Raw genomic sequence first — 63,389 nt, forward strand, 5'->3', positions numbered from 1 at the left:
ATGATGTTTCCACCCCCATGCTTCACAGTAGGTATGGTGTTCTTTGGATGCAACTCAGCATTCTTTGTCCTCCAAACACGACGAGTTGAGTTTTTACCAAAAAGTTATATTTCGGTTTCATCTGACCATATGACATTCTCCCAATCCTCTTCTGGATCATCCAAATGCACTCTAGCAAACTTCAGACGGGCCTGGACATGTACTGGCTTAAGCAGGGGGACACGCCTGGCACTGCAGGATTTGAGTCCCTGGCGGCATAGTGTGTTACTGATGGTAGGCTTTGTTACTTGTGTCCCAGCTCTCTGCAGGTCATTCACTAGGTCCCCCCGTGTGGTTCTGGGATTTCTGCTCACCGTTCTTGTGAACATTTTGACCCCACGGGGTGAGATCTTGCGTGGAGCCCCAGATCGAGGGAGATTATCAGTGGTCTTGTATGTCTTCCATTTCCTAATAATTGCTCCCACATTTGATTTCTTCAAACCAAGCTGCTTACCTATTGCAGATTCAGTCTTCCCAGCCTGGTGCAGGTCTACAGTTTCGTTTCTGGTGTCCTTTGACAGCTCTTTGGTCTTGGCCATAGTGGAGTTTGGAGTGTGACTGTTTGAGGTTGTGGACAGGTGTCTTTTATACTGATAACAAGTTCAAACAGGTGCCATTAATACAGGTAACGAGTGGAGGACAGAGGAGCCTCTTAAAGAAGAAGTTACAGGTCTGTGAGAGCCAGAAATCTTGCTTGTTTGTAGGTGACCAAATACTTATTTTCCACCATAATTTGCAAATAAATTCATTAAACATCCTACAATGTGATTTTCTGGATTTTTTTCCCTCAATTTGTCTGTCATAGTTGACGTGTACCTATGATGAAAATTACAGGCCTCTCTCATCTTTTTAAGTGGGAAAACTTGCACAATTGGTGGCTGACTAAATAATTTTTTCCCCCACTGTATCATTTTTGACATGCGTTTTTCTGGATTTTTTTGTTGTTATTCTGTCTCTCACTGTTCAAATAAACCTACCATTAAAATGATAGACTGATCATTTATTTGTCAGTGGGCAAACGTACTAAATCAGCAGGGGATCAAATACTTTTTTCCCTCACTGTATAGTTCTGAGCCTATTCATTTGTACTGTGCTGTAGTAGCAGCATCAGAGAGAGCTCGGATTTCACATGGAACTAAACCTCTGATAAGTGACAGTCATTATCTAATGCTCTCCTTCTATCAGCTCTGTACCACTCAACCTGACCACTGGAGTTACACCTTTAATCCTGCTGATAGAGAGAAGAATCACACTCCGTCCCCTTTAACTTCTCACTCAATCAGACATATCCTCTTTAAACTGTTCCCGAAGCACATTCATATGCCTGCTGTACAGCTGCCGATTAAACTGGGCATTGAACTTTACAGCTATGCCATGATACCCTCGTAACTGCCAGGGTCTATAATCATGGTAAAGGAGGAAGCTACTTTCCCTTAAATGTTAATTGAATTAGAAAATGTGTCTGGAGTCATGAAAAACTATGCTAAATGGGTGTGGTGGTTTGTTGTCTGACTATGAGGAGGGAGGACATGGTGGATGGATTTAATTTGATTTGAATGTGAAGAACATTAAGTAGATGGCTCTGTTGAGTTACTCTATTTCCTCTTACCATCCCAATTTCAAAATGAAATTAAGAGGATGAACACCGTCAATGAGGGCTATTCAAACTGGAATCATGAAGTCCAAATGATGCTTTTATGACTTTCCACTGTGATGCTTGAAATGCTCTTCTGTTCATTAGGGGTCTATGACCAGACATAGTGAGTAGGACTGGAAACTAAAGGATTATCAACTGTTGCAGCATTGTAATACATAATTATGTGTATTAACTTTACTCAACTGTGCACAAACATGCACACCTTTGCTGGAATCCTGCTTAGTCCACCACTTCTGTCGAAACCAATCTTCAAAACAAACACACGCAAGTTTAAACATCTTTTCTTCACTTTGCCACAAAATGAAAAACAGTTTTGTGCTGAAACAGCACATAGAGGTCAGGCAGCAATTTAAACTAGTGAATTCCCTTCTCAGTGAGAATAATGAGATGATCGGGAGAGTGGCCCCACATTAGAATTGGTTTTCCTTTGGCAGCCATCAGTGTACCCATGGCGATGCTATTTGTCAACAGGTTGTCACGATCGTTAACGGAAGATACGGACCAAGGCGCAGCGTGATAAGCGTACATTTTATTAAGTACTTAACACGACACAAAACAACAAACAAACGATACGTGAAGTCCTAGGTTACACAAAACAAACCTTTACGGAACAAGATCCCACACCGACTAGTGCCAAACAGGCTGCCTAAGTATGGTCCCCAATCAGAGACAACGAGATACAGCTGCCTCTGATTGGGAACCACCCTGGCCAACATAGATCTAAACGATCTAGAACATCAACATAGAAAATATAACACAGAAACTACACACCCTGGCTCAACATTTCAGAGTCCCCAGAGCCAGGGCGTGACAGTACCCCCACCCAAAGGCGCGGACTGCGACCGCGCCACACAAACACAACAGGGTAGGGGCAGGTTGGGCATTCCGCCTCGGAGGTTCCCAATCAGAGGCAGCTGATTGGGAACCTCCTGACTGGAGCCGCTGGTCCTCCTGACTGGAGCCGCTGGTCTGGCACCGCTGACTGGAGCTGGACCCGACGACGGTGGATCAAACCGTACAGGCTCCGGACTGGAGCCGCTGGCCGGAGCTGGATTGGACACCAGTGGAGCGGATTGCTCTGGCTCCGGAGTGGATCCACTGACTGGAGTTGGACCGGACCCCGGTGGAGCGGATTGCTCTGGCTCCGGAGTGGAGCAGCTGACCGGTGCCGGACCAGGCACCGGTGGAACAGGCACGGGCCGTGCCGGACTGGACACACGCACCACTGGCTTGGTGCGGGGAGCAGGAACGGGCCGGACCGGGCTGACGACGCGCACCACTGGCTTGGTGCGGGGAGCAGGAACGGGCCGGACCGGGCTGACGACGCACACCACTGGCTTGGTGCGGGGAGCAGGAACGGGCCGGACCGGGCTGACGACGCGCACCACTGGCTTGGTGCGGGGAGCAGGGACAGGCCGGACCGGGCTGGCGACGCGCACCACTGGCTTGGTGCGAGGGACAGGAACAGGCTGGACCGGGCTGGCGACGCACACGACTGGCTTGGTGCGAGGGGCAGGAACAGGCCGGACCGGGCTGGCGACGCGCACCACTGGCTTGGTGCGAGGAGCAGGAACAGGCCGGACCAGGCTGGCGATGCGCACCACTGGCTTGGTGCGAGGGACAGGAACGGGCCGGGCTGGACTGGGAATACGCACCACTGGCTTGGTGCGGGGAGCAGGAACGGGCCGGACCGGACTGGGAACACGCACCACCGGCTTGGTGCGGGGAGCAGGAACGGGCCGGGCCGGACTGGGAACACGCACCACTGGCTTAGTGCGAGGAGCAGGAACAGGTCAGGCCGTACTGGGAACACGCACCACTAACTTAGTGCGGGGAGCAGGAACGGGCCGGACCGTACTGGGAACACACACCACTGGCCTTGTGCGGGAAGCAGGAATGGGTCGGGCCGTACTGGGAACACGCACCACTGGCTTAGTGCGGGGATCAGGAACGGGCCGGACCGGACTGGTGACACACACCACTTGCTTGGTGCGAGGAGCGGGACTGGGTTTCCTTATAAACCTCCGCTCCTTCTGCTGCCTAACCAGTTCCTCTCGCCGTGCCTCTACACTCTCACTCTCCCTTAATGCCTCTTGTAGCTCCTCCCTCCGACCAGTTAACTCCTGCTCCCTCTGGACCAATAGCCCCCGTAACCTGGTGGCCTCCTCTCCTAGTCTGCAGATTCGCCCTGTAGCTGCCTCCTGCTGCCCCGTCGTCCACGCCGTGTGCCCCCTCCAAAAAATGTATTGGGGTTGCCTCTCGCGTGTCCGTCGTCGACACGGTTGGTGCCGTTTCTCCTCTCCTGCCTGGGCATTTACCTTTGCCCATGGCCCTTTCCCCGCGAATATCTCCTCCCATGACCACCATTTGCCCACCTGAGACATCGCTATCTTCTCCTCCTGGGCACGCTGCTTGGTCCTCTTTTGGTGGGATCTTCTGTCACGATCGTTAACGGAAGATACGGACCAAGGCGCAGCGTGATAAGCGTACATTTTATTAAGTACTTAACACGACACAAAACAACAAACAAACGATACGTGAAGTCCTAGGTTACACAAAACAAACCTTTACGGAACAAGATCCCACACCGACTAGTGCCAAACAGGCTGCCTAAGTATGGTCCCCAATCAGAGACAACAAGATACAGCTGCCTCTGATTGGGAACCACCCTGGCCAACATAGATCTAAACGATCTAGAACATCAACATAGAAAATATAACACAGAAACTACACACCCTGGCTCAACATTTCAGAGTCCCCAGAGCCAGGGCGTGACACAGGTATCACAACTCACTCTGTCTTATAGATCTTTCAACTCTTCAAAATATCACGTCTCTTTACTTTTTACTTCACACAGCCTTATATTTACATATCAATATATTTGTCTCTGCCCGACTCCATTCCTTATGACTGTGTTAAAGCAACAACTACGTAAGCTGTCAGGACTGGGGATTTGGTTTCCTTACAGATCAAAGTTCAGCTAGACTAAAGGAGGCTATAAGGAGATCTCCTCTGAAGTGCTGAGGTACCTTTAATCAACTTCATTGAAATGACGTGGAAACAATGTTGATTCAACCAGTGTGTGCCGAGTGGGATGTAGGTCTTCTCGCATAAGAAATGTGTAGCTTCACAAGTCCTTTAACCCTTTGAGGACATCAATCATAACATCTAAAGGTCAATGGTTTATTTTCACTTATTCAATTTTCACAGTTATCACCAGCTTTGTGAACATAGAGGGGAGCTGAGAGTAGTTTTTCGACTTTGATTTTAAACTCAGGATAATTACATTATGAGAACTTGGTAACAAACATTTTTCATAGTGTTTTTATGTTTGGCTTTCTACGTCAAAATAGTTATTTTTTCAAGGTGATTTATTATACAATACATTACCAAAAGTATATGGACACCTGCTTGTCGAACATCTCATTCCAAAATCATGGGCATTAATATGGAGTTGGTCCCCTCTTTGCTGCTATAGCAGCCTCCACTCTTCTGGGAAGGCTTTCCACTTGATGTTGGAATATTGCTGCGGGGACTTGCTTCCATTCAGCCACAAGAGCATTAGTGAGGTTGGTCACTGATGTTGGGCGATTAGACCTGGCTGGCAGTTGGTGTTCCAATTCATCAAAGGTGTTCAATGGGGTTGAGGTCAGGGCTCTGTGGAGGCCAGTCAAGTTCTTTCACACCGATCTTGACAAACCATTTCTGTATGGACCTCGCTTTGTGCATTGTCATGCTGAAACAGGAAAGGGCCTTCCCCAAACTGTTGCCACAAAGTTGGAAGCACAGAATCATCTAGAATGTCATTGTATGCTGTAGCGTTAAGATTTCCCTTCACTGGAACTAAGGAGCCTAGCCCGAACCATGAAAACAGCCCCAGACCATTATTCCTCCTCCACCAAACTTTACAGTTGGCACTATTCATTCGGGCAGGTAGCGTTCTCCTGGCATCCACCAAACCCAGATTTGTCCGTTGGACTGCCAGATGGTGAAGCGTGAATCATCATTCCAGAGAATGCATTTCCACTGCTCCAGAGTCCAATAGCGGCGAGCTTTACACCACTCCAGCCGACCCTTGGCATTGGGCATGGTGATCTTAGGCTTGTGTGCGGCTGTTCGGCCATGGAAACCCATTTCATGAAGCTCCCGACGAACAGTTCTTGCACTGACATTGCTTCCAAAGGCAGTTTGGATCACGGTAGTGAGTGTTGCAACTGAGGACAGACGATTTTTACACGCTGCGCGCTTCAGCACTCGGCAGTCCCGCTCTGTGAGCTTGTGTGGCCTACCACTTCGCGGCTGAGCCATTGTTGCTCCTAGACGTTTCCACTTCACAATAACAGCACTTATAGTTGACCGGGGCAACTTTAAGCAGGGCAGAAATTTGACGAACTGACTTGTTGGAAAGGTGGCATCCTATGATGGTGCCACGTTGAAAATGGGTGTGGCTGAAATAGACAAATCCACTAATTTGAAGGGGTGTACACATACTTTTGTGTATATAGTGTATTATACCTGAGCTTTAAAGAAATACTGCTTTGAGAAATTACAAAGTAGCTCAAAGATTATTTGACTTCAGACCAGGAGCATGGATGGATCCTTCAAAGGTTGATTAAATACCCTAGCGTTATGAACACTAAATTATCTGGTGAAGTCATGCATGACACAAACGCACAAACCATGAATAAAAATGAGGAGCATAAGTGAAAAAGCATCAGAAATGTCCTTGAAAGGAGTTGAGATATTAACTGAAAAGAGGTGCATCAGCATCTCTATATAGAATCTATGAATGACAATTTGGGAAAGTCAGAAGGTTTATGTTTTAATCCAGTTTATGGATTGATGAGAACTGGATTGAAGAGACTGGAGGAAAATTAGGTCAACATGGTGATACTATTTTTGGGAATCTATTTGTGATTTATAAAAGGAGTCAGGTATTTGTTGAATTCCTTGTTTTTGTTCCTGGATAAAATGGTTTCCAAGGAAAACAGTGGGTTTGTCCAACCTGGAAGGCTTTGGATTGGCTAATTCTGTCCGACAGTGATGTGTGCCAGTGCAGTGGCTTGTATTCATGGATGCCAAGGGAAGCCAGGCTTCCAAAATATTTGACCAATAAATGTTTTTAAATGATAAAATAATTTATATTTAGTCTCTCTCTGTGTTTTCATAATTTTCCATCAATTCGCAAGTGGCTGAATCTCACCAGAGAAATCATCAGAGCGAGGGAAACAGCACCCCTCTGTCTCAGTATGTGTAGCCCATGTATCTGATGCTGTCTGGATCAAAAGATGCCGCCGTAGCATTTGATTGATTGATTGATGCCAGTAAGCATTTGGCCTCCCTTGATAAAAAAAATATAAAATAATTAGCCAATCAACCTTGAGCTGAGCTCAACTGTGGGTTGTCCTGATGCAGCAAAACGCCCCCCAAGGGAGGCCAGTTTGGATTTGGCTTCACGCCAAATACTAAGCAAAATGTAATTGTCAGAAAAACTGTTCTGTCCTAAGCCATGGGTGGAGATGGGGGTTTGGACATGTGGTTGACTTAATTCTCGGTACAGGCCAATTATTATGACGGCGATTCTGATCTAAAAATAAATTAATATATTGTGCCGGTGGCCTGAGATGATTGAAGTTCAATATGTAGCCTAGATGTAACCTAGTAGGCTCACATTAACTAGCTAACTAACGTTGCTGGTTTATTGTTACCCGTGCGAAGAATTTAGGCTACCAAGCATTTTAGCTAGGTAGCCTACGACAAAAACTAAAAGAGTACTGTATGACAGAGCCTTAGGCCGTTTTGCCTACATGAAAGAGAGGAGGATGGCATTAGCGTTCAACTAGTCTACAAGTAGGGTGAGTCAACTTTTCTTTTTGCGCAGGCACGCGCACAAACACACACACACACACACACACACACACACACACACACACACACACACACACACACACACACACACACACACACACACACACACACACACACACACACACACACACAGAAATCAGTACCATTGACAACCACATTATATTTAGCAACATTGATTGGACTAAGTTGTTTTTGGTATCTTTAAGTAGGTGTAAAAACAATTTTTAAGACAATCATGGTACCGTAATTGCTTCTAATACATATCACATTTTATTGGTCGCATATACGTATTTAGCAGATGTTAATGCGGTTGTGGCGAAATGCTTGTGTTCCTAGCTCAAACAGTGCAGTAATATCTAACAGTACACAGAAATCTAAAAGTAAAATAATGGAATTAAGAAATATAGAAAAATTAGGACAACCAATGTCAAGGAATATAAACGCAATATGACATTTTCCTTCCACACAAAAAGCGTATTTCTCTCAAATTTTGGCGCACATTTGTTTATATCCCTGTTAGTGAGCATTTCTCATTTGCCAAGATAATCCATCTACCTGACAGGTGTGGCATATCAAGAAGCTGATTAAACATGATCATTACACAGGTGCACATTGTCCTGGGGACAATAAAAGGCCACTCTGAAATGTGCAGTTTTGTCACACAACACAATGGCGCAGATGTCTCAAGTTTTGAGGGAGCGTGCAATTGGCATGATGACTGCAGGAATGTCCACCAGAGCTGTTGCCAGAGAATTCAATGTTAATTTCTCTACCATACACCACCTCAAACGTTGTTTCAGAGAATTTAGCAGTGCGTCCAACAGGCCTCACAACTACAGACCAAGTGTATGGTGTCCTGTGGGCGAGTAGTTTGCTGATGTCAACGTTGTGAACAGAGTGCCCCATGGTGACGGTGCGGTAATGGTATGGGCAGGCATAAGCTACGGACAACGAACACAATTGCATTTTATTGATGGCAATTTGAATGCACAGAAATACCGTGACGATGACCATTGTGAAGCCAATTTATTGTAAGGTATCTGTGACCAACAGATGCATATCTGTATTCCCAGTCATGTGAAATCCATAGATTAGGACCTAATTAAGAAGGGTTGGGTTAAATGTGGAAGACACATTTCAGTTGAATGCATTCAGTTGTACAACTGACTAGCTAACCCCCTTTTCCTAATTAATTTATTTCAGTTGCAGTGGCGGCTCCTGAAAAAATTCTCAGGGGGGGCAATTTTTCTGATGATTTAGGTGACCTACACACATTTAAAAAAAGATATGTCCAGCAACAACATGAAGACAGGGGCAGCATATAAGTCAATACCAGAAGCATTTATTGACTGATCTCAAAAGTGTTGGCTTACCAGGGTTGGTGGAGCCCTCAGTTTCATCTTTGCCTCGCAAAGCTAACTCAAACACTCCGCAAAACTTCACACACTGGATTAGCCGGCTGAGGATGTGGCGGTTCTTGCTAATGTCGTAGTAAATATATTTGTTATAGTGAATATGGAATATGATATGTTGAGTAAAATGTTGTGCTAAGATCTATTTAGGTCAGGAGCTGGTTATAAGTTCTGTTCCTATCCAATAACAATGGACAAAAGGGTCCTATCTTGTCAGCCTTGTCAGCAGGTGGCCAAGGACAACACCCACGCCATAGGCCTCTCAGTTCTTCCAACTCACGAGTTCTTGCTCTGAGGACACACACACACACACACACAAACACACACACACACACATCATCACTGTTAAACACACACACACACACACACACACACACATCATCACTGTTAAACACACACACACACACACACACACACACACACAAAAATCCCCTCTCTTAGGCTGAACATTTGAAGACAGAGAACCCGACTCAGAGCCAATGCAACAGTGACACTAGCCTGGAGGTGACCTCGCCCAACTCATCAGGACCAATCAGAAGATCAGAACTACTAGATTCAACCTACTTCATTTATTGCATAAAATGTCTGCACACAATGAAACATTGTCTTCAGATAACGAACGGGTCCGTGCACGCGATTCCAGATATCTTTACCTCTGAATAAACTGCCTTTATTATACCATATCCACCCTGTCCAAAGTCTCTACTTGGTCTCAGTTCTCCAGTAAACTTGTGATTATCAACACTAACCTCATCGTTGTGGCGGCGGACAGCTAGCCTGTATCCCTCATCCAGTTGAGTGGCAATGTTCACTCCCCAAAGCAGACAATCTCAAACAGCTATCCATGTGGGTCTTTGACAGCTCATGTTTCTTAATCTTTCCTGAAAGATGGTGCATGTCCGTTACACACCAGTCGCTGTCCAAGCGGTGCTGTCTACCGTGCCGCCTTCAGGGTGAAAGAGTAAGCAGGGGGTAGCAGAAGACTGCATTAGCTACATCGCAGCCTGCTAGCCAGGTTTTTCGTTCGTACTAATTTTTGGAAAATCCTCGGGTGTAGGACTTTCCGCCTTTAGTAGAAACCTGTTGAATTATTAAATTTGGTCTGGGAGGTCCTAATTGTTTCGTTGCCAATTTATCTTGATTTGTTCGCCGACAAAAAGTAACTTATTTCAAAGAGACAATCGAGTTGCACTGAACGCTATAGCAATCTTACCAGTAGTACGTGAATTGATTGACGCTGCTACCCGCTCTTTTCTTAGTTACGTTCATGGTTACGTTACGTATGACGAAAGCGCGTAAGTGCAAGCCCTCAGAAACCCATAGAGATTGTATTGAAAGCTCTGATATTTGAAAAAAATAGATTTTACATGGGAGTCTATGAGAGACTTCTGGGCGATTTTCAACCTGACTGAAATCGCCCCAAAAGGGGGGGGGGCCATTTGAAGCACGACTTTAGCCTGATTGGACATTTAGTGGCAGATCAGACGTCTAGATTACAACACTGATAACTACTGTTGCCGTGATATAATTGATTAGAAAAAAAATCCCTTCCTTTTCCCGTTTGGCAGTGCGTCGCCCATATCGCCCTATTGAACACACCGCCCCTGTTCAGTTGACTGATTTCCTTATATGAACTGTAACTCAGTAAAATCATTGAAATTGCTGCATGTTGCGTTTATATTTTTGTTCAATATATGTATGTACAGTTGAAGTCGGAAGTTTACATACACTTAGGTTGGAGTCATTAAAACTCGTTTTTCAACCACTCCACACATTTCTTGTTAACAAACTATAGTTTTGGCAAGTCGGTTAGGACATCTACTTTGTGCATGACACAAGTAATTTTTCCAACAAAGTTTACATACACTAAATTGACTGTGCCTTTAAACAGCTTGGAAAATTCCAGAAAATTATGTCATAGCATTAGAAGCTTCTGATTGGCTAATTGACATAATTTGAGTCAATTGGAGGTGTACCTGTGGATGTATTTCAAGGCCTACCTTCAAACTCAGTGCCTCTTTGCTTGACATTATGGGAAAATCAAAAGAAATCAGCCAAGACCTCAGAATTTTTTTTTTTTAACTCCACAAGTCTGGTTCATCCTTGGGAGCAATTTCCAAACGCCTGAAGGTACCATGTTCATCTGTACAAACAATAGTACGCAAGTATAAACACCATGGGACCACGCAGCCGTCATACCGCTCAGGAAAGAGACGCGTTCTGTCTCGTAGAGATGAACGTACTTTGGTGCGAAAAGTGTTAAGCAAAATGGCTTAAGGACAACAAAGTCAAGGTATTGGAGTGGCCATCACAAAGCCCTGACCTCAATCCTATAGAAAAGTTGTGGGCAGAACTGAAAAAGCGTGTGCGAGCAAGGAGGCCTACAAACCTGACTCAGTTACACAAGCTCTGTCAGGAGGAATGGGCGAAAAATCACCAAACTTATTGTGGGAAGCTTGTGAAAGGCTACCCGAAATGTTTGACCCAAGTTAAACAATTTAAAGGCAATGCTACCAAATACTAATTGAGTGTATGTAAAATTCTGACCCACTGGGAATGTGATGAAAAAAATAAAAAGCTGAAATAAATAATTCTCTACTATTATTCTAACATTTCACATTCTTAAAATAAAGTGGTGATCCTAACTGACCTAAAACAGGGAATTTTTACAAGGATTAAATGTCAGGAATTGTGAAAAACTGAGTTGAAATGTATTTGGCTAAGGTGTATGTAAACTTCCGACTTCAACTGTGCATATATACACACACACACACACACACACACACACACACACACACACACACACACACACACACATATCTATATACACATACATACATATATATACACATACATACATATACAGTGAGAAAAAAAAGTATTTGATCCCCTGCTGATTTTGTACATTTGCCTACTGACAAAGAAATGATCCGTCTAGAATTTTAATGGTAGGTTTATTTGAACAGTGAGAGACAGAATAACAACAAAAAAATCCAGAAAAACGCATGTCAAAAATGTTATACATTGATTTGCATTTTAATGAGGGAAATAAGTATTTGACCCCCTCTCAATCAGAAAGATTTCTGGCTTCCAGGTGTCTTTTATACAGGTAACAAGCTGAGATTAGGAGCACACTCTTAAAGGGAGTGCTCCTAATCTCAGCTTGTTACCTGTATAAAAGACACCTGTCCACAGAAGCAATCAATCACTCAATCAGATTCCAAACTCTCCACCATGGCCAAGACATAAGAGCTCTCCAAGGATGTCAGGGACAAGATTGTAGACCTACACAAGGCTGGAATGGGCTACAAGACCATCGCCAAGCAGCTTGGTGAGCAGGTGACAATAGTTTGTGCGATTATTTGCAAATGGAAGAAACACAAAATAACTGTCAATCTCCCTCGGCCTGGGGCTCCATGCAAGATCTCACCTTGTGGAGTTGCAATGATCATGAGAACGGTGAGGAATCAGCCCAGAACTACACGGGAGGATCTTGTCAATGATCTCAAGGCAGCTGGGACCATAGTCACCAAGAAAACAATTGGTAACACACTACGCCGTGAAGGACTGAAATCCTGCAGCGCCCGCAAGGTCCCCCTGCTCAAGAAAGCACATATACAGGGCCGTCTGAAGTTTGCCAATGAACAACTGAATGATTCAGAGGAGAACTGGGTGAAAGTGTTGTCGTCAGATGAGACCAAAATCAAGCTCTTTGCATCAACTCAACTCGCCGTGTTTGGAGGAGGAGGAATGCTGCCTATGAACCCAAGAACATCATCCCCACCGTCAGACATCGAGGTGGAAACATTATGCTTTGGGGGTGTTTTTCTGCTAAGGGGACAGGACAACTTCACCGCATCAAAGGGACGATGGACGGGGCCATGTACCGTCAAAGCTTGGATGAGAACCTCCTTCCCTCAGCCAGGGCATTGAAAATGGGTCGTGGATGGGTATTCCAGCATGACAATGACCCAAAACACACGGCCAAGGCAACAAAGGAGTGGCTCAAGAAGAAGCACATTAAGGTCCTGGAGTGGCCTAGCCAGTCTCCAGACCTTAATCCCATAGAAAATCTGTGGAGGGAGCTGAAGGTTCGAGTTGCCAAACGTCAGCCTCGAAACCTTAATGACTTGGAGAAGATCTGCAAAGAGGAGTGGAACAAAATCCCTCCTGAGATGTGTGCAAACCTGGTGGCCAACTACAAGAAATGTCTGACCTCTGTGATTGCCAACAAGGGTTTTGCCACCAAGTACTAAGTAATGTTTTGCAGAGGGGTCAAATACTTATTTCCCTCATTAAAATGCAAATCAATTAATACATTTTTTACATGCATTTTTCTGGATTTTTTTGTTGTTATTCTGTCTCTCACTGTTCAAATAAACCTACCATTAAAATTATAGACTGATCATGTCTTTGTCAGTGGGCAAACATACAAAATCATCAGGGGATCAAATACTTTTTCCCCTCACTGTACACACACATATACATACATACATACATACATACATACATACATACATACATACATACATACATATAGAGTGGGGAGAACAAGTATTTGATACACTGCCGATTTTGCAGGTTTTCCTACTTACAAAGCATGTAGAGGTCTGTAATTTTTTATCATAGGTACACTTCAACTGTGAGAGACGGAATCTAAAACAAAAATCCAGAAAATCACATTGTATGATTTTTAAGTAATTAATTTGCATTTTATTGCATGACATAAGTATTTGATACATCAGAAAAGCAGAACTTAATATTTGGTACAGAAACCTTTGTTTGCAATTACAGAGATCATACGTTTGCTGTAGGTCTTGACCAGGTTTGCACACACTGCAGCAGGGATTTGGCCCACTCCTCCATACAGACCTTCTCCAGATCCTTCAGGTTTCGGGGCTGTCGCTGGGCAATACGGATTTTCAGCTCCCTCCAAAGATTTTCTATTGGGTTCAGGTCTGGAGACTGGCTAGGCCACTCCAGGACCTTGAGATGCTTCTTACGGAGCCACTCCTTAGTTGCCCTGGCTGTGTGTTTTGGGTCGTTGTCATGCTGGAAGACCCAACACGACCCATCTTCAATGCTCTTACTGAGGGAAGGAGGTTGTTGGCCAAGATCTCGCGATACATGGCCCCATCCATCCTCCCCTCAATACGGTGCAGTCGTTCTGTCCCCTTTGCAGAAAAGCATCCCCAAAGAATGATGTTTCCACCTCCGTGCTTCACGGTTGGGATGGTGTTCTTGGGGTTGTACTCATCCATCTTCTTCCTCCAAACACGGCGAGTGGAGTTTAGACCAAAAAGCTCTATTTTTGTCTCATCAGACCACATGACCTTCTCCCATTCCTCCTCTGGATCATCCAGATGGTCATTGGCAAACTTCAGACGGGCCTGGACATGCGCTGGCTTGAGCAGGGGGACCTTGCGTGCGCTGCAGGATTTTAATCCATGACGGCGTAGTGTGTTACTAATGGTTTTCTTTGAGACTGTGGTCCCAGCTCTCTTCAGGTCATTGACCAGGTCCTGCCGTGTAGTTCTGGGCTGATCCCTCACCTTCCTCATGATCATTGATGCCCCACGAGTTGAGATCTTGCATGGAGCCCCAGACCGAGGGTGATTGACCGTCATCTTGAACTTCTTCCATTTTCTAATAATTGCGCCAACAGTTGTTGCCTTCTCACCAAGCTGCTTGCCTATTGTCCTGTAGCCCATCCCAGCCTTGTGCAGGTCTACAATTGTATCCCTGATGTCCTTACACAGCTCTCTGGTCTTGGCCATTGTGGAGAGGTTGGAGTCTGTTTGATTGCGTGTGTGGACAGGTGTCTTTTATACAGGTAACGAGTTCAAACAGGTGCAGTTAATACAGGTAATGAGTGGAGAACAGGAGGGCTTCTTAAAGAAAAACTAACAGGTCTGTGAGAGCCGGAATTCTTACTGATTGGTAGGTAATCAAATACTTATGTCATGCAATAAGATGCAAATTAATTACTTAAAAATCATACAATGTGATTTTCTGGATTGTTGTTTTAGATTCCGTCTCTCACAGTTGAAGTGTACCTATGATAAAAATTACAGACCTCTAAATGCTTTGTAAGTAGGAAAACCTGCAAAATCGGCAGTGTATCAAATACTTGTTCTCCCCACTGTATATAAAATGATGGGATGTATAGACATTATGGACAGTATATGGATAGAATGTAGTATATCTGAAGATAGATAGGATAGAATAGTATACGTACAGCAACAGTTGAATAAGATGGTCTTGACTAGAATACAGTATATACATATGAAATGAGTAAAACAGTATGTAAACATTATTAAAGTGACCAGTGTTCCACCAGATGTATGTACTTCAGACAATTATTTTTAAATCGCACACAGAAAAAGTTAAGTATAAGTTAGTTGATAATGGCAGCATGCAGTACCCCGATCGGCCTTCACATTGACTTACTCAATGAGAGGGGGCAGCTAGCCTGCAACGTCACTTCCTTGAGTAGCTCAAACTGCGTATGTTATGTCTCCATGAGATGCCATCTTAACCGACTTCATTTGGCTTCAAAGCGCTATTGAGTCTTCACATAGGAATGAATGGTGTCACGTGATCAATGTCTTTGTCCATTCATACATGCAGTCATTGCGTAGACCACAGGACCCCGGGAGACTAAAGAGTTCATCCAGCGCCTTGCCTGTGTCCTGGACAGAGCCCAAGAACAGCTCTCTGTGTGTGTGTCTGTGTGTTTCTGTGTGTCTGCCTATTGTAGAGGATGCCATGCCACCCGGTAGACTACCATAATGACTGTGGGCTGATTATGCTACAAGTTCATGGGGTCAGCTACAGAGCACTGCAGGGGTTTCACTTAAATCACTTAAATGGTCTTTGACTCTCTGTTCCTCCAGCCATAATAGAACAAGCTGGTCGCATTCATTAGATCACACAGTAGCAAAACAGTTTGCAATGGAACAGGAAAACAAGGGTTTCTTATACGACGATTAAGATAAAATACATAGAAAAATATATTTAAATAAGATAAATTACTGGTATTAAGCCATTTTTAGGTTAAAATAAGCAAAATTACCTGCCAGTGACGTTAGATAATTTAGCTTGGTAAGGAAAAACAAGAACAAAACTAGTTTTAAGTGAATCATCACTCAATAAGATATTTAGGCTTGCTTAGATTTCACTTTTTGCAGTTGATTGACTCACAGCTACCACCACTCATGCATCCCGAAAGTTCTCATTTTAATGTAAATATTGTTCTAGGTATCCTGGAGATTGTCCTTTCTGAACATCTGAGATGAGTATTGAGGCCAATCCATCATGTTCAGACAGCTGTCAGGCTCACAGGAAAAACAATTAAAAGGTTTCACACACAGGCCGAGCTCCACGGATAGTCAATGAAGCAACCGTTGTGTGAATACGTCCCAAATGGCACCCTATTCCCTATACAGTGCACTACTTTTGACCAGAGCCCTATGGGCGCTGGTGAAAAGTAGTGGCCTATAAAGGGAATAGGGTGCCATTTGGAAAGCAGTCTCTGTGTGCGGTGCTGTGAACAATGGATTCATTAAGAGTTGCCAGGGAGGAAGGAGAGGGATGGATGTGTGGCAGACTAGACAATTAAAATGACCTATATGAAAAGGTTGAGGACTCAGGGGACTATGTTGGCAGAGCGGGGAGATATTGAGCTGTATCTAATATGTTTCCAATTTGGATTGGCAAAATAATATATGGTGAAGAAGGTATGCTGGGTTGATCTTCCTATCTCCACTGATAATAGACACAAACGAGTGTCTCAGAAGTGATGATATCATTATATGGCAAGGAACCTGTGTGCTCAGTTAATAGGGAGAGTCTCCACTCTAGGTAGCCCATGTCTGCACTGGCTAGCCCATGATCCAGTCATAGTCCAATCTGGCTTGCCCATGGTCAGACATAGGGAGAGGGTCATTCTGGCTCGATGGAGAGGGTTCATGGAGTGTTCACATTCATGGTCCAGACCTATACGATTCTGCACTCTGGCTTGCCCATGGTGAATCTTCACTCCTGGCCAGCCCAGCCACAGCACCCATCATCCAAAGCCACCAGCCGCCATGTTTGGCTAACATGGCAAGCAAACTAAACAGGCATGTGGGCCAAAACTTCCACAGCTCAAAACACAGACACACATGGTCGAATGTATGTATGCTGTACACACACATTCTGTAAAATCACAGTGCTATAGCCTAATAAACCCAGTTGGCATTTTGACAAGTCAATGCCATGTTATCTCCTTCTGTTGGCAACTCTGCCAGACACTCTGGGGTATAAAACACATCAGGTTATCAGTAACACGTGAGAGGCATAAATCACACACACTCATCTCAAGTTATTCATATATTTGTGTTGTATTTCAGTACAAGCCTACAATGACAATGCAATCAAAACAGCAGCAAGTAATGAATCATGGAGCATATTGTTCTCTAACAGCACTTGACAAGCCATTGATTCGAACCAATAGTCTTGACCCCCCGGGCTCTGGGACTATGGGTGGCTTATTGACAAGCTACTTCGTCAGTAAAAGAAAAAGTCAATTCAAGTGATTGATATGTGGTAATAGACAGAGGATTACTTGGTATGATGAATCAGGCTGACATTTGGTACAATTGGACCATAAAACCCAAAGTGTGAGAGTGCGGTTAGGTCCCCAATGGCACCCTATTCCCTTTATAGTGTGCTACTTTTGACCTGGGCCCATTAGGCTTTGGTCAAAAGTAGTGCACCATATAGGGTATAGAGCAGGGGTACTCAAGTACTATTGGAGAAGGTCCAGTCACACAAATGTCCTAGGTGGCAAAGGTCCGGATGGATATTGTCATTTATCGTCGTAGTAACAAACCCCCACCTCGCAACCCCAAACTGTTCACACCCTCTTGTTTAGCTGTTTTAAAGCTAATTACCTGCAATGCCACACATTTACCCATGTCTTATGTGTGTTTAAATGATACCAGGGGCCAACCAAAGCAAGAAAGAGAGAGAGACTGGAGCCCCCAGGTAGCCTATGGATAGATTATTTGTTGTTGTTGGACAATTTGTCATTAATCTATCCCACCACTGTTCTTTGAGGAATAAATTAAGAGAACATGCACATTGATGAAAACATTGAATGCAAACACTCCAGTCGATAGGTGACAACTTGTGTTAAGTGAAAAAGACTGGCCATTAACCCTTATGAAGAACAATTGAACACGCCAGGACAAGAGGTGAGGTACAACTAAACTCAATGCAGATACAACATCCACGCCATTTTCAATAACATACAAAATGAGTAGGGGACGTGAATGGGCAGGGGATCCCTGTTTTGTTCACCAAACCAGTGCTCATGGTGAGATGAGATCTGCACGGACTCCATGCTAGTCACTGAACTGGCCATTTAATCTCATTTGCATTATGCATATTTCACACATTTCCTTGCTTACTGTAGCAGATTCCAAGCTCAACATTAGATTACAGAAGAAGCCATGCATAGCTAATGCTTAATGGTAAATTACCTGCATGTCCTAAATGGCTCCTATTCCCTATGTAATGCACTAATTTTGACAAGGGCCCGGTTTCCCAAAAGCATCTTATGGCTAAGATCATCGTTAGAACCTTCGTAGGAGCATCGTTTAAATCTCAGAGCTGTTTCCAAAAACCATCATTACTAAAGTTGCACTTGAAAACGCTCATTATTTACCGACTGCCTCAGACCACTAGAACAGCTCCAGTGCCTTCAGAAAGTATTCATACCCCTTGACTTAATCCACATTTTGTTGTGTTACAGCCTGAATTCAAAATGGATTCAAAATATATGTATCTCACCCATCTACACACAATACCCCATAATGACAAAGTGAAAACACGTTTTTAGAAATGTTTTTTTATTTTTATTTTTATTAAATACAGAATTCTCTCATTTACATACAGTACCAGTCAAAAGTTTGGACACACCTACTCATTCAACGGTTTTTCTTTATGTTTACATTGTAGAATAATAGTGAAGACTTCAAAACTATTGTCACGATCGTCTAGAACAGGAGACCAAGGCGCAGCGTTGCGAGTGAACATATTATATTTATTAAATGCTCACAACAACAAAAGCAATAAACAACGAAAGCGTGACGTCCAGTGTACAACACGAACACACACGAACAAAATCCCACAACCCGAAAGGAAAACAGATAGATTAAATATGGCTCCCAATCAGAGACAAACAGCCGACAGCTGACACTCGTTTGCCTCTGATTGGGAGTCACACCGGCAAACATAGAAAATAAACCACCTAGAACACCCACCAGAGAAACCGAAAACATAGAATGAACACACCCTGGTTCAACATAATGAGTCCCCGAACCAGGGTGTGACAGTACCCCCCCCTAAAGGCGCGGACTGTGACCGCGCCTAAATACGAGCAAAACAGGGGAGGGCTGGGTGGGCATTCTTCCTCGGCGGCGGCTCCGGCTCCGGGCCTGATCCCCACTCCCTCTCCAACCCCCCAAAGTACCCCCGGTCCCGTCTAGCCCCGCTGGCCGGAGCCGGACTGACGACACGCGCCCCTGGCTTGGTGCGTGGAGCAGGAATGGACCGGAATGGGCTGGCGACGCACACCACCGACTTGGTGCGGAGAGCAGGAACGAGCCGGACAGGGCTGACGAGACGCACCACAGACTTGGTGCGGGAAGCTTGGATGGGCCGGACTGGGCTGGCGACGCGCACCACAGACTCGGTGCGGAGAGCAGGAACGGACCGTGCCGGACTGACGACGCACCCCACTGGCTTGGTGTGGACAGCAGGAACGGGCCGATCCGGGCGGCCGAAACGCACCACAGACTTGGTGCGGGGAGCTTGGATGGGCCGGACTGGGCTGGCGACGCGCACCACAGACTCGGTGCGGAGAGCAGGAACGGGCCGTGCCGGACTGACGACGCACACCACTGGCTTGGTGTGGACAGCAGGAACGGGCCGATCCGGGCGGCCGAAACGCACCACAGACTTGGTGCGGGGAGCAGGAATGGGCCGGACCGGGCTGGCGACGCGCACCACAGGCTTAGTGCGGGAAGCAGGAACAGGCCGGGCCGGGCTGGCGACGCGCACCACAGACTTGGTGCGGAGAGCAGGAACGGGCCGGACCGGGCTGGCGACGCGCACCACCGGCACGATGCGAGGAACAGGACCAGGCCGGCCCGTACTGGAGACACACACCACTGGCCCCACGCAGAGATCAGGAACGGGCCGGACCGGACTGGACACACACCCCAGTACCTCTCGCCGTGCCTCCACACTATCCCTCTCCTCTGTGACCAGTGGCCCCCTCAACCTGGCGGCCTCCTCTTCACACCCGCTGGACCGCTCCATCGCGGCCTCCTGCTGCCCCGTCGTCCACGTCGTGAGCCCCCCCCTAAAAATTTTCTGGGGTTCTCTCCTCCCCGTGGACCAGGCCTCCCTAGCTCTCGTCAGACTCTCGATCCATTGCTTCATCGACCAGCCTCTCTCCTCTTCATTTAGCGTGGCCCAGCCGAAACTCCTACTCCCCTGATCCCAGGTCCTTCCTTTCTCCTCCTCACGCTGCTTGGTCTGGTACTGGTGGGATTTTCTGTCACGATCGTCTAGAACAGGAGACCAAGGCGCAGCGTTGCGAGTGAACATATTATATTTATTAAATGCTCACAACAACAAAAGCAATAAACAACGAAAGCGTGACGTCCAGTGTACAACACGAACACACACGAACAAAATCCCACAACCCGAAAGGAAAACAGATAGATTAAATATGGCTCCCAATCAGAGACAAACAGCCGACAGCTGACACTCGTTTGCCTCTGATTGGGAGTCACACCGGCAAACATAGAAAATAAACCACCTAGAACACCCACCAGAGAAACCGAAAACATAGAATGAACACACCCTGGTTCAACATAATGAGTCCCCGAACCAGGGTGTGACAACTATGAAATAACACATATGGAATCATGTAGTATCCAAAAAAAAGTGTAAAACAAATCAAAATATATTTTATATTTGAGATCTTCAAATAGCCACCCTTTGCCTTGATGACAGCTTCGCACACTTTTGGCATTCTCTCAACCAGCTTCACCTGGAATGCTTTTCCAACAGTCTTGAAGGAGTTCCCACATATGCTGAGCACTTGTTGGCTGCTTTTCCGTCCGACTCATCCCAAACCATCTCAATTGGGTTGAGGTCGGGGGATTGAGGAGGCCAGGTCATCTGATGCAGCACTCCATCACTCTCCTTCTTGGTAAAATAGCTCTTACACAGCCTGGAGGTTGTTGGATCATTGTCCTGTTGAAAAACAAATGATAGAATGCTGTGGTAGCCATGCTAGTTAAGAGTGCCTTGAATTCTAAATAAATCACAGACCGTGTCACCAGCAAAGCACCCCCACACCATAACACCTCCTCCTCCATGCTTTACGGTGGGAACTACACATGCGGAGATCATCCGTTCACCCACACCGCGTCTCACAAAGACACGGACGGTTGGAACCAAAAATATCCCATTTGGACTCCAGACCATAGGACAAATTTCCACCGGTCTAATGTCCATGGCTTGTGTTTCTTGGCCCAAGCAGGTCTCTTCTTCTTATTGGTGTCCTTTAGTAGTGGTTTCTTTGCAGCAATTCAACCATGAAGGCCTGATTCACGAAGTCTCCTCTGAACAGTTGATGTTGAGATGTGTCTGTTACTTGAACTCTGTGAAACATTTCTTTGGGCTGCAATCTGAGGTGCAGTTAACTCTAATGAACTTATCCTCTGCAGCAAAGGTAACTCTGGGTCTTCCTTTCCTGTGGCGGTCCTCATGAGAGCCAGTTTCACCATAGCGCTTGATGGTTTTTGCGACTGCACTTGAAGAAACTTTCAAAGTTCTTGAAATGTTCTGTATTGACTGACCTTAATGTCTTCAAGTAATGATGGACTGTCATTTCTCTTTGCTTATTTGAGCTGTTCTTGCCATAATATGGACTTGGTCATTTACCAAATAGGGCTATCTTCTGTATACCACCCCTACCTTGTCACAACACAACTAATTGGCTCAAACGCATTAAGAAGGAAAGAAATTCCACAAATTAACTTTTAAGAAGGCACACCTGTTAATTGAAATGCATTCCAGGTGACTACCTCATGAAGCTGGTTGAGAGAATGCCAAGAGTGTGCAAAGCTGTCATCAAGGCAAAGGGTGGCTATTTGAAGAATATCAAATATCAAATATATTTTGATTTGTTTAACAGTTTTTTGGTTACTACATGATTCCATGTGTTATTTCATAGTTTTGATATCTTCACTATTATTCCACAATGTAAATTTTTTTTACAAATAAAGAAAAACCATTGAATGAGTAGGTGTGTCCAAACTTTTGACTGGTAGTGTAAGTATTCACACCCCTTTGCTATGACACTCCAAATTGAGCTCAGGTGCATCCAATTTCATTTGATCATCTTTGAGATGTCACTACAACTTGATTTGAGTGCACCTGTGACCAATTCAACTGTTGACAGTGCAGAAACTATACCATGAAGTCCAAGGAACTGTCCATAGATCTCCGAGATTGTGATGAGGCATATATCTGTGGAAGGATATAAAACAACATTTCTACAGTGTTGAACGTTTCCAAGAGCACAGTGGTCTCCATTGGGAAATTGAAAAAATATGGAACTACCCAGACTCTGCCTATAGCTTGCCGTCCGACCAAAGTGAGCAACAAGGCAAGAAGGACCTTGGCCAGGGAGGTGACCAAGAACCCAATGACCACTCTGACAGAACCACAGAGTTTCTTGGCTGAGATGGGAGAACCTGCCAAAAGGACAACAATCTCTACAGCATTTCACCAATCTGGGCTTTATGGGAGAGTGGCCAGACGGAAGCCACTCGAGAAAAAGGCACATGACAGCACGTCTGGAGTTTGCAAAATGGCACGTGAAAGACTATGTATTATGTGGTCTGATGAGACAAAAATTGAACATTTGGCCTGAATGCAAAGCTCTATGTCTGGAGTGGCACAGGCACAGCTCATCACCAGTCTAAAATCATCCCTACCCTGAAGCATGGTGGTGGCAGCATCATGCTGTGGGGATGCTTTTCAGCAGCAGGGACTGGGAGACTGGTGAGGATAGAGGGAACAATGAATGGAGCCAAATACAGGCAAATCCATTATGAGAACCTGCTTCAGAGTGCAAACGACCTTAGACTAGAGGGAAGATTTACGTTCCAGCAGGACAATGACCCCAAGCATACAGCCAAAGCAACACTGGAATGGCTTCAGAACAAGAATGTGAAAGTCCCAGTGGTCCAGCCAAAGCCCATACTAGAATCCCATTGAAAATCTGTGGAAAGATTGCTGTTCACCGCCGCTCCCCATCTAACTTAGCCCCCTAGATGTCAATGTCTGCGCGCCCGTGGAAATATAATTAGCATAATGAAAGAATCCCCATTAAAATCCATTTGTTTAAGCTACGTGGCCTTCCGCATCTGTGGTGGAAGGTGGCCGTGCTACAGCGGTGTTTGGCAGACCAGGAGACATCCCGAAAAACGGTATTCTAACGAAAACGTCTGTAGCGTCCGAACGGTTTGGCCTACAAAGTAATATGACCACTCTGGAAAGATGAGACTCTCACGAACACGGTGGCATTCTCCGTTTTGCCCCACAAGTGCTCATCTGAAGTCGGTACCACTGATCTGCCAACTTCTGTCCGTAGCATCCGAACCATTTGGGCTACAGACTAACATGACCCCTCTATGGAAAGGTCAGACTCTCATGAACATCTCGGCTTTGCTCTAGGACAGGGGTGTCAAACGTCCGGCCCACGGGCCGGATCAGGCCCGGAAATGGGTTTAATCCGGCCCGCGAGATGATTTTGTAAAGTATAAAAATGAGCTGCAATTTTTCAATAAAATAAACTGCTGTTCCAATTGCGTCCACTGGATGGCGCAATAGCAACTGTGTTAAGCAAGCAAACTGTTTATACCAGAGCAGAGCAAGTAGGTCAAGCCGGATGAGCTACTTTGTTTTGCCCGCAATATTTATTATGGCTTCTACTTTTAACATTATGTGCTTTGGCACCCTCATTGCCCCAATATGTCTCTGTCAAAAAAGAGAAAAGTGGACGCAGAGTGCAGAGTGTTCCAAGAAAAATGGTCATCCTCCTATTTATTCACGGAATTGAATGGGAAAGCTGTATGTTTGGTGTGTTCACAGCATGTTGCAGTGCTGAAAGAATATAACCTTCGTCGCCACTATGTGAGTCTTCATGCCGACAAATATGACAACTTTCAAGGACAGCGAAGAAGAGAGAAGGTGAATGAACTGTTGGCGGTTCTGAAGAAACAGCAGTCTGTGTTTACTCACAGCCGAGACATCAGTGACGCTGCAGTGAAAGCTAGCTACCTCATTGCTAATGAAATCGCAGTGGCTTCAAAACCATTTAGTGAGGGTGAATTTGTAAAAACATGCATGATGAAGGCAGCGGAGATTGTGTGCCCTGAAAAGCGCCAGGCTTTTGCAAATATCAGCCTGACAAGAAACACAGTTGCAGACAGGATTTCCGATTTTCAGTGGATTTGGACAGCCAGTTGAAGCAAAAAGTAAAGTCATTTATTGCGTTTTCGGTTGCAATTGATGAAAGCACGGACATTACAGATGTTGCACAACTGGCCATTTCATTCCGCAGAATGGATGCAGGACCTTGCATTTACGGTGGATGTTACAGAGCACCTGAATAACTTGAACAAACAGCTGCAAGGGCGCAACAAAGTTGTCACGCAGTATTATGACAGCATACGTTCTTTCAAGTTGAAGCTGTCATTGTGGGAGACGCAACTCGCCGGTGGTAATGCAGCTCACTTCCCCTGTCTGATAAATGTGTGCGCGACCCAACATGTGGCAGACATGATGCGGTTCAAAGATAAAATAACGGGACTGTTACGGGAGTTTGAGCAACGCTTTCAGATTTTTGGTGAACGGGAGAAAGACTTCAACGTTTTTTACTCGGCATTCACCGTGAATCCCTCTGATCTGCCCGTCAGCATCCAACTTGAAATAATAGACTTGCAGTGTGACTCGGATTTGAAGGGCAAATTTGCCGCAGCTGGCTTGGACACATTTTATCCGAATCTCTTGCCAGGTTACCCCAACTTGACAGCCCTTGCTGCAAAATTGTTGTGCATGTTTGGAACCACATATCTTTGTGAGCAAGTTTTCTCTGTAATGAGCATATATAAAACAAAGCTGCGCTCAAGGCTCACGCACAAGCACTTGAATCACATCCTGAAGTTGGCTGCCACTCAGGATGTGACACCTGATATTGATGCGCTGGTGAAAGCTAAAAGATGCCAGGTATCAGGAGTCAAATAAACTATGCAACCCCACTTAAAGTGCTGCATGAGACACCCTGACATAGTTCTGTGATCTGTTATATACTTCTGTGAATCACTGAGGCATTGTGTGTTTGTGTGTTCTTTGTCCTCAGAATTTTCAAATAACTTGAGGTGTTTTATGATTAATAGTGATGTTGTGCTTTTGGACACACTGTCCTCAGGCTCCAGCTTTATGTTTATATGTTTTTATGTTGATGTTGTTTTTAATTGATTTTATTTCATTTATATATTTAACCTATTCTTGACTCTGTGGTTCTTGCACTTGTTTGGGGAACAGGATTTCATTATTTTTATCTACATTTCTGCCTGAGAAATGACACCCTGATATAGTTCTGTGATCTGTGAAACAGTTCTGTGAATCACTGAGGCATTGTGTGTTTGTGTGTTCTTTTTCTTTAGAAATTTCAAATAAACTTGAGGTGTTTTATGATTAATAGTGTTGTTGTGCTTGTACTATTTTGGACACACTGTCCTCAGGCTCCAGCTTTATGTTTTATGTTGATCGTATTAAAACAAAGAAAACAATCTGAAGTTGTTGTTTTTAAGTTATATATACCATGATTTTACCGGTCCGGCCCACTTGGGAATAGATTTTCCTCCATGTGGCCCCTGAGCTAAAATGAGTTTGACACCCCTGCTCTAGGACGTCTACAAGACTCGTCTGAAGGTAGCCCGGTACCAGTTTAAAAAAAACTCAATATTAGGAAGGTGTTCCTAATGTTTGGTATACTCAGTGTACTTTAATATTATTGAAATAAACGTATTGTTGAATCAATTGAGTTCTATTTGGCTAATTGTAGACTAGCGTACTGTAATTTTTGCCTCAATATATTTCATTATGTGTAACGTGTGCAATTATTATTGGGTTAGCATCAGAATGAGCCGCCTCAATATCGGTGGTAATATCCCTCTAGGAGCTGATCCATTGTCAGTATTGTGTAATAATTATAATGTTAAGGTAAGACTTGAATGGAGAAAGCTGATCTGACAGCAGCGCTGTCTTTCTTTCAATCCTATCAGTATCGAGACATGCTCCAACGACACACTTAGTGAACGTTAACTATGCATGGTGTTTTGGAAAACGCATGTTACATCTTCGGCCGTTTTAGGAGCGATGCATTGTAAAAACACTCTTAAGCTTAAGTTCCATCGCTATCGGGAAACCGGGCCCAGGGCTATTGTCAAAAGTAGTGCGCTACATAGGGAATAGGTTGCCGTTTGGGACGAAACCCATGCATAGCTAATGCAAAATGGTAAATTATTTTTTATTGTTCTAAGCCCTGACATTTCAGCACAATTATACCTGTCTCAGCAGCGCTATAGTAATGTATTATTGATCAAACGTCTCTCTCTTCAAACAATATCCTACTTCGCCTGGAGCGAGAAGAAAAGAAGGGAAAGAGGTAGACGGATGTGCTGTGGAGAAAACACATTTCCTCTTCCCAGGCCAGGCAGTGACAAAGTTTCTGCATTTCCTCATCTCCAGTTTGTCACTTTAGCTAGCTGACACCGCAACAAGACACATGGCTGGCAGGGAGCTCTATCTCTCAGCTAACAAGACTCATCCTCCTCCTAGAAAGAAAGGTGTTGGTGGGTAGATGGGAGGAGGTGTTTTCACATTACAGGTCTTGCTCTATTTGACTCTCAAAGATAAAAAAAAAAAAACAGACATTACTGAATTACATTTCATCAACACTTTCTTGACCTTACTATTTGACCCTAACTTCTTCTCTAAAAGACTCAAAAGATCATTTCGCAGTAGTTTGCAGTCTTTTCTTTTAAAGGTAAAATGAACAACAGTCATTGTTGTGTACCCAATTGGTAACTGATAGCATGTATGACAATTCATTATTATATCCTTTTGATAGAGAGATCATCCTGTACCTAACCCTTCCCATACATACACAAAACTGCGAATGATAGCTATAGCTTATTATATACCAGCTGACATTGAGGCCCCAGTATACCGATCACCCCTTTTTACTTTCCTGTGTTAGGCCATTTACCTCCCATTGACTTCATTCATGTCTGGGCTTTAAAGTACTATTGAGCAGAAGGGAGGCAGGCAGGCTTCCAGAGCAGCTGGGGCCGGGGGGGGGCAGCTGGGGCGGACCACAACGTGGTCTCTCGGGGCAATTGGGCTTCATTGGCAAAAGTGGGCATATTAAGTAATCCATACCCAACCCTCCAGTAAATTGTGACAAACTCATTTACAAAACTCTGTTTTGGAAGAAACTGACTTTATGACCAAAATTATCTTATTTACACTTTGTAGTCAGTTATGACACTGGAATTTATGTTTCTGACTCATATCGATGCGACATAGGCTTTTTAAAACCAGAGAAGTTGGTTCTAAGGGGCAGTTGATCTTTAAACCCTTTATACTCATACCCGTATACGGGTTGAAAATTGCAGATTTGGGCACTAATAAGCGCCTAAATTGGAACATAGTGGCTGTACAGTAACATGCTATACATGATGTCAGAGCTCTGGCTCTGCGCATCAAAGAGCTGTATGGGTTTTGACTGACAGCCATTCTGAACTTGAGCACCGTGCACAGCAAGAATTTCCCCCATCCCTCCGGTAATTGGGCTCTTGCACATTTGTTGTTGTCGGAGTGAGGAAAATGCAGTAAATGAAGATGACTCGATGTATTTTGAAAGATGAAACATTACAATAAATACCGCTTTGATGTCATACAAGCAAGCCAAACACTCGTAAGTCTTTTATCATCAATGATCTATTTCATATTCACATAATGTTTCCCACAGTTGTGTCAAGTTGGCTGGATGTCGTTTGGGTAGTGGACCATTCTTGATGGACACAGGAAACATTTGAACATGAAAAACCCAGCAGCATTGCAGTTTTTGACACAAACGGGTGCGCCTGGCACCTACTACCATACCTCGTTCAAAGGCACTTCAAGCTTTTGTCTTGCCCATTCACCTTCTGAATGGCACACATACACAATCCATGTCTCAATTGTCTCAAGGTTTAAAACTCCTTATTTAACCTGTCTCCTCTCCTTCATCTACACTGATTGACATCAACAAGGGATCATAGCTTTCACCTGGACTCGCCTGGTCAGTCAGGTGCTCTTAATGTTTTGTATACTCAGTGCATATATGACTGTATATACTCTATATAATGATTGTAGCCTATACACATGATATATCAACTTTGAGGTATACTTGATTAACACAAAAATAGTGTCTTTACCATGATTAAATAGTTATGAATATGGTCTATGGTAATCTCCTTCAAATTCTCTTAGTCTGTTTGTGAAACCCCAAGACTACTACTAAAAAAGCCTCTGCTTTCATGGTTAATTTCACCAACACTGTTCTATTGATTGTAGCCTTTTATATCTGAAATATTCCACATTTACTGTAGGTCAAGCAGCACAACCAAGTTCATATATATTTATTATAAACAATACGGCTATAACATTGCAATGAACAAACTTGTTTTACCATAGATTTGATATACCCAATAAAACATTTCTTAAACTGTCAGATTTTAACATTGATATTGTAAGACATAATCCATAATTTGTACAATCAATAGCGCAAAATCTGTTTTTAACATTAGTTAGAAATGGAGGACAAGAGAAACAAACATCACACTTTTTAATACAGGGTCAATGTACAATTGGAGAACATTTCTGTTATTTCAAATGTATTCAATACATATTAAAAGGTATTTTCAGTTGATTGTGTGTTTGCTTGTTTAGTACCTATTAAGTACCTATACGATCTATAAAATTCACATGTGATCCAAAAACATGAAATACGTTTTTGGATCACTTTTCAGATCCATCATAAAACTGGTGGATAAGTTCAAAGCACAGAGCATAACAACCTATCCCATGTAAACTTGAGCTAAAACATTTTATGATTAAATCTCTTTAGTAAACCTGCATTCCTAATTCCACACAAATATTGATTAATGGTTATTATAGAATTCTATCTAGGTTTAGATGGAGACTATGGATGTATTCTGGGATCATTTATTCAGTAGTTATAAATCACTATTAAGTTATAATATAGCAGACATTAAAAGTGCATTCTGTTGGTAGATGTAATCTCATTTACAGTGGATTCGGAAAGTATTCAGACCCCTTTTTCCACATTTTGTTAAGTTTCAGCCTTATTCTAAAATTGACTAAATATATTGATATTTTTTTAATCATCAATCTACACACAATACCCCATAATGACGAAGCGAAAACAGGTTTTCAGAAATGTTTGCAAATGTATTAAAAATAAAAAACAGAAATACCTTATTTACATAAGTATTCAGACCCTTTGCTATGACTCGAAATTGAGCTTAGGTGCATCCTGTTTCCATAGGTGCATCCTGTTTCCATTGATCATTCTTGAGATGTTTCTACAACTTGATTGGAGTCCACCTGTGGTAAATTCAATTGATTGGACATGATTTGGAAAGGCATACACCTGTCTATATAAGTTCCCACAGTTGACAGTGCATGTCAGAGCAAAAACCAAGCCATGAGGTTAAAGGAATTGTCCGTAGAGCTCCGAGACAGGATTGTGTCAAGGCACATCTGGGGAAGGGTACCAAAACATTTCTGCAGCATTGAAGGTCCCCAAGAATACAGTGGCCTCCATCCTTCTTAAATGGAAGAAGTTTGGAACCACCAAGACTCTTCCTAGAGCTGGCCGCCCGGCCAAACTGAGCAATCGGGGGAGAAGGGCCTTGGTCAGGGAGGTGACCAAGAACCCGGTGGTCACTCTGACAGAGCTCCAGAGTTCCTCTGTGGAGATGGGAGAACCTTCCAGAAAGACAACCATCTCTGCAGCACTCCACCAATCAGGCATTTATGGTAGAGTGGCCAGACAGAAGCCACTCCTCAGTAAAAGGCACATGACAGCCAGCTTGGAGTTTGCCAAAAGGCACCTAAAGGACTCTCAGACCATGAGAAACAAGATTCTCTGGTCTGATGAAACCAAGATTGAACTCTTTGGCCTGAATGCCAAGCGTCACGTCTGGAGGAAACCTGGCACCATCCCTACAGTGAAGCATGGTGTTGGCAGCATCATGCTGTGGGGATGTTTTTCAGCGGCAGGAACTGGGAGACTAGTCAGCATCGAGGGAAAGATTAACAGAGAAAAGTACAGAGATCCTTGATGAAAATCTGCTCCAGAGTGCTCAGGACCTTAGACTGGGGCGAAGGTTCACCATCCAACAGGACAACGACTCTAAGCACACAGCCAAGACAACGCAGGGGTGGCTTCGGGACAAGTCTCTGAATGTCCTTGAGCAGCCCAGCCAGAGCCCGGACTTGAACCCGATCGAACATCTCTGTAGAGACCTGAAAATATCTGTGCAGCGATGCTCCCCATCCAACCTGACAGAGCTTGAAAGGATCTGCAGAGAGGAATGGGAGAAACTCCCCAAATACAGGTGTGCCAAGCTTGTGGCGTCATACCCAAGAAGACTCAAGGCTGTAATCGCTGCCAAAGGTGCTTCAAGAAAGTACTGAATAAAGGGTCTGAATACTTATGTAAACAATTTAATCCATTTTAGAATACGGCACAATGAAATGTGGAAAAAGTCAAGGTGTCTGAATACTTTCCGAATGCACTGTATAACCCCAATATTGATATCTTCAGATTCTAATCTCAAAACACATTCCATGAGCATTTGTTTACAATCAAGTATTGTACAAAAGAAACTGCATTCATGGAGTAGTTATGACATACTTTAAGAGATGTGTTGTCATTCTTCATGAAACAATGCAGATTTACATTTAAATTTAATTTATATAATATTAATATATACTTTAAATAAAATATATACTTTTTGATCATGCAGGGCATATAAAGAACCGTGATGGGTTCTCTTCCTTGAATACTTCTGAGGATTCCAATGTGATTGCCAGACTGACATTCTCATCACAGGTGAAAATCATACTGCAACCTGATTGTCAAGTGTACCATTTTGACATCAGATGATAGAAAGGTCAAATTCTCTAGAAGGTCAAAGTTATTTAATTTCAGTGCTTTCCCACCATTGAGACTGCAGTTACATAACCTGATGATTATTATGTTCACAGGACGGCTTTTTGAGGAACAACGGTTCCATAGGATAACAGACAATGTATTACACTGATCATATTCCCCTTGAAATTGTCTTTGGAGCAGTGTTGATGCACCGGTAGTTGTTGCCCGTTTCTAAACAGATGACTGATTCATCTAACTTGAGCATGGACGGTTGAGGAAAGAGTGTGGGCTAAATCCCGCCCGGGATCACATTCACATGCCAGGAATGTATGCACTCCCTGTACCCCTGGTGGCATATTTTAGAGGTGTGCCACAGTGTCAGTCAGCCATTGATGGTAGAGAAGAGTGGTAGTCTAGTGGTATACATCATCTTCCCTCTATGGTTTCCTGTTGAAGTATGCTGATGCTCTGTTTTAACCTCTTAGTAAACATTTGGCTAGCTCTTCCACAGTAGGTGTGTTTGGTTTCCTGAAGATTTGCCTCCAGTGGGAGGAGTAGGGACTGGACTAGGTTGTCCCCAAGTGTGTACTGTGGAGAAAAAAGACATGGATATCAATTACAGTTTGGTCTAGTAGTGTACTGGTAGCACTGCTGCAATCAACTCTGGACGACCACAAATTGCCCCAAAAGATCAGGGTTCGACCCTTGCTTCTGTTACTCTCATCACAGTATCTCCACCTCATGTCTCCCTCCACTCTTTGGACACTGGGATTAATAAACGATGCAGCATTATGGGAAAACTATGGACAAAGCTCTCAAGAGATGGCGGTTGTTTGGTTTTGTAATGTAAATGCCACAACCCAACACAAATGTCCAAGACTCTCAGTCACTGCAGACCCAATCTCTTCTGTCTTCTGTCATATCCATGAATAAAGAATCAGTCTTTTTGACATTCTATGGGTGAGCCCCACTTTTACAGCCCTCACAGTAAAGAGGAAATTACCTTTTTACGAGGCCTCATTGGAACCCAGTTTGGCTAAGCATTAGGTCACTCAAAGGAAGCACACACACTTGCTTTATCATCCATCATACACAACAGCAGGCCATAAAGCAGCATTAACAGACTCCTATCGATTTTTATGTGGATGCTGTTGGGTGGTGATGGTGGTCTTCTTGGTGTGTCTGTGTGTGTGTGTGTGTTTTGTGTTCATTGTCCACAACATCCCATCATTGTGTCTCAACATAGCATCATCAGCACTAACCTTTTTACAACGCTTCTGTGGGTTTGGCTCATATCAGTAATGGTGAGCCCGGTATATTGCCAAGCAGCCTCAGTGCAAGCTGGGATAAGTCGTCTAGGGAGAGGCACTGACTGAGTTCTTTGTGTGCTGAGAATGAGAGTGTTTTCCAGAAATGCCTGCTACAGTATGGGCTTCAGGCCTGCTGTCCTCAAAGGACTGGGAGGGGAGGGAATGGGGGAGCAGGGAGAGGAAACTGAGAGGAGTAAAGGAACAGAATGAAAGAGAGAGTGGCAGCAAAGGAAGAACTGGTAAGAGCTTCTTCCAAATGCTCGACAGACGGAACACAAGCTGTTGAAAGGCTGGCTAAATACTTTATTTTAGCCATCAAAAACACAGCTTCACTATAAGAAAACGTTGAAACAATTCTCTCAACCTAAAGAGCACTATTGGCTTAAGTTTCAGCACGTTTCACCATCAAACCATTTCCTTCTCAGTTGTTTATGAGTGGACTCTGGGTTAGAATGCACCTGGGAATCCCTGCTGTAGGAGTTTGTACTGTGCGTGTGTGTGTGTGTGTGTGTGTATGCTCTTTTGTGTGTGTATGTGTTCATGTATGTGCATGCTCCCTCTCTGAGAGACGGATGGTGGCATTGGGCCGAGTGCTGGGTCCGTAATGAAGCCTGCTCGTTTAGTTAATGGCTGAGAATATTGGCCACACAGATAGTGGTCTGGGGCCACGGAGGTAATGGATGGACATCAGCTAATGAAGCTCCCCTCCCTACGTTTCTCTCTCTCGCTCACTCCCTTGCTGCCCATCCTCTCTCTCTCCATCCCTCCCTCGTTCCTTGCCTCGTTGCCCCCCCCCTCCGCCTGCCTGTTGAAATCAACAAGAGCAGATCGAAGGCTGCAGCTGTGAGTAGGGGGGGGGGGGGTTCTCTCTCCGTTGACGGATGGGAGCAAGATGAGGAGGAGTAGGACAAGGAGGAGGAGAACAGTACAGCATCTAAAGCAGGGATCATCAACAAGATTCTGCCGCAGGACGATTTTTTCTTGAGCGGATGGTCATGGGGCCGGAACATAATTACAAACAATTTGTAGATTGCAAATCGACCGCAAGAAGCCCAAACATATATAATATTTGACTACAACATAATAATTTCTAACCTTGCTTACATTTGTATACGATCATATACACTGAGTGTACAAATCATTAGGAACACCTGCTTTTTCCTAGACAGACTGACCAGCTGAATCCAGGTGAAAGCTAATCCCTTTTTGATGTCACTTGTTGAATCCACTTCAAATCAGTGTAGATGAAGGGGAGGAGACATTTTTACATTTACATTTTAGTCATTTAGCAGACGCTCTTAACCAGAGCGACTTACAGGAGCAATTAGGGTTAAGTGCCTTGCTCAAGGGCACATTAACGTCATTTAGCAGACGCTCTTAGCCAGAGCGACTCACAAATTGGTGCGTTCACCCTATAGCCAGTGGGATAACCACTTTACAATTTGGGGGGGGGGGGGGGGGGGGGGGTTAGAAGGAATACTTTATCCTATCCCAGGTATTCCTTAAAGAGGTGGGGTTTCAAATGTCTCCGGAAGGTGGTGAGTGACTCCGCTGTCCTGGCGTCGTGAGGGAGCTTGTTCCACCATTGGGGTGCCAGAGCAGCGAACAGTTTTGACTGGGAGACCAGCTAAAGAAGGATTTTTAAGCCTTGAGACAGTTGAGACATGGATTGTGTATGTGTGCCATTCAGAGGATGAATGGGCAAGACAAAATACTTAAGTGCCTTTGAACGGGGTATGGTAGTAGGTGCCAGGTGCACCGGTTTGAGTGTGTCAAGAACTGCAACGCTGCTGGGTTTTTCAAGCTCAACAGTTTCCCGTGTGTATCAAGAATGGTCCACCACCCAAAGGACATCCAGCCAACTTGACAACTGTGGGAAGCGTTGGAGTCAACATGGGCCAGCATCCCTGTGGAATGCTTTCGACACCTTGTAGTCCATGCCCCGACGAATTGAGTCTGTTCTGGGGGGAAAAGAGGGTGCAAATCAATATTAGGAAGGTGTTCCTAATGTTTTGTACACTCAGTGTATATCTCTTTATTATCCTTGGGAATACTTTGGAACAGATTTCCAAAATTATAATAAACTTGGAGATGATTTGCTGGTGTTGTTACAGTATTTTATGTCACTTTTGTTTTTGCTCAGAAAACTTTGGGGCTAAATAAAATCACCCATGGGCCGCCAGTTAGGGAACCCTGTTCTAAAGATTACAGTACTAGGAGTGATCGGTGGGTGGACGCAGGTCTGGGCAGTAGGTAAGTAGCTGAGGCAGAATTACAGAGAAGTTAAAGGGACTATCAATTTAGCATTTTCATCTGGATGGATGGAAGTCCCCCTAATAGAAAAGCAATGGCCCTGAGTGCCCTGATGATGTAATTGAGCAAATGTTAGAGGATAGGTTGTTTTATTAAAGGTCCAATGCAGCAGTATTTATCTCAATATCAAATCATTTTTGGGTAACAATTAAAGTACCTTGCTGTGATTGTTTTCATTAAAATTGTAAAATAAATTAACAAAAATAGCTTCTTAGAAGTGATTTCTCAAGCAAGAATTTTGCTAGGACTGTCTGGGAGTGGTCTGAGTGGGGAGGGAAAAACTGAAAACTAGCTGTTATTGGCAGAGAGGTTTGGAACTATTTCTTATTGGTCTATTGACTACAGCCTGGGATGTCACCAGGCAGGCCAAATCTCTATCGCACCAAAACAAGATGAAATTTCAGCCGGTCTTTTCAAACAGCTCTTACACGAAAAGGGCATTATTAATTTTCACAATTTAACAGTATTATTCAAACCTCTAAAGCTTGTTGTTTTAAAGGCCCAGTTCAGTCAAACATGATTTTCCTGTGTATTATATCCATTTCCACACTTTGAGGACAGAATGACAGGAGAGGAAATGTTAACTCCAACACTAAGAGTATTTAGTGACGAACAGTCTGACTGATTCCAGATGATTTACAAAACCAAAGTGCGTTTTGTAACTGGGTAGAACACCTTTTCTAACCACAACCAATTTAAATATAATCAAAAATTAAGCTAGTTATAGTTGTTTATTATTATTATTTGAGGAAGTCATTACCTTCTGGATGGCTTCATAGACGGCCCGGAACGCTGGCTGCTTGTCGTCATGGTAAACGCCTCGGTTTCCGTGGAGAATGAAGACGCCCTCTCGTTCGGCTTTGAGACAGTTGCTGCCGTAGATACAGTGGTCTGGACGGTAGTTCCAATGGCACGGGAACACATACAGGCTCTCTGCACAAGGAAATAAAGGAGGGAGACAGTTAGCTGAGGGTGTCTGTTACGCCATTGTGCGAGTTGCACACTTACAGAAAACGCTTATTCCTCTAGACAAAGAAGCTAAAGAGATAGTTTCAACAATAAAGCAATGTGTCTGTCTGGGTCATGTTCACTTGAATAAAACAAAATAAAAAGAACAGAAACATGGAAGTACTATCTGAAACCTGTCCAATAAGAAAAGCACATTTTTGTTTCGGTTGCACAACGTTTTTTTGAAGCGGTGGGACCTAATGAAGCTGAGTTTCACCTGGGTTATGATGGAATATGATGTTGAGCAGGTCCTGGTCTCCCCAGGTGATGTTGAGTTTATATTTCTGGAGAAGTGGCATCAGCAGCTCCTCCCATTGGAGGGGGACTGACGTCATGTCATTCTGTTACGACAAGTCATAGTAGAGAGAGAAACCAAATGTTAAATGACACTGTGCACCACATTCGTTCTTACACAATAAAGATGGAAAACTAAAAACAGTCAAACTCCTGACTGACACCAAACAATTAACTCATTGTTTCATACTTTGTGTCTGAGGCATGTTGATATATTTTAACACAGTACACCAGCGTCTCCCAAACTTGGTCCTCAGGACCCCAAGTGGTGCACATTTTGGTTTTTGCCCTAACCCTACACAGTTGATTCAAAGCTTGATGATTAGTTGATTGGGGTCCCGAAGACTGAGTTTGGGAAACCGTGCAGTACAGTTTGTGAGCCACTGTTGATGAGCGTTTGCAAAATAATGGCAACAGTGACCTCCTCTGGTCAATACTGGTGGTGCAGTAGACTTACAGAAAATGCCATTGCCAATGTTACAAATTGAAGAACACAACTATGATCATTTACAAATTACCTTGAACAGTTTGGCCTTTCCAGACTCAAAATGCTTTAACAGAACATACAAAAAAATAAGCGGAGAAAGTTCAAGAGATCCTGACACCTCTTCTCAAGCACTGACACACACCAACACACAAAGACGCACATTCCCACTGACACAATTACCTTGAAGTATTTATCTCTTATCCGGCTCATGTTCATGAGCATGACCCCAGAGTTGACCCCGGTCTTTCCGTAGTAAGGGTGCCGTGCGAAGCGGTTGTACCAGGCGATGCGTGGCTCCTCATGCTCCGGGGCCATGGCTGCCAGATGGGTGGAGTTGAAGAGGGACAGCAGGGACCAGATCTCCTCTACAGGCTGAAGGAACAAGATATCGGTGTCCACGTACAACAGAGAGTCTACGTCTTTTAGGATCAACTGGAGAGGAGAGACAAAAGGTTAGAATGCCCAAGAACATAGTCAAACATTACACACATTACTCTGACAGCATGCCATGGGCCAGATTCCCAGACCCAGATTTCAATGGAGAATCGTGATTGAAAGTCATTTAGGTCCAGGAATGGGCTTAATCTGGGTCCAATATCTCATAAACAAACTTGTATTGTTCTCAGCAAGGGGGACACTGAACCGTTTTTTCATTATGGCCAGTCTCATCAAACCATAAGGACTCACCGGTAGGAAGAGCCTTTGAGAAGCACAGGGTTTGAAGAGTTTCTTCCACTCCTTGGCGTTCTCACGGAGGAAGGTGATGGGGTACGTGGTGTAGTTAAACCTGGTCTGGAAGACACTGGGCCACAAGTCCAGCTGAGGGAAAATACACAGGGACAGACACAAGTGAACAGGTTTGCATTAACAGACAACCACACACCTGCACAGGTATAGATATCTAGTTCAAAGTCTGATTTGGATCAGCAGCTTCTTTCTTCTTCCATCCCCTTAACTGCTAGGCCACATCACTAGTACCTAAATTCATCCTGCCACTAATTCCTGTTCTCCATACTTACAGACTCTCTAAAGCTGCCATGCAGATGATCATCTGCGAAAATGTGAAAGTGTAGTGGTTTGGTGCTGAAGAGGAGAGCAGACTTTAACATGGTGAGAGTCTCCTCTAGTCTGGGACCACAGGCAACCACAGCCAGATGGATCCGCTCATCTCTAGTGGCCTCATGGACGCTGGCGGAGGCTGGCTTCTCCCTGAGATAGTAAGAGATAAAAAAAGGGAGGAGGGCAGCATCTTAGGGCACTTTGGAAGAAGGGCACCACTTGCACAGTCTCCGTCATGGATTTAAAAGCATTTGATTGGGGTAAGTATTGGCTGGAGGGAGTTCCCAACATTATTAAATCTACAACGGAGAAGGATGGAGGGTCGGGACAACCAACCTTTGGGTGAGAGGACCGGGTAGAGATTAGTATGAAGAGAGGGTGGCAATGATGAGCAACATTTAAGCAGGGGCAGGGTCAGACGTCTGGCACGCAGTCCTTTAGTGTGTGTGTACAGCCTAGTCTGTGTTATTGTTGATAAGAGAACACACACACACACACTCTGAGGAAAGAATAGAAGCTGGATCCACAAACTAAGAGCTAGAAAGGCTAAAGAAATGTGCTAGGTGGTCCTCCTATAGCCTGGTCCCAGATCTGTAGTGCCGCTCTTATTGAATCCTCCCCCCGGACTACAGCTTTTCATACTCTATCAGAAAAGGGAAAAAGGGTGGGGGGACAGTCTATTTTTACCAATGCTCTCAGCTGTAAAGGACATTTCGTTTGGCGACTTTGGGTCTTTTGAGCATTATGCTATACTGTTTAAATGTCAGCCACCAGTGCTGGCCAATACCCTGTAAAGGCCACCAAAGCACTGCCCCACTTTCTTTACTTATCTATCTGAACCATTGTCTATTGTCCTTGAGAACTATGATAAAATCATTGTCTTGGGCAATTTTAATATTCATGTTGAGAAAGAGACTGACTCCAACGCCATTGAATTTATTAATCTTTTGAGCTCCGTGGACTTTATCCAACATGTTACTGGGCCCACCCATAACCGCGGCCATACTCTGGACCTGGTTATTACCAAGGGACTTTCTATTGACATATCCTCTATTGTTGATGTTGCATTATCTGATCACCACTGTGTATTTTGTACTACCTTCTTGCCCATAGCACAGGGTAATACTGAACACATTAAGAAATGCTATCTTACCTCTGAAGATGCTACAGATTTTATTTAGTATATGAACAATACTCTACCACCTATTCCGCCTTCCTCTTCTGATGATTTAGTTGATAACTTTAATAGCAAATCAAAGTTACAGATCCATTATGATATTCCGAGAGAGCAATCTTGGCATATATAACAAGGCAATTAAAAATACCAGACAAGCTCATTTTTCTAACTTGATCACTATTTAAATCAGAATACTTTGAGTGCCCCTTCTTGACCATTGACGGCCTGATAAATCCTACCCCTGCAAACCTATGTGAACTTTTCCTCATCTAAATGTGATGAATTTGCAGCATATTTCAGAAATAAGATAACCAACACTAGGCTGGTTATCAGTCAAGCAAGAACTGTTGAGAAGTTTGATGATATGTACCCATGCCTACCACGCAAAGGCACTATGGATTGATTTTCCCTTGGTTGACACAGACATGCTCACCACCTTCAAAACAGGTTTTAATTGCATATCTGAAGAAGTGCAAGCTATTGTTAAATCACTCCCTGTTCACAAGCACTTTCCTCACTGCACTAAAAACTTCTATGGTGAAACTCCTTCTGAAGCAAAGTAATCTAGAAACCAATCTCCAACCTTCCATTCTTAAGCCAAATTCTGGAGTAATTGGTGTTCAAACAACAAAATAATTGTTTAAGTGCCAACTGTATTTTTAAAATTCCAATCAGGTTTTCGGGCCCACCACAGCACAGAGACAGCATTAATTAAAGTGGTAAATGATTTTAGAGCCAACACAGATGCCAAACAGCTCTCTGTCCTTGTACTCTTAGATTTAAGTGTTGCATTCGACAATGTTGACCAGGATGTCCTTCTGGACAGACTGGAGAGGTGGGTTGGCCTCTCTGGTCCAGTTCTAAATTGGTTTAGGACCTATTTAACCAGTCGAGAGTTTGTCACCCTTGGTGAACATAACTCAGAGAAATTACATATCACGTGGTGTTCCACAAGGTTCGATTTTGGGTCCGGTACGGTTAAGTTTATATATATATATATAGTGTTATGAAAAAGTATTTGTCCCCTTTCTAATTTTCTCTACTTTTGCATATTTGTGATACTGAATTATCAGATCTTCAACCAAAACCTAATATTATATAAAGGGAACATAAGTGAACAAATAACACAACAATTGCATATTTATTTCATAAACAAAGTTATGCAACACCCAATTCCCCTGTGTGAAAAAGTAATTGCCCCCTTACACTCAATAACTGGTTGTGCCACCTTTAGCTGCAATGACTCCAACCAAATGCTTCCTGTAGTTGTTGATCAGTCTCTCACGTCGCTGTGGAGGAATTTTGGCCCACTCTTCCATGCAGAACTGCTTTAACTCAGTGACGTGTGGGTTTTCAAGCATGAACTGCTCGTTTCAAGTCCTGCCACAACATAACTCCTGAGTGGCGCAGTGGTCTAAGGCACTGCATCGCAGTGCTAACTGTGCCACTAGAGATCCTGGTTCGAATCCAGGCTCTGTCGCAGCCGGCCGCGACCGGGAGACTCATGGGCGGCGCACAATTGGCCCAGGGTAGGGGAGGGAATGGCCGGCAGGGATGTAGCTCAGTTGATAGAGCATGGCGTTTGCAACGCCAGGGTTGTGGGTTCGATTCCCACGGGGGGCCAGTATAAAAAAATATGTATTCACTAACTGTAAGTCGCTCTGGATAAGAGCGTCTGCTAAATGACTAAAATGTAAAATATCTCAATTGGGATTAGGTCTGGACTTTGACTAGGCCATTCCAAAACTTCCAGCAATTTTCATGTAGACTTGATTGTGTGTTTTGGATCATTGTCTTGCTGCATGACCCAGCTGCACTTCAGCTTCAGCTCACAGACGGATGGTCTGACATTCTCCTGTAGAATTCTCTGATACAGAGCAGAATTCATGGTTCCTTCTATTAAGGCAAGTCGTCCAGGTCCTGAGGCAGCAAAGCATCCCCAAACCATCACACCACCACCACCATGCTTGACCTTTGGTATGATGTTCTTGTAAGACAGGCCTTAGTAGTTCTGTATGATGGCCACATTAGCATTTCAATTTTGGGGGGTAAATACAGGTGAATATATTTCTAAAAAAAGTAACCTTGTCCGAGAGAGATTTACACGGTTATCAAAACACCACGCCAGGGTAAGACGAAACACAGCCCTTATTTGAAGTGTTTCTAAAATCCACAATGGATCAAATGAATGGAGGAAAAATTATTGGAGCCATTTCCGTGTTTGACCGCTAGGTTTTATGGGTATTATGACTCCTACTGTGGTAGACTACACTACACTACAGGGCCGGGTTTCCCTATAGCAATGGAATTTAGGCTTACAAATGTTTTAATGATGCATCGTAAAAATAACAGCCGAAAATGACACACCCATTTCCCAAAACACCATGCAGTGCACTCGTTACAAAGTGCAACTTAACTGTGTCATTACAGGAGCTGTCCCAAGCTGAAAATGACTCCAGAATGTATGCTAAATAGCTTTCTGTAGTCCTTAAATTATTTATGGCTATTCAAAAATATATATATATACAATACAGTTTTACCATCAAGAGAATAAATGTTCAGTAGCCTATTATGTGTTTATGTTTTTGTATTATTATGTTTGACATGTGTTATGTATTCTGTTTTCTCGTGCTATTTTGTATGCAATGTTTGATTTAATAAATTCTGTATTTCTTCAGGTGTGTGCAAACTGTTAGCAAGAATGAATAAAGCCAAAGTAGCTCATTCCTTCGTTGCTATAGAAAATATCAATGTGACCTAAAAATTTAATAATATGACAATGGTTTTCGCAAATTGCTGAACAAATCTTTGTGGTCTTAACGGCAGGCAGGAATTGGGCTTCAAGTAGGCCTACAGATATTCTACAATTAAATAATTAAACATGAAGTACCAAGTTAAGTGACGTTGCCATAGACTTAATATGGTAACCTTTAGGTTATTGGTTATGCTACAGTGAAATGTGTGAGCTTTTAGATAATAGTAGCCTATAGGCCTAATAGATACGAACATTGAAGCAGCTCAGATGTAGTCTAATGGCTTAATACTAGGTAGGTCTATCAATTGCACATACAGTACCGTTCAAAAGTTTGGGGTCACTTAGAAATGTCCTTGTTTTCGAAAGAAAAGCAATTTGATTGTCCATTAAATGAACATCAAATTGATCAGAAATGAAGTGTAGACATTGTTCATGTTGTAAATGGCTATTGTAGCTGGAAACATTGTCTCCTGAGTGGCGCAGTGGTCTAAGGCACTGCATCGCAGTGCTAACTGTGCCACTAGAGATCCTGGTTCGAATCCAGGCTCTGTCGCAGCCGGCCGCGACCGGGAGACTCATGGGCGGCGCACAATTGGCCCAGCGTCGTCCAGGGTAGGGGAGGGAATGGCCGGCAGGGATGTAGTTCAGTTGATAGAGCATGGCGTTTGCAACGCCAGGGTTGTGGGTTCGTTTCCCACGGGGGGCCAGTATAAAAAAATATGTATTCACTAACTGTAAGTCGCTCTGGATAAGAGCGTCTGCTAAATGACTTAAATGTAAATGTAAATGTAAATGGAAACGGCTGATTTTTTATGGAATATCTACATAGGCGTACAGAGGCCCATTATCAGCAACCATCAGTCCTGTGTTCCAATGGCACGTTGTGTTTGCTAATCCAAGTTTATAATTTTAAAAGGCTAATTGATCATTAGAAAACCATTTTGCAGTTATGTTAGCACATCTGAAAATGGTTGTGCTGATTAAAGAAGCAATAAAACTGGCCTTCTTGAGACTAGTTGAGAATCTGGAGCATCAGCAATTGTGGGTTTGATTACAGGCTCAAAATGGCCAGAAACAAATGACTTTCTTCTGAAACTCGTCAGTGTATTCTTGTTCTGAGAAATGAAGGCCATTCCATGCGAGAAATTGCCAAGAAACTGAAGATCTCGTACAACGCTGTGTACTACTCCCTTCACAGAACAGCACAAACAGGCTCTAACCAGAATAGAAAGAGGAGTGGGAGGCCCCGGTGCACAACTGAGCAAGAGGACAAATACATTAGTGTCTAGTTTGAGAAACAGGCGCCTCACAGGTCCTCAACTGGCAGCTTCATTAAATAGTACCCGCAAAACACCAGTCTCAACGTCAACAGTGAAGAGGCAATTCCGGGATGCTGACCTTCTAGGCAGAGTTGCAAAGAAAAAGCCATATCTCAGACCGGCCAATAAAAATAAAAGATTAAGATGGAAAAACTTACAACATTTCTCTCCACCCTTTGGCAAAATGTGTAGAATTGCAAGAAATTAGCTCTAAAATAGCTAATTTTCCTCTCCGCCCCATGGCAAAATGAGTAGAATTGCATGAAATTAGTAATAAAATTGCAATCTTCTCTCCACCCCATGGCAAAATGTGTAGAATGCAACAAACTTGCTTTAAAAACAGCAACATTTTCTCTAAACCCAATGGCAAATTGCACAAAATGAACTCTAAAACCTTAAAATTGTCTCTCTGTTGTCAAGAGCGGGGCCACTAAAATGTTTTTTTTGGGGGGTATGGATGTGAGTACGCAGATCCCGTGAGCGACTGCAGCCCCTCATGAGTTTAGATTTTTTTGTGACCCCCACCAAAGTTGCCCATCCCTGCTCTACAAGTAGGGTGAGTCAACATGTTTTTCTACTTGCACAAACGCACACAGAAATCAGAACCATAGACAGCCAAATCATATTTAGCTTACGTTGATTGGACTACATTATTTTTGGTATCTTTTAGTTGTCACTGTATAAGACTAAACATAGGTGATTTGATTATGTTTAAATAGTGCTGGAATAGTTGAGGCAGCTCCTGTTTTCTTTGTGACTTGCGGTAACTCTCTGTGGTTCTAAATCAATAGTTGTTTAGTAGTCCAAAAATGTTGCTAACATTAACTAACAGGTTATAGAGCAAACAATGCAACTAGGTTGTAACATGGCTTCTTTGTTTTTTTTGGCTTAGCTTCCCCAGTGATTTCACCCACGCACTGCTACCGCCAGGTGGAAAAATAAGTAAAGTGGCCACTGCCTGCCTTTCAAGGGGTTGCCCCAACCAAGCATTCATAGGAGACGGTCCCAATAATCAGTTCATTCCACAAACATCAGGAGGCAGTCTCTAATAGGGATTCCAGTAAAACACTGCCAATTCAGTACACAAGACAGAACAACAAGATTTGAATGCCTTTTGGATCCTTGGTGATTGAATCTGATAGGGGTAGACTAGAGAGCTCCTTGGTTATCTAGCAAATGCGAATAGTTGTAGAAATAGATAGCTAACTTAGGTAAGTACCCATCTAATTGCACTAGGCAGGACATCTGATAGGTAACGTTAGCAAACGGGGAGAAAAAACCCTGAAATTGCAATGTGGATAATGGTGAATTAGCTAGTTACTTGGCTGACTTTTGTAGCCAACTAACTAGCTAATCAACTGTTATTTTACCTGGTCCTGTCATGTTCTTGCTGGTCAAAAAGGCCTGGCACTCCTCCACATTTCCTGACTACGTGCCCAGTGTCTTGGGCCCCAAATTGGGGTTGCCTGCCACTGGATTTTTTAGTTCTTCTGTCGGTCCATCCGTCTTCGTCTTGCGACTCAAAAGACGAGGTTACCGGTAGTTGATTAAAAACATACAGCACCGAAAAGATAGCAAAGACCATGCACAGCATAAGTGCATGAAGATAACATCGCATTTTGTTAATAGAAAATGCACTTACCCGTACTACCATAACATTCTTTCAGATATGGATTTACATTGGCTAACTAGCGTTAAGTGTTTACGTCAACTTTGAGCCCCACCTTCTGTCAAGAAACCAAAGCACAGGGGTGTATTCATTACGTATTGCAAAGGAAATCGTTTACCATTTAAGAACCAAACGGAAGCTAACAGAGTAAACGGGACGAAACGGGTGGATTTACCTGCATTTGTCCAATAGAAACTGTCGTTTTCGTTGACGTTTTCCGTTTGGAGTAAACAGTTTCTATTGCAAAACGTTTTGCAACAGAATCAGCGTAATGAATACACCCCTAATGACAGTTCCAGAGATTATTTTATACACTACATGGTCAAAGGTATATGGACACCTGCTCATCGAACATCTCATTCCAAAATCATGGGCATTAATATGGAGTTTGTCCCCCTTTGCTCCTATATCTGCCTCCACTCTTCTGGGAAGGCTTTCCACTAGATGTTTGAACATTTCTGCAGGGACTTGCTTCCATTTAGCCACAACAGCATTAGTGAGGTCGGGCACTGACGTTGGGCGATTAAGCCTGACTCGCAGTCGGCGTTCCAATTCATCCCAAAGATGTTCGATGGTGTTGAGGTCAGGGCTCTGTACAGGCCAGTCAAGTTCTTCCACACCGATCTCGACAAACCATTTCTGTATGGACCTCGCTTTGTGCATGGGGGCATTGTCATGCTGAAACAGGAAAGGGCCTTCCCCAAACAGTTGCCACAAAGTTGGAAGCACAGAATCGTCTTGAATGTCATATGTTGTAGCATTAAGATTGCCCTTCACTGGAACTAAGGGGCATAGCCCGAACCATGAAAATCAGCCCCAGACCATAATTCCTCCTCCACCAAACTTTACAGTTGGCACTATGCATTGGGGGCAAGTTGCATTCTCCTGGCATCTGCCAAACCGAAATTTGTCTGTCGGACTGCCAGATGGTGAAGCATGATTCATCACTCCAGAGAACGCGTTTCTACTGCTCCAGAGTCCCATGGCGGCGAGCTTTACACCACTCCACCAGACGCTTGGTATTGAGCATGGTGATTTTAGGCTTGTGTGTGTCTGCTCGGACATGGAAACCCATTTCATGAAGCACTCGGCGGTCCCGTTCTGTGAGCTTGTGTGGCCTACCACTTCGTGGTGAGCCGTTGTTGCTCCTAGACGTTTCCACTTCACAATAACAGCACTTACAGTTCACCGGGGCAGCTCTAGCAGGGCAGAAATTTGACGAACTGACTTATTGGAAAGGTGGCATCCTATGACGGCGCCACGTTGAAAGTCACTGAGCTCTTCAATACGGGCCATTCTACTGCCAATGTTTGTCTATGGAGATTATATGGCGGTGTGCTCAATTTTATACACCTGTCAGCAACGGGTATGACTGAAACAACCGAACCCACTAATTTGAAGGGATGTCCACATACTTTTGGCCATGTAGTGTACAGTCGTGGTCAAAAGTTTTGAGAATGACACAAATACTAATTTTCACAAAGTCTGCTGCCTCAGTTTTGATGATGTCAATTTGCATATACTCCAGAATGTCATGAAGAGTGATCAGATTAATTACAATTAATTGCAAAGTCCCTCTTTGCCATGAAAATTAACTTAATCCCCAAAAAACATTTCCACTGCATTTCAGCCCTGCCACAAAAGGACCAGCTGCCAGTGTAGATCAGTTGGTAGAGCATGGCGCTTGCAACACCAGGGTTGTGGGTTCGATTCCCACGGGGGGCCAGTATGAAAATGTATGCACTCACTTAACTGTAAGTCGCTCTGGATAAGAGCGTCTGCTAAATGACTAAACATGTAAATGTAAATGATTCTCTCGTTAACACAGGTGAGAGTGTTGACGAGGACAAGGCTGGAGATCACTCTGTCATGCTGATTGAGTTAGAATAACAGACTGGATGCTTTAAAAGGAGGGTGGTGCTTGAAATCATTGTTGTTCCTCTGTTAACCATGGTTACCTGCAAGGAAACACGTCCCGTCATCATTGCTTTGCACAAAAAGGGCTTCACAGGCAAGGATATTGCTGCTAGTAAGATTGCACTTAAATCAACCATTTATCGGATCATCAAGAACTTCAAGGAGAGAGGTTCAACTGTTGTGAAGAAGGCGCCAGGGCGCCCAAGAAAGTCCAGCAAGCGCCAGGACCGTCTCCTAAAGTTGATTCAGCTGCGGGATCGGGGCACCACCAGTGCAGAGCTTGCTCAGGAATGGCAGCAGGCAGGTGTGAGTGCATCTGCACACACAGTGAGGCGAAGACTTTTGGAGGATGGCCTGGTGTCAAGAAGGGCAGCGAGGAAGCCACTTCTCTCCAAGAAAAATATCAGGGACAGACTGATATTCTGCAAAAGGTTCAGGGATTGGACTGCTGAGGACTGGGGTAAAGTCATTTTCTCTGATGAATCCCCTTTCCGATTGTTTGGGGCATCCGGAAAACACCTTCTCCGGAGAAGACAAGGTGAGCGCTACCATCAGTCCTGTGTCATGCCAACAGTAAAGCATCCTGAGACCATTCATGTGTGGGGTTGCTTCTCAGCCAAGGGAGTGGGCTCACTCACAATTTTGCCTAAGAACACAGCCATGAATAAAGAACGGTACCAACACACACACTCGAGAGCAACTTCTCCCAAACATCCATGAACAGTTTGGTGGCGACCAATGCCTTTTCCAGCATAATGGAGCACCTTGCCATAAGGCAAAAGTGATAACTAAGTGGCTCGGGGAACAAAACATTGACATTTTGGGTCCATGGCCAGGAAACTCCCCAGACCTTAATCCCATTGAGAACTTGTGGTCGATCCTGAAGAGGCGGGTGGACAAACAAAAACCAGCAAATTCTGACAAACTCCAAGCATTGATTATGCAAGAATGGGCTGCCATCAGTCAGGATGTGGCCCAGAAGTTAATTGACAGCATGCCAGGGCGGATTGCAGAGGTCTTGAAAAAGAAGGGTCAACACTGCAAATATTGACTCTATCCATAAACTTAATGTAATTGTCAATAAAAGCCTTTGACACTTATGGAATGCTTGTAATTATACTTCAGTATACCATAGTAAAATCTGACAAAAATATCTCAAGCAGCAAACTTTGTGAAGACCAATACTTGTGTCATTCTCAAAACTTTTGACCACGACTGTATGTGTATCTGGAACGCACCCACTGGCTTGCAGGACAAGTTTAACTATGATAAAATAGCTTGAAACTAGCTACCTAAACACCTTAGTAATTAGCTATGACGGAAAGAGATTAGGAAAGATTAGCCTTACAAACATCTGCAATACAATACCACCTCATGTATACCAGTGTACACGTTTCTGACATACATGAACTAAAATAAAGACATATTTCTAACAGAATTCCAAAGCATGTCAAGTTATCCAGACTCTAGCAGATACACTAATTGTAGATAGCCCTAATTTTTATAACCTATCCATGAATATCCCAAATGCAGTCTCCTGTGTGAAGAGCTTAGGCTGCGTTTAAACTGGGAGCCCAATTCTGATTTTTTTCCCACTAATTTGTCTTTTTTCCATCAGACCTTTTTCAGAGCTGATCTGATTGGTCAAAAGAGCAATTAGTGAAAAAAAATCAGAAATTGGGCTGCCTGTTTAAACGCAGCCATAGAAGTCTATGGTTAGGCCCCATCTGCCATCCACTAAGCACAAATGGAGGAAACTCAAGTCTGACTGATGAACCTATCAGTTCAGTTTTATTTCATATTTTACAATATAAACCACTGTTGATGACAGCATGCTTGACTCTACAAACTTGTGGAAGAGAAGCATACTTAACAATATTCTCAATTTTGACTCAAACAAACAGTAACACAATAATTGAGATTCTCATTGACATACATATGACAACAAGGCTGGCTATAACATAAAACAGTGATATGATTCAGTAACATGTGCAGTAAAATGTTAGCCAAACTGAAAATAATGCTTTGTTAAACAATGGGCCTGTTTCCAGACACAGATTAAACCTAGTCTTGGACTAAGAAGAATGTTCAACGGAGATTTTCCATTCAGTGATTTTTAGTCCAGGACTACTCTGTATCTGGGAAACTGGTCCAATATCTACTCATGAATTAATGCACACCATATGCCAGCAGGTGCAATCTGCTGCTAACAAAATTAATCTTTGTCAATCTACAATCAAGAGATGGACCACTTGCTTCACATTTATTCTCTCATAATTAGGGTTGTTGCAAAATTCTGCTAACTTCCCCAAAATTCCCAGGTTTTCCGGGAATCTCAATTGGCGGAATCCTGAATTTCCTACTTATCCTCTCCTGAATCCGGGAATCTTCCAGGGGATTTCTGGAAAACCTGTGGATTTTGGGTAAATTACCAGAATTTTGAAACCCTACTCATAATGCATATTCGTATTCCTCTGTAGCTAAAGCACTCTTTTAATCTGCAATAGTCCACATTGGTAAGAGACAGAAACCAACCAACCACTAAGTGTGTGATGAGTGATGACACTATAACACTGAGGTGTTGTAAGGAAATACAATCACATCACATGGCATCACTCCGCTAGCTATGCATGCAGGGTTCATTCAACAGTCAAGACCCAGCTTCAGTTCAGTTCACTCAGGCCATGGTTGTTTTCATTAGGGCACACCATAACAAAATGTTTTAAAACGTTGTGCGACAGCAAACAAATATCAGTGTTTCTTATTTATTGGAGTCCAGGTATAACCTCCCAGTTTCAGTCAATTTTCTTCTGTTTGCTGCCTACTGAACACGACCTAGATATTGTCTGAAACCAATACATTGATGATACACAGCCTCCTCCCAGCACCAGCCTCATAATGCTTATCATCATGGGACTGCAGTGTAGTATCCAACCTAATTTCGAACTGGTAGTGATGGTATTATTGGCAAAAGTGTTTTTTTTAACAATGTGTGCATGTTGAAATGTTGGGTTGGAGTGAGGGGTGACGGATATGGGGGGGGGGACATAGGGGTGTAGCGTTAGGCGTAATCTTGCATGCCAGATTTGTATGCAATATTCAGAGACACACTTGTCTGGTTCCACAAGATTATGTTAGGTGAGGAGGGAGGAAATGGGGGAGGGAGGGAGACTAGTGACTCTCGCCGTTAACCGAGGACACCTCCCCCCGCGGCGAGGATGACCGGGACACCCCCCTTTCTGTGTTGTCAGAACTGCTGTTGCCGCTCGGACTGTGCTGGTCTGCCGAGGCGACACTGGAAGGAGTGGAGGCGGGCTTGGTTTTCTCCTTAAAGTCTGTGATTATGACCGTCAGGTCACCCACCGTTACCTCGAGGTGCTGGGCACTGCTCCGGTCCACGTTTTTTAACCTGGGCCTGGGAGGGGGACAGAGAGAAGTATGGTATCATAAGTGTTCACCCCCCTTGGATTTCTTCACATTTTCCTGTCTTACAAAGTGTGATTAAAATGTATTTAAATTGTAATTTTTTGGTCAACGATCCACACAAAATACTCATCAAAATGATTAGAAAAATGAAAATGATTTATGACAAATAAAACTTAAAACTTATATACACTGAGTGTACAAAACATTAAGGACACCTTCCTAATATTGAGTTGCACCCTCCCCCCCTTTTGCCCCATAGAACAGCCTCAATTCGTCAGGGAATGGAATCTACAAGGTGTCGAAAGCATTCTACAGGGATGCTGGCCCATGTTGACTCCAATGCTTCCCACAGTTCTGTCAAGTTGGCTGGATGTCCTTTGGGTAGCGGACCATTCTTGATACACACGGGAAACTGTTGAGCATGAAAAATCCAGCAGCATTGCAGTTCTTGACACAAACCGGTGCGCCTGGCACCTACTACCATACCCCGTTCAAAGGCACTTAGATCTTTTGTCTTGCCCATTCATCCTCTGACTTTCACACATACACAATCCATGTCTCAACTGTCTCAAGGCTTAAAAATCCTTTTTTAACCGGTCTCCTCCCCTTCATCTACACTGATTGAAGTGGATTTAACAAGTGACATCAAAAAGGGATCAGCGCCTTCACCTGGTCAGTGTCATGGAAAGAGCAGGTGTTCTTAATGTTTTGTATATTCAGTGAACCTTGATAAGATAAGTATTCACCACCCTGTTAGAAACAGCTTTGGCAGCGATTAGAGCGGTACGTTTTCTTGGGTAAGGGCTCACACCGAATGTGAATCTAGCGTTCCCCTGCCGATCGTTCAGCGCCCTGTGTTTTAGGGAACACCCGCTGTAGACGTCTGACTGCCGACATTTTTCACGTGATTCTACATCTAGGCCCGGGACGATACCAGTCTTGCAATATTTTTTACATGCCAAAAATGAATACACAAAGTAGACCAAACTCTTTGGTCCTTTAAAAACCTGCTGTATGTAAAATAGTGTGCCATAGCTTGGAAAATAAATACATGTGACTCTGGATGACCGCAGAGTGAAGGAAAAGCAGCCAACAAGTGCTCAGCATATGTGGGAACTCCTTCAAGACTGTTGGAAAAGCATTCCTCATGAAGCTGGTTGAGAGAATGCCAAGAGTGTGCAAAGCTGTCATCAAGGCAAAGGGTGGCTATTTGAAGAATCTCAAAAGAAACACTTTTTTGGTTACTACATGATTCCATATGTGTTATTTCATAGTTTTGATGTCTTCACTATTATTCTACAATGTAGAAAATAGTAAAAAATAAAGTAAAACCCTGGAATGAGTAGGTGTATCCAAACTTTTGACTGGTACTGTATGTATCAGGGAAAGAGGAAAGGGTAATCATTCAAAAATAATTTATTTCACACAGAGTGGTTCCATGTAACTTATTATGTAATTTGTTAAGCCACATTTTACTCCTGAACTAATTTAGGCTTGCCTAAACAAAGGGGCTGAATACTTACGCAAAGACTATATTTATTTTATTTAAAAGATATTAATTAGTACACATTTTGAGAATGTTATTTTTACTTCAACATTATGGAGTATCTTGTGTAGATCGATGAAGAAGAAAAAAAACAATTAAATCTATTTCAATCCCACTATAACGCAACAAAATGTGAAAACATCTAAGGGGGGGGTGAATACTTATGATACCCACTGTATATTGTCATTAATAGCACAAGAGGAGAGTCAATAGTATGGCTAGTTAGGGTACTAACAATAGGAGGGGTCACTTGGAACCTGTGAATGACTTTGATAGAATGTAGTAATCATGTAAATCATCGCAATTAAATGAGATTATTAAAATATTCTCCAACATTCATAGTATCTTTGTGAATATGTTGTTCAAACAGTTTCCTCCTTACCTCATCTTCTTGTGGCTGTTCTTTTTCAGTGTTGGTTCCTTTTCACTCTTCTCTTTCTCGGATTTCTCCTTCTTCTCTTTTTTAGGTTGTGTGGGTGAAGCAAACTGCGGAGTGACTTGCTGGGCAACCATTTGGGAGACAGGGCGAGGCTTCCTAAAAACAGAGAAGTGATTATTAATATTGGATATTAAGCCATGAGCAGCAGGTACATACAGTGCCTTCATAAAGTATTCAGACCCGTTTACTTTTTCAAAATGTTGTTGTTAGGTTAAAGCGAAAGTTTTTTTTATCAATCTGCACACAATACCCCATAATGACAAAGCAAAAACAGGATTTTAGAAATTGTTGCTAATTGAAAATAAAAAAATGTAAGCAGGTCAACATTCACATTATTTGATTGCTGCTCTTTAATTATTTGCCATTTTTATTTTTTACTTAACACTTATGTTTAATTTTTCTTAAAACTGCATTGTTGGTTAAGGGCTTGTAAGCATTTCACTGTAAGGTCTACACCTGTTGTATTTGGCGCATATGGCAAATAAAATGTCATTTGATTTGAAATATCACATTTGCATAAGTATTCAAACCCTTTACTCAGTACTTATTTGAAGCACCTTTGGCAGCGATTACAGCCTCGAGTCTTGTTGGGTATGAAGCTACAAGCTTTGCACACCTGTATTTGGGGAGTTTCTCCCATTCTTCTCTGCAGATCCTCTCAAGCTCTGTCAGGTTGGATGGGGAAAGTTGCTGCACAGCTATTTTCAGGTTTCTCCAGAGATGTTCGATCAGGTTCAAGTCCGGGCTCTGGCTGGACCACTCAAGGACATTCAGAGACTTGTCCCGAAGCCACTCCTGCGTTGTCTTGGCTGTGTCTCCCAGTCCCTGCAGGTGAAAAACATCCCCACAGCTTGATGCTGCCACCACCATGCTTCACCGTAGGGATGGTGCCAGATTTCCGCCAGAAGTTATGCTTGGCATTCAGGCCAAAGAGTTCGATCTTGGTTTCATCAGACCAGAAAATCTAATTTCTCATGGTCTGAGAGTCTTTAGGTGCCTTTTAGCAAACTCCAAGTGGGCTGTCATGTGCCTTTTACTGAGGAGTGGCTTCCGTCTGGCCACTCTACCATAAAGGCCTGATTGGTGGAGTGCTGTAGAGATGGTTGTCCTTCTGGAAGGTTCTCCTATCTGCACAGAGGAACTCTAACTCTGTCAGGGTGACCATTGGGTTCTTGGTTACCTCCCTGACCAAGGCCATTCTCCCCCGATTGCTCAGTTTGGCCGGGTAGCCAGCACTAGGAATAGTCTTGGTGGTTCCAAACTTCTTCCATTTAAGAATGATGGCCACTGTGTTCTTGGGGTCCTTCAATGCTGCAGAAATTGTTTGTACCCTTCCCCAGATCTGTGCCTCGACACAATCCTTTCTCTGAGCTCTACGGACTATTCCTTCGACCTCATCGCTTGGTTTTTGCTCTGACATGCACTGTCAACTGTGGGACCTTATATAGACAGTTGTGTGCCTTTCCAAATTTTACATTTTATTCATTTAGCAGACGCTCTTACCCAGAGCGACTTACAGTTAGTGAGTGCATAAATTTTCATACTGGCCCCCCGTGGGAAACAAACCCACAACCCTGGCGTTGCACGTGCCATGCTCTACCAACTGTACTCCTGAGTGGCGCAGTGGTCTAAGGCACTGCATCGCAGTGCTAACTGTGCCACTAGAGATCCTGGTTCGAATCCAGGCTCTGTCGCAGCCGGCCGCGACTGGGAGAGTCATGGGCGGCGCACAATTGGCCCAGCGTCGTCCAGGGTAGGGGAGGGAATGGCCGGCAGGGATGTAGCTCAGTTGATAGAGCATGGCGTTTGCAACGCCAGGGTTGTGGGTTCGATTCCCACGGGGGGGGGCAGTATAAAAAATTAAAAATACAAATACAAAAAATAATAATGTATTCACTAACTGTAAGTCGCTCTGGATAAGAGCGTCTGCTAAATGACTAAAATGTAAATGTAAATGTAACTGAGCTACAGGGGACTAATCATGTCCAATCAATTGAATTTACCACAAGTGGACTCCAATCAAGTTGTAGAAACATCTCAATGATGATCAATGGAAACAGGATGTACCTGAGCTCAATTTTGAGTCTCATAGCAAAGGGTCTGAATACTTATGTAAATATAAAAGTTCTGTGCATGGCTCATGACATCTTGAGAAATGTTACTGAGAAATGTCATTTAGAAGGGTTCAAACTTGTTGTTTTATCCCTGTATTGATAAAAACAACATATTTGACACAATCTGCCAGAACATAGAATCTGGCAAATAATGTCCCCAAATTAGAAATGTCTCATTCAAAATAACCACTTGAATTTGGGCTACAATTACAATTATTTATGAGTCCTCGGTTGTAGCGTCAGCTGCACAATACGTTTACATCCAAAAGTCTGTTCTACCTAATTTCTACCAGCATGTTAAATGTGCAACCAGAGGAAAAAAAACTCTAGACCACCTTTACTCCATACAAAGCTCTCCCTCGCCCTCCATTTGGCAAATCTGACCATAACTCTATCCTCCTGATGCCTGCTTATAAGCAAAAACTAAAGCAGGAAGCACCAGTGACTCGGTTAATAAAAAAGTGGTCAGATGACACAGACGCTGAGCTACAGGACTGTTTTGCTAGCACAGACTGAAAATGTTCCGGGATTCTTCAGATAGCATTGAGGAGTACACCACATCAGTCACTGGCTTCATCAATAAGTGCATCGATGACATCGTCCCCACAGTGACCGTACGTACATACCCCAACCAGAAGCCATGGATTACAGGCAACATCCGCACTGAGCTAAAGGGTAGAGCTGCCGCTTTCAAAGAGCGGGACTCTAACCCGGACGCTTATAAGAAATCCCGCTATGCCCTCCGACGAACCATCAAACAGGCAAAGAGTCAGTACAGGACTAAGATTGAATCGTACTACACCAGCTCTGACGCTCGTCAGATGTGTCAGGGCTTGAAAACTATTACAGACTACAAAGGGAAGCACAGCCGCGAGCAGCCCAGTGACACAAGACTTCCAGACGAGCTAAACCCCTTCTATGCAAGCAACACTGAAGCATGCATGAGAGCACCAGCTGTTCCAGATGACTATGTGATCACGCTCTCCGTAGCCAATGTGAGTAAGACTTTTAAGCAGGTCAACATTCACAAGACGGATTACCAGGACGTGTACTCCGAGCATGTGCTGACCAACTGGCAAGTGTCTTCACTGACATTTTCAACATGTCCCTGACTGATTCTGTAATACCAACATGTTTCAAGCAGACCACCATAGTCCCTGTGCCAAAGGACACTAAGATAACCTGCCTAAATGACTACCGACCCGTAGCACTGACGTCTGTAGCCATGAAGTGCTTTGAAAGGCTGGTCATGGCTCACATCAACACCATTATCCCAGAAACCCTAGACCCACTCCAATTTGCATACCACCCCAACAGATCCACAGATGATGCAATCTCTATTGCACTCCACACTGCCCTTTCCCACCTGGACAAGAGGAACACCTACGTGAGAATGCTATTCATTGACTACAGCTCAGCATTCAACACCATAGTGCCCTCAAAGCTCATCACTAAGCTAAGGATCCTGGGACTAAACACCTCCCTCTGTAACTGGATCCTGGACTTCCTGACGGGCCACACTGATCCTCAACACGGGGGCCCCTCAGGGGTGTGTTCTCAGTCCCCTCCTGTACTCCCTGTTCACCCATGACTGCATGGCCAGGCACGATTCCAACATCATCATTAAGTTTGCCGACGACACAACAGTGGTAGGCCTGATCAGGATAACAACCTCTCCCTCAACGTGACCAAGACAAAGGAGATGATTGTGGACTACAGGGAAAAAAAGAGGACTGAGCACGCCCCCATCCTCATCGACGGGGCTGTAGTGGAACAGGTTGAGAGCTTCAAGTTCCTTGGGTGTCCACATCACCAACAAACTATCATGGTCCAAACACACCAAGACAGTAGTGAAGAGGGCACGACAAAGCCTATTCCCCCTCAGGAGACTGATAAGATTTGGCATGGGTCCTCAGATCCTCAAAAAATTCTACAGCTGCACCATCGAGAGCATCCTGACCGGTTGCATCACCGCCTGGTATGGCAACTGCTCGGCCTCCGACCACAAGGCACTACAGAGGGTAGTGCGTACGGCCCAGTACATCACTGGGGCCAAGCTTCCTGCCATCCAGGACCTCTATACCAGGCGGTGTCAGAGGAAGGCCCTCAAAATTGTCAAAGACTCCAGCCACCCTAGTCATTGACTGTTCTCTCTGCTACCACACGGCAAGCGATACCGGAGTGCCAAGTCTAGGTCCAAAAGACTTCTCAACAGCTTCTACCCCCAAGCCATAAGACTCCTGAACAGCTAATCATGGCTACCCAGACTATTTGCACTGCCCCCCCACCCCATCTTTTTACACTGCTGCTACTCTGTTAATTATTTATGCATAGTCACTTTAACTCTACCCACATGTACATATTACATAAACTACCTCAACTAGCCGGTGCCCCCGCACATTGACTCTGCACCGGTACCCCCCTGTATATATAGCCTCCCTACTGTTATTTTATTTTACTTCTGCTCTTTTTTTCCTCAACACTTTTTTGTTGTTGTTTTATTTTACTTTTTTATTTAAAAATAAATGCAGTTGGTTAAGGGCTGTAAGTAAGCATTTCACTGTAATGTCTACACCTGTTGTATTCGGCGCATGTGGCCAATAAAATTGTATTTGATTGGACATCAACTGTCTGGACTTCTTACCGGTCGTCACTAGTTACCCCACCTACTTCTTTTTTATTTAGTTTATTTCACCTTTATTTAACCAGATAAGCCAATTGAGAACAAGTTCTCATTTACAACTGCGACTTGGCCAAGATAAAGCAAAGCAGTGCGATAAAAACAACAACACAGTTACATATGGGGTAAACAGAACATAAAGTCAAAAATACACCAGAAAATATATACACAGTGTGTGCGAATGTAGTAAGTTATGGAGGTAAAGCAATAAATAGGCCATAGTGCAAAATGGTTACAATTTCGTATTAACACTGGAATGATAGATGTGCAAAAGATGATGTGCAAATAGAGATACTGGGGTGCAAATTAGCTAAATAAATAACAATATGGGGATGAGGTACTTGGGTGGGCTAATTTCAGAATGGCTGTGTACAGGTGCAGTGATCGGTAAGCTGCTCTGACAACTGATGCTTAAAGTTAGTGAGGGAGATAAGAGTCTCCAGCTTCAGAGATTTTTGAAGTTCGTTCCAGTCATTGGCAGCAGAGAACTGGAAGGAATGTATCTTATTAAAATGTGATTTTATACCTAAACCTAACCTCAACCACACTGCTAACCTTATGCCTAACCTTAAATTAAGACCAAAAAGCAAATGTATATTTTCATGAATTGTTATGATAGACAATTTCGACTTTGTGGATGTGGTAACTAGTGTAAACCCTTCTTACCGGGTTGACGTTCCCTTTCTGACATCGCACATCATGCACTTGAAAGCTTCGGCGGTGTTCCTGAAAGTACATACGCTACAGTCCCAGTATCCATCGTCAGAAGAGGGCTTGGGTTGCCGCTTCGGCCTTCAAACAAAACAAACAGACACAGACAGACAGAAGGGGCGCGACAGTGTCAGCATAGCCATTTTAGGTAACATTCATGGATGTGTATTTGTACAAAAACACAACAATACAAATGACTCTTATCTGAGCCGTATGGTCAGATTTACTAGGTAACGTTAAAGTTCTTCTATTTGACACACGGTAGCCCCGGCATAAAAGAGCCAGTCAGCCGCCATGAAGCTACAATGTAACAACCGCTACGCATCCATTGGTCGCATGCTCGGTTTACAAGTGGTAATTTTTCTAGATAAACATGTAATTGTACCTTGTGGGGCTCTTCTTGTCTCCCATCGTATGAAACCTTTATTTGTTTGAACTCAATATTGATTAATTTGACGGAGAAATGACCAAAGCCGCTCTCTGCTCTCGTTAAAAAAAAAAAAAAAAATCCAGTCTAACAACAATGATCACATGGTACCGCCTATCCAATCACTCTCTCAAGGCACTCAAAGTACCCCTCGCCGCCGCACACCGGAACAGGCCGGTCCCGCCCATCACACGTTTTCATTGGTTGAGGCGCTTTCGCATTACCCACGCTCCACACAACTAAACATGCTTGTGCCGCGTTCAAAACAAATGGGAAATCAGAAACTTCCGACTTCAGTTTGTTCATGACATCTGGAAACTCGGGGAAAAAAACTGCTCCGACTGGAAAAATTCGTTTCGACGGTCATCCAACTCGGAATTCCAACTCCGGACCTCGGGCCTCTTTCTAGAGCTCCAACCTGAAGATCACTGACGTCATGATTTGACATCGTATTCTTCCGAGTTCCCAGTTATCTTGACCGCGCAATGAGTTATGTACTTTGCTAAATATGCATTTTGAATGTATAATTCAACTTCGGTATATGTTTAAACACTTTGAAAAGTTTCATACTTTTTTTTTAATCATCAGGTTGCCAAATAAATAAATAAATAAAAAAATAAAAACAGCTAGCTTGCCACTCTAGCTAGCTAGTTAGCTGGCTAACATTATAGGTTTACAGAATAACGTATAACAATACACATAATTGTTTTCTAATCTATTTTTGGGCTAATCATTTCTGTTGACTGTAAATGCTTTTTATGCATGCTTTTCACACGTTGAAAATGTTTGTTTACTCCGTTGCTATGGTCACCGGTGGTCGTCGTCCTCCGTGTGGAGTTTGCGGGTCGCCTTCAAAATAAAGGTCCCTCATTGAAAGCGACGCAAACCAATACAAATACTGGAATCATGCCATATTTGGACTAGATCATGTTAAACAAGGTTGGAATGTTGTTACATAATTTTTAATAATTAAATACAATAATTAATTAGTTTGACAACGGACAGTCTTCTGTCATTGGATGTTTGGGAAGTGACGGCAACATTGTATTGACACATACAATGAACCGAATGTATGGAGTTTATTCTGCTAATTTCTACAAAACAGCAAAACTATTTACTGGGATAGGGTTGGATACCATAAATAGCAAGAGACTAAATAAACAAGAAATGTGTGTTTGAGTGAGTGAGTGAGAGTGCAAGAGAGACTGTGTGTGACATTTACATCCTTTAGCAGACGCTCTTATGACATGACAGTGTTGCTGATGTGGCCTTACTTTAAAAAGCACATGCTGTTCTTTACTTGGTTTTGTGACAGTGACCCTCCAAATGACTCCTGAGTTTTGCATCTTCTGTAGCCACTCTTTAAACTGATTTACTCCTTCATTATGTTAATTAAAATGATCAATAACAATCTTTTTCTTAACTACACCTAACCTTCAATTGTGGATCAGTGTTTTCTCTCACATTGGCACAAGTCAATGGGACTTGCCCAGAAACTCTGAGACCAGCAAGATGAAAATGATGAATAAAAGTAATTCATATTTTTCATAATTTCATAATTAATAAACATTATTTAAAAAATAAGCAGAACATTCAGTGTTTCTATGTCAAACTGTTTTGTTATATTTTAGTCTTCTGTAATGTATATAAAGTGTAATATTGGGATGCAAACTCAAAATATAATACATTTCAACTCTATATCTGACATGGTACAGGTGTCTTATTTTTTTTGAGTACATAACCGTGTGTGAGGTGTTGTCACACCCTGATCTGTTTCACATGTCTTGTGCTTGTCTCCACCCCCCACAAGGTGTCTCCCATTTGTTCCCATTATCCCCTGTGTATTTATACCGGTGTTTTCTGTCTGCCTGTTGCCAGTTTGTCTTGTCAAGCCTACCAGCATGTTGTTCCTTACTCCTGTTTTTTCCTAGTCCCTGTTTTCTAGTCCTCCCGGTTCCAACCTTTTCTGCCTGCCCTGAAGCTGAGCCTGCCTGCCATACCGTTCAGCCTGCCCTGGCCTCAAGCCTGCCGCCCTGTACCTTTCGACTCAGACCTGGTTTACAAACTTCTGCCTGTCCTCGACCTGCCTCTTGCCTGCCCCTTGTATTTGAATAAATATCAGAGACTCAAACCATCTGCCTCCTGTGTCTGCATCTTTGTCTCATCCTGTGTCGTTATAGGTGTATAATGCAGGCAAACTTCAATCCATTTAATCTAATTTCTACCAGCATGTCACATGTGCAACCAGAGGAAAATAAAACTTTACTCCATACACAGAGACACGTACAAAGCTCTCCCTCGCCCTCCATTTGGAAAATCTGACCATATTTCTATCCTCCTGGTCAGATGACGCGGATGCTACGCTACAGAACTGATTTGATAGCACAGACTGGAATATGTTACGGGATTCATCCAATGGCATTGAGGAGTATACCACCTTAGTCGCTGGCTTCATCAATTAGTGCATCGACGATGTCGTCCCTAAAGTGACCATACGTACATATCCCAACCAGAAGCCATGGATTACAGACAACATCCGCACCAAGCTAAAGGCTAGAGCTGCCGCTTTCAAGGAGCAGTATACTAATCTGGACGCTTATAAGATATCCCGCTATGCCCTCAGACGAACCATCAAACAGCAAAGCGTCAATGCAGGACTAAGATTGAATCCTACTACACCGGCTCTGATGCTCATCAGATGTGGCAGGGTTTGCAAACTATTACGGACTACAAAGGGAAACCCAGCTACGAGCTGCCCAGTGTCGCAAGCCTACCAGAGGGGCTAAATGCCTTTTATTCTCGCTTCGAGGCAAGCAACACTGAAGCATGCATGAGAGCATCAGCTGTTCCGGACGACTGTGTGATCACGCTCTCCGTAGCCGATGTGAGCAAGACTCTTAAACAGGTCAACATTCACAAGGCCACGGGTCCAGACAGATTACCAGACCTGTCCTCAGAGCATGCGCGGACCAACTGGCAAGTGTCTTCACTGACATTTTCAACCTCTCCCTGACTGAGTCTGTAATACTTACATGTTTCAAGCAGACCACCATAGTCCCTGTGCCCAAGAAAGTGAAGGTAATCTGCCTAAATGACTACTGCCCCATAGCACTCACGTCGGTAGCCATGAGGTGCTTTGAAAGGCTGGTCATGGCTCACATCAACATCATCAACATCATCATCCCAGAAACCCTAGACCCACTCCAATTCGCATACCGCCCCAACAGATCCACAGATGACGCAATCTCAATCGCACTCAACACTGCCCTTTCCCACCTGGACAAAAGGAACACATGTGAGAATGCTTTTCATTGACTACAGCTCAGCGTTCAACACCATATTGCCCACAAAGCTCATCACTAAGCTAAGGTCCCTGGGACTAAACACCTCCCTCTACAACTGGATCCTGGACTTCCTGACGGGCCGCCCCCAGGTGGTAAGGGTAGGTAACAACACATCTGCCATGCTGATCCTCAACAAGGGGGCCCCTCAGGGGTGCGTGCTTAGTCCCCTCCGGTACTCCCTGTTCACCCACGACTGTGTGGCCAAGCACGACTCCAACACCATCATTAAGTTTGCTGACGACACAACAGTGGTAGGCCCGACAATGATGAGACAGCCTATAGGGAGGAGGCCAGAGACCTGGCAGTGTGGTGCCAGGACAACAACCCCTTCCTCAACGTGAGCAAGACAAAGGAGATGATCGTGGATTACAGGAAAAGGAGGGCCGAACACACCCCCATTCACATCGACGGGGCTGTAGTGGAGCGGGTCGAGAGTTTCAAGTGCCTTTGTGTCCACATCACCAACAAACTTTCATGGTTCAAACACACCAAGAAAGTTGTGAAGAGGGCACGACAATGACTTTTCCCCCTCAGGAGACTGAAAAGATTTGGCATGGGTCCCCAGATCCTCAAAAAGTTCTACAGCTGCACCATCGAGAGCATCCTGACCGGTTGCATCACCGCCTGGTACGGCAACTACTCAGCATCCAACCGTAAGTCACTACAGAGGGTAGTGCGTACAGCCCAGTACGTCACTGGGGCCAAGCTTCCTGCCATCCAGGACCTACAGTGAGGGAAAAAAGTATTTGATCCCCTGCTGATTTTGTTAGTTTGCCCACTGACAAATAAATGATCAGTCTATAATTTTAATGGTAGGTTTATTTGAACAGTGAGAGACAGAATAACAGCAAAAAAATCCATAAAAACTCATGTCAAAAATGTTATAAATTGATTTACATTTTAATGAGGGAAATAAGTATTTGACCCCCTCTCAATCAGAAAGATTTCTGGCTCCCAGGTGTCTTTTATACAGGTAACGAGCTGAGATTAGGAGCACACTCTTAAAGGGAGTGCTCCTAATCTCAGTTTGTTACCTGTATAAAAGACACCTGTCCACAGAAGCAATCAATCAATCAGATTCCAAACTCTCCACCATGGCCAAGACCAAAGAGCTCTCCAAGGATGTCAGGGACAAGATTGTAGACCTACACAAGGCTGGAATGGGCTACAAGACCATCGCCAAGCAGCTTGGTGAGAAGGTGACAACAGTTGGTGTGATTATTCGCAAATGGAAGAAACACGAAAGAACTGTCAATCTCTCCTCGGCCTGGGGCCCAATGCAAGTTCTCACCTCGTGGAGTTGCAATGATCATGAGAACTGAGTGGCGCAGTGGTCTAAGGCACTGCATCGCAGTGCTAACTGTGTCACTAGAGATCCTGGTTCGAATCCAGGCTCTGTCGCCGCCGGCCGCGACCGGGAGACTCATGGGCGGCGCACAATTGGCCCAGCGTCGTCCAGGGTATGGGAGGGAATGGCCGGCAGGGATGTAGCTCAGTTGATAGAGCATGGCGTTTGCAACGCCAGGGTTGTGGGTTCGATTCCCACGGGGGGCCAGTATAAAAAAAAAATATATATATATGTATTCACTAACTGTAAGTCGCTCTGGATAAGAGCGTCTGCTAAATGACTAAAAATGTAAAAAAATGTGAAAATGAGAACGGTGAGGAATCAGCCCAGAACTACACGGGAGGATCTTGTCAATGATCTCAAGGCAGCTGGGACCATAGTCACCAAGAAAACAATTGGTAACACACTACGCCGTGAAGGACTGAAATCCTGCAGTGCCCGCAAGGTCCCCCTGCTCAAGAAAGCACATATACAGGACCGTCTGAAGTTTGCCAATGAACATCTGAATGATTCAGAGGAGAACTGGGTAAAAGTGTTGTGGTCAGATGAGACCAAAATCGAGCTCTTTGGCATCAACTCAACTCGCCGTGTTTGGAGGAGGAGGAATGCTGCCTATGACCCCAAGAACACCATCCCCACCGTCAAACATGGAGGTGGAAACATTATGCTTTGGGGGTGTTTTTCTGCTATGGGGACAGGAC

At 43.8% G+C, this 63,389-nt stretch overlaps 2 protein-coding genes across 2 annotated transcripts; both read right to left on the reverse strand.

Annotated features, from left to right (window-relative positions):
- Window positions 1-31,238: 31,238 nt before the first annotated feature.
- On the reverse strand, window positions 31,239-38,659 carry LOC311137011 (glucoside xylosyltransferase 1-like; the record flags this gene model as incomplete). Its single annotated transcript, XM_084171338.1, has 7 exons — window positions 31,239-31,933; window positions 35,729-35,901; window positions 36,194-36,317; window positions 36,938-37,189; window positions 37,445-37,576; window positions 37,777-37,966; window positions 38,643-38,659. The coding sequence occupies 7 exons, from the start codon at window positions 38,657-38,659 to the stop codon at window positions 31,772-31,774; spliced, it is 1,050 nt and encodes a 349-aa protein (XP_084027464.1). The 3' UTR covers window positions 31,239-31,771.
- Window positions 38,660-48,416: 9,757 nt separating this feature from the next.
- LOC311137663 (YY1-associated factor 2) lies at window positions 48,417-58,120 on the reverse strand. Its single transcript, XM_084172183.1, has 4 exons — window positions 57,955-58,120; window positions 57,525-57,650; window positions 52,008-52,160; window positions 48,417-50,068 (listed from the first exon to the last, which is right to left on the reverse strand). The coding sequence occupies exons 1-4, from the start codon at window positions 57,978-57,980 to the stop codon at window positions 49,825-49,827; spliced, it is 549 nt and encodes a 182-aa protein (XP_084028309.1). The 5' UTR covers window positions 57,981-58,120; the 3' UTR covers window positions 48,417-49,824.
- Window positions 58,121-63,389: the final 5,269 nt, after the last annotated feature.

Source organism: Coregonus lavaretus, assembly GCF_964263955.1.
Source record: "Coregonus lavaretus genome assembly, chromosome: 11".
NCBI classification, from domain to species: domain Eukaryota; kingdom Metazoa; phylum Chordata; class Actinopteri; order Salmoniformes; family Salmonidae; genus Coregonus; species Coregonus lavaretus.

Coding starts and splice junctions, on each gene's coding strand:
- LOC311137663 (XM_084172183.1), bottom strand. CDS start 57,980: ATGGGAGACAAGAAGAGCCCCACAAG. Junction 52,161..57,524: donor AGAAAGGGAACGTCAACCCG/GTAAGAAGGGTT, acceptor CTCTGTTTTTAG/GAAGCCTCGCCCTGTCTCCC. Junction 50,069..52,007: donor AACAGCCACAAGAAGATGAG/GTAAGGAGGAAA, acceptor TCCCCCTCCCAG/GCCCAGGTTAAAAAACGTGG.